Source organism: Crotalus tigris, unplaced genomic scaffold (genome assembly GCF_016545835.1).
Source record: "Crotalus tigris isolate CLP2741 ecotype Arizona unplaced genomic scaffold, ASM1654583v1 scf7180000017999.2816498, whole genome shotgun sequence".
Taxonomy (NCBI): Eukaryota; Metazoa; Chordata; class Lepidosauria; order Squamata; family Viperidae; genus Crotalus; species Crotalus tigris.
In genome coordinates, this window is record NW_024096765.1 from 989,736 (window position 1) to 1,061,588 (window position 71,853).

The 71,853-nt window shown below is 41.1% G+C and overlaps 1 protein-coding gene across 1 annotated transcript; it reads left to right on the forward strand.

Moving 5' to 3' along the window:
- The first annotated feature begins 8,544 nt into the window (after positions 1–8,544).
- HRH3 (histamine receptor H3) lies at positions 8,545–28,320 on the forward strand. Its single transcript, XM_039346495.1, has 3 exons — positions 8,545–9,295; positions 23,451–23,617; positions 27,457–28,320. Exons 1-3 carry the CDS (start codon positions 9,049–9,051, stop codon positions 28,318–28,320), a joined length of 1,278 nt encoding a protein of 425 aa, XP_039202429.1. The 5' UTR covers positions 8,545–9,048.
- Positions 28,321–71,853: the final 43,533 nt, after the last annotated feature.

Here is a 71,853-nt window from a genome sequence, read left to right on the forward strand (position 1 = left end):
TCCTAATTCATTTATGTGCCTGAGCCATTAGAGATAAAAGCAGACAGTGACACCCAATGTCCACACTGCAACATAACTGCAGCAGGCTCAGCCTTTTCTGATCTGAAAAGGCCAAGTTAGGTTGCTGCTTCTTTACAGACATACAGTATCTAGATCAATAGCCAGCCTTGCTCGGTGCAGGTTTTTTTTTTTTTTTTACAGTGGTGCTTCTTTATTTTTGCAAAGGGGAAGAACTTACAAAGCTGCTTATAGGGACCCAACGATTTTAATAGCTCATTTTACAGAAGTAAAAATTAAACATGGCAAGCTTATATATCAGTTTCCTATGTATCCTTAACCTTGTCTGCCCAAAAGCGGACCTTTCCAATGTAGTGATATTCAGTCCATGGAAATTAAAATCCAACATCTTTAAACCCATATTGGAGAAAGCTATCTTAGCTTGAATTATCTTTTTCCTAATCTTCGTCCCCCCCCTCTTCTCCTCCTCCTCCTCCTCTGTGTAAGTCATGCCATAAGAAACTCGTCCCATTTTTCCAGCCTTTGTAGCATCCTGTACCTAATGCAGCAAATTCTTTCTTTCTTCCTTCCTTTCTTTCTTTTTTTTAATAAAAAGTTTTTTATTTACAATACAGTTAAAACAAAGATGGATATAATGCAACATTCCAGTATAAATATTTCTAACAATTTGTTCCTCTTCATACATATAATTCTTGATCTATATATATACACATACATATATATTTTTCTATCAATACAATATCTAATTTGTGTCTCCATATACTAACATACAATTATATATGTTTCTATCTTAACACTAGCTTATAACCCGAACAGTCCTCGATTCACACCAATAATAAAATTTGTCCCAGATTTCAAAATAATCTGACTCTGTCTTGTCCTTCATTTCCATTGTGAGCCTATCCATATCCGCACACAATAGAATTTTGCACAGAATCTCTTCTTCTGTTGGAATTTCTTTATTCCTCCAGTTTTGTGCATACGCCAGTGTAGCAGCCGTGAAGATATGTAGTATCAAATAAAATATCCCTTTATCGTATTTCTGTTTGGTTATGCCTAATAAGATTTTAACTCTATCATTAATATTTCTTCCAGCCATTTTTTTATCTTGTTCCAGAAATCATGGGCTTTTGGGCACTCCCACCACGTATGGTAATAGGTCCCTTTTGCCAATTTACATTTCCAACATGTGGAAGAAAAAATTGGATCCATTTTAGCTAACCTTGTGGGTGGGAGGTGCCATCTATAGAACATTTTGTAGAGATTTTCTTTGTAGGAGGTGGCCAAAGTAAGCTTCCTATTTTTTACCCATAATTCTTGCCAGATGTGCAGATCAAAGTTGAGATCAAGATCCCTACTCCACGTTAACATGGTTTCTTTTACCTGTTCCTCATACATTGCTGATCTAGCAAAAAATGGTATAATTTTTTAATCATTTTGTCCTCAGTTCCTAATAGTATTTTATCCAGCCCTATCGGCTCTATTTTTATGCCTAGCTCTTTTTTATCTTTCCAGTATCTTGCCTGTAATTGAAGATATGCCCACCATTCTAATTCTACCCCTTCGTCTTGAAGAATTTTCCTGGATTTCAATTCCCCTTTCTTGTCTAGTACATTTTTATATGTTATAATTTTTCCTAGTTCTATAAGCTTTGGGTGTATATGCATTTCTAGTGTTGAAATCCAGCTGAGGACTTGTATATAATTTGGTTGCCAAGTTTTAACCCATACTTTCATTGTTCTTTTTGGAAAATGAGTTATAAAATAGATGCATGGAGCTTCTGCTGGGCTTATCATAAATTAATTTTGCTTTAAAAGTCTCACCCCACCCCTAAAAGAGGCTAAATTCTAGCCCACCTCCTCTGGCACATCACCACAAACCTCTCTGATTTTTGCAGAATGGTTTTTAAAATCATGTTGCTGCACCTGTTCCTTTTATTTGCTCCGCTACTCAGTACAGGTCTGCCACCAGTGGTAATTACGAGCCGAGGTGGCGCAGCAGTTAGAGTGCAGTACTGCAGGCCACTTTAGCTGACTGTGTTCAGCAGGTCAGCGGTTCAAATCTCACCGGCTCAAGGTTGACTCAGCCTTCCATCCTTCCGGGGTAGGTAAAATGAGGACCCAGATTGTTGGGGGCAATGTAAATATATATACATATACATTGCTTACTGGTGTACACCGCTTAGAGAGTACTTGCACTTAAAGCGGTATATAAGTCTCATAAAATAAATAAATAAATAAATAAATAAATAAAATAATGGGCTTTGGCACAGCCAACTCTGCCCTGGATGATGGCTGAAAGCAAACTAAGGCAGAAATCTTCCAATATCTTCCAGACATGATAGCAGTGTTCCCATATCTCAGGGACTGCCCCAAAGAAGAGGGAGTCAAGCCATTCTCTAAGGCGCCTGAAGGCAGGACAAGAAGCAACAGATGGAAACTAATCAAGGAGAGAAGCAACCTAGAACTAAGGAGAAACTTCCTGACAGTGAGAACAATTAACCAGTGGAACAACCTGCCTCCAGAAGCTGTGAATGCTCCAACACTGGAAGTTTTTAAGAAGAGACTTGGCAGCCATTTGTTCGAAATGGTGTAGGGTCTCCTGCCTGAGCAGGGGGTTGGACTAGATGACCTCCAAGGTCCCTTCCCACTTTACCACTATTATTATTATTATTACTTGCTGATGCAGATGGATGCACCTGGGGATGAGAGAAGGACAAAAATCAATAGCACAAGAAGGAAAGAGGATGTCCCATCAGGAGAACAATATAAAAATGATAACCGGTTAGAGATGATGGCAAATATTTATAGCTCAGGTGCAGATGTTGGTGGCAGAGTCTACAGTATCAGTCCGGATCTCTCTGCTTTTTTTGCAGAGAGCTTGCTGAATCATTGGTGCTACTGTAGACTCCGAGATAAAACATTTGAATGGTGAAGACATTTTTGGAGTTCTAGCAAACTAGCCTATTCTTCCCAAGTTTTTATTTGATCCAAGAACAGCAACAGCAAATACAGGAATATTTCCTTATCCAGTAAAGGTTGTAAGTTCTTGACTTACAACCACGATTGAACCCAACATTTCTGTTGCTAAGCGAAACATTTGTTAAGTGAATTTTGCCCCATTTTACGACCTTTCTTACCACAGTTGCTAAGTTGAATCACTGCAGTTGTTAAGTGAGTCACACGGTTGTTAAGTGACTCTGGCTTCCCCATTGATTTTCATCATAAAATGTATAAACAATTTGAGTAACTTATCAACTTCTCCTAAAATACAACAAATGTTCTCTTCTTCCTATATCTCATCTCTTATGTATAAACAAATCCTTAAAGCAGGGGTCTTCCAACTTGGCCCTTTTATGACTTGTGGACTTCAACTCCCAGAATTCCTCAGCCAGGCACGCTGGCTGAGGAATTCTGGGAGTTGAAGTCCACAAGTCATAAAAGGGCCAAGTTGGAAGACCCCTGCTTTAGAGCCTCATTATTTCACTCCTGATCAGCAAAAGTCCATTAAGGCTTACCACAGATAACAACATGTATCTATTTTATCCCCGATTACATAAAGGAACTTTATATTCCTTCCTTGTACTTTGAACAACCTTGATTTTCTCCTCTCAAGTACTGGTAGTCCTCGACTTACAATAGTTCACTTAGTGACCGTTACAACGGCACTGAAAAAAGTGACTTATGACCATTTTTCACACTCATGACCGTTGCAGCATCCCCCTGGTCATGGGATCAAAATTCAGATGCTTGTCAATTGGTTTATAATTATGACAGTTGCAGTATCCCGGGGTCATAATGATCCCCTTTTGTGACCTTTTGACAAGCAAAGTCAAAGGGGAAAGCTAGATTCACTTAAGAGCTTACTTACTAACTTAACAACTTCAGTGATTCACTTAATAACTATGGCAGGGGTAGGCAACCTTGGCTCTTTTGTGACTTGTGGACTTCAACTCCCAGAATTCCTGAGTCAGACATGCTGAGGGGAAAGGAAGAGGTTTCCATGCTGAGCCATGCTGGCTCAGGAATTCTGGGAGTTGAAGTCCATGAGTCATAAAAGAGCCAAGGTTGCCTACCCCTGAACTATGGCAAGAAAGGTCATCCTAAAATGGGGCAAAATTCACTTAACAAATGTCTTACTTAGCAACAAACATTTTGGGCTCCATTGTGATCGTAAGTCAAGGGCTACTTGTGATGTCCTAGCACTTTATTTCTTCTTTATTTTATTTATTTTTTGTTCCTTCTCACGAAATTCTTCAGAGCTTCAACAAGCCTGTTTTGTAAATCTCTTGTAAATTTTGTGAATGGAAAATTATCCAGATCATTGTACTGGTTTGTTATTTGGGTATCCCTTCTGATTATTAATGCATCAGCCCTTTTTTTGTACATTCACTGCAAAATAAATAAACTGGATTGTTAAACCTAACACCAAAAGAGGAGATAATCTTATTACTACTTTTAGGAAAGGAAAGGAAAGGAGAGGAAAGGAATAAAATTGAGGTGGCTGGAGAGTTGTGGGTGAGAAAATGAGAAAGCTTAAGAAAGAATATGAGCCATTAGTATAATACAGCTCTGCTAAATAAGCTAATTCAGACTGCCTTAAGAGAAACTTAATTTCAAAACCGTAAGATATAATAATTGCTCGCTATTCGATGTTAGCGAAGCTGCATTTGAAAGAGAGGGTTTTGTTCTGAGCATCACCGCTAACATTTGAGCTCCTTTGGAAAATAGCTCATTTGAAGGAGAAATCCTTCCGGCTTGGATGCTTTTAGTTTAATTCTGTAACTTCCTAAAGAAAGATGACCTTAATTTGTAAGTTCTAAGGAAGAAACCGAGTCTTTGTGCTTCATAACGCAGACCCTTGCTTTTCAGAACAAATCGGCATTGTATCTCAAAAACATGGAGACATGTTTCTAACCTAAAAGCTAGAAGTTAATGTGAGAGGACAATCAAACAGAACAGAGCCTGAGGTTACAGGTCCAATTCAGAATCATGAAACCCTAGTGAGACCATACCTGGAATACTGCAGCCAATTTTGGTCACCATACTACAAAAAAGATGTTGAGGCCTTGGAAAAAGTTCAAAGAAGAGCAACTAAGATGATCAAAAGGCTGGAGACTAAAACATACAAAGATAGACTGCAGGACTTGGGTTTGGCTAGTCTAAAGAAAAGAAGAAATAGGGGTGACATGATAGCAGTGTTCCAGTATTCGAGGGGCTGCCACAAAGAAGAGGGGATCAAATTATTCTCCAAAGCACCAGAGGGTAGGACAAGAAACAATGGCTGGAAACTGGTCAAAGAGAGAAGCAACCTGGAATTAAGGAGAAATTTCCTGACAGTGAGGACAATCAACCAGTGGAATAGCTTACCTCCAGAAATTGTGGGTGCTCCATCACTGGAGGTTTTTAAGGACTGGACAGTCACTTGTCTGGAGTGGTTTGGGTTTTCCTGTTTGAACAGGGGGCTGGACTAGAAGTTCTCCAAGGTCCCTTCCAGCTCTATTTTATTCATGTAATCAGACCCGAAAAACCAACAACATTTGTTTTGAAACTCAAATGGTGGTGATTAATTTTAGTCATGTTTGTTCACAAGACAACATCAGTTGATGTCAGTCTCTGTTGTTTCAAGTAATCTTTAGCTGGGTTTTACCTGAATGACACTGAAATATTACTCAGTTAAAAACAATATGGCAGATATAAATTTACCTCAGGGCAGCTGTATTGCTTTTTGTGTTCTCTACATCTATTGATGTGACAGTCTGAGACCCATGACATTTTCTTAAAGACCATGAAAAGAAGAAGGAGGCCCAGAACGAGGAAGTGTAGGAGAATGCCTTGAAAGAAACAAACAGAATGTTAGTATGTTAGTTCAATGGACGTTCTCAAAAACTACTCTTTGCTATTGACCATGAACTGATGTCCTTGAAACATCTCCAAAATATCAATGCATTTATGCTGGCAATTTGATATAATTAATTTTGAAAGACTGGCTTCAGATCCTGGTTGTGTGGTTGACTAATTTGAACAGTACAGCAGGATTCCTAATTAATCATTTCTCTTTGTTCATACAATACATAGAAATATGGATTGAGATGGATTGAGCTCACCTGACACACCATGCTGATGATAGGCAATTATATACCTGTGGTATATGTTGTGTGCACAGATGGAGTACTTGTGGATTTGTAAGCTAATTATTTCTGGAATCCTTATATAATTTTTCTTCCCTAGTTGGAGATGGCTCAAAAACTAGAGGTTCTGAAGTCACCTCTCCTATTTTAATAGCTGGTGAAGGTAGTAGCAAAGTGAATCTCACACAATTACATCTTGTGCACCAATTGCGGACATTTCTGGAAATAGACATGTTGCTCTCATTGAATGATGTCCTTGTCACCTCAGAACTGGACTATTGCAATTTGTTCTTCATGGGGCAACCCCTGAGGATTATTTGCAAGCTTGAGGTGGTGGACCATATGCCTCAGCAGCTCTGGGAATGCTCATGTTCATTCACAGAACATCACAATTATAAGAGTTGCAATTGGTTGCTAATTAAGTTTTAGAACTCAACACAGTTTAATGCCTGCCTGTCTTTGAATCACCTTCTCTGAGTTGAATTGGCCCTTCTAAAATCTATTAGGAAGAGCTAGGTGAAGGTGGCAAATTTGAAGGAAGACTCGTGTTTGAGTCTTGTCAGCTTTCGTGCTTCAAGCATTACAAGAGTGAGAGAGGATATAATAGCTTTTTGGCAGCGGTCTGTTCCCCGAGCTTGCTTTTTTAGCTCCCGGATGTTTCATTATCAAACTTGGTAACGTCTTCAGCAGGGTTTTGGGTGAAGTGACTGGTTGAGGGGCATGAAATTCATCTGGTGGGGGGGTGGTCAGTTCTATCACTGATTGGTGGTTCAGATGGTCTGTTTTCTTATTGGTTCATATCCTGGTTCAAAGTCAATGTGTTTGTTGATGGAGCTAAACAGCAAGCTGCTAAACCTACAGCCTGAGCTATGAATTTTCTCAACAACTTCTAAGGATATAATAGCATTCTTTAAATCCTGGAGTGAACGTCATACAAGACCATTTCTCTATTTTTCTGGAGTGCAGAATATAAAAAAAATAATTTTCTGGCAGGCCGTGGGGGCTGCAACATTTTAAAGGAATTCACCTTGACATATGTTTAATGTAGATGTTTTTGGAGTATGTGCGACACACAAACATCCACGCTCTTGGTTTCTATTGTTGCAATTTATTCTTTTTCTTTTTAAATTACTTGCTACATAAATATATTTTACAGTTTTCTGAGTAGATTGTTACTGCAATCTACTAGTGGTCCAGACTTTTTTCAGCCCAGGTGTGGTAGACCTAATTCTTTAATTTTAATTTCAGGACACAGTAAAGTAGAAAACAAATCCTTGTCTATTTTCTCCATCTATGTATAATCTTATACACACTTAATCCTGATTACTGAATTCATACAGTTTCTGGTTTTGCAAAACTCATTGAACTACAACTTAATCAAATGGCCAAGTCCAAAAATACATTACACACATATATGATAACCACTAACCAAGCTTAGCATGTTGCAGGAATGAATTTACTGCTTCTTTACCTGATATGATTAAACACGCAATGCTCTTTGGATATTATAAGTGCTATATAATTCGAATGGCTGAGACTTCATGAGGTTTGAACAGTGATCACTCATAAGTGCATTTCCTGACAGTTAGAACAATTAATCAGTGGAACAACTTGCCTCTATAAGTTGCGGGTGCTTCATCACTGAAGGTTTCCAAGAAGAGACTGGACAATCATTTGTCTGAAATGGTATAGAGTTTCCCGCTTGAGCAGGGGGTTGGACTAGATAGAAGATCTCAAAAGTCCATCTCTCTTATTCTGTTATTCTGCACATATACACCCACACATAAGCAGACTGTGTTGACACAAATTACTGATTGAGGTCATGAAAAGAGACATTGGCACAACGTATTAAACATGGTTAGTGTTACTTCTTTTAAGTTCCTTGTGGCTAAGCATATAAGCAAACCAAGGCTGTTAAATTGCTTACGGCTTATTTGATTGTCTGTAGGGTTGCTGATATTAAGCATTCACAGTCCTGAATGAGATTACAAGATCTTATTTCCTCTAATCAGTTTTTTCCCCCTGCGTGGGCCTCTTGACCAATTCATCAACCTTATCCCAAAGCAAACAGACTGGTCCCGCTGATTGACTTGCTCCTGCTGCCTGCCTGAAGCTCGATGGGAGACGTTGGAAAGGCAGAAATAAGGGAGCAGATGGGAAGAGAGAGGAGCAGTGGCTGGCTCTGAAGCTGGCTGAGAGGCCAATGACTGCTCAACCTGATACTCTGCTCAGGAGTCCGAAATCACAGCCTAGATTCCCAGCAAATATTTGTCCCCCTGGGCTGAGAAGCAAGTTGGCTCCACCCTTTGAGAAAACTCTTCGTTTTGGCCCGGAGTCAGTCACTTCTGACGCTGAGCGAGCAAAGCAGCTGCTGCAATCAGTGGAGTCAGCCCCCACTCACACCCCTCCGCTCCTTTTCCTCCACTCCCGCCGTTCCCTCTTTTTTCCCGTCAGGAGAAGAAGTGGGAGGAAGGAGAAAGGAAAGACTGAGTTTCAGGAGAAAAAAAAAAACCCTACAGTCTCACCGGGAGAAAGAATCGGAAAGCAACAGAACGGGGGAAAAAAAACCCTTATTGTTATGATCATTATCAGTGTTATTACTATTTCACTGAGAACTTGAGAAAGAACCTCAACCGCTTAAGATCGATGCTGCCTTAGCCGATCGGCTGATACTTGGAAAGAAGAGCTGGCTAAGGGCGCAATGCCGAAGCGGCTGTCTCCGACTCCCTCCGTCCGTGAGAGGCAAGTCCCGTCAGCTAGAGCCGCGCAGAGTCCCTTGGAGTTGGCCGGCTATAATGCATTTGAATAATATATAGCCAAACGGAGTCCCGTTCCTTGCTGGAGAGATGGCGCCGCGACTTCGCCCGGGTGTTTGAGCCGTGGAAGCGCAAGGTGCTGAAATGGACAGCTCCCCGGGCGCCCTTGCTCTGAACGGCTCGCACAGCCTCGAAGGAGCGCAGGGAGAAGATCTCTCGGGCCAGTTTTCCACCACCTGGACCATCGCCTTGGCGGTGCTGATGGCTTTGCTGATCGTGGCCACGGTGGTGGGCAACGCACTGGTGATGCTGGCCTTTGTGGTGGACTCCAGCTTGAGGACGCAGAACAATTACTTCCTCCTGAACCTGGCCATCTCCGATTTCCTAGTAGGTAAAGTACCTCACCTGGTTTCAGCTTCTCTTCATCCAGAGATCACGATCAGACTAAAGCATTTTGGATTTTTTTTGGGGGGGGGGTTTACTGGGTTGGGTGCCCTCCAGTTTTAACATATAGCTGTGGTGTAAGATTTACCATCTGTTCCACCACCATTCTGAGCTTTGCAATAGGTTTTCAACTCCTCTGGGTTACCAAGTGGTTTGTCAGGATTTCCCCGATTCAGCTCCAGACTGGGTCGTCATTCTGATATCTCTGGAGCTGGCTCCAAAACCCACCCATATCTGTACCACTGTCCATCTTTAAAACAGAATATTTGCAGCTCAGGATTGAAATGAGGGGTCCTTGATGCTCTCCGAGTTTGGTTGTTTTCTTGCAGACTTTTCATTACAAACACTGATGAAGTTACCTAGTTTGAGTAATTCAAAAACGTCTGAATAACAGAATAACGGAGTTGGAAGGGATCTTGGAGGTCTTCTAGTCCAACCCCCTGCTCAAGCAGGAAATCCTTCGATTTTGGGCAGAGAAGCACTGGTCCACTTTCCCATTGACCTTACAACTGGAGCCTAAGACAGTAAAACACCTTCAGCCGATGAGTTCATGCTGCTGACATGAAGGTATGACTGGAAATACATAATAACAAGAGTTGGAAGGGACCTTGGATGTCTTCTAATCCAACCCTCTACTCAGACAGGAGACCCTATAACCATTTCAGACAAATGGTTGTCCAATCTCTTCTTAAAAACCTTCAGTATTGGAGCACCCACAACTTCTGGAGGTAAATCATTCCACTGATTAATTGTTCTAATTGTCAGGAATTTTCTTAGTTCCAGGTTGCTTCTCTCCTTGATTAGTCTGCAAGAGAACAAGCAAGCTCAGAAGGAACCAAGGACCCCTCATTGTTGCTATCTTGCTATGCTCTTGCCTAAGCATGTGAAATTCAAGAAGAATTTCATGAAAGCTTGCCAGCAGCCTGTCATTCATAAGGCATTTAACTATGTTCTGCAGATGATTTCTTTGGAGAGACTCAACAGGAAGAGGAAAAGAAGAAATCTTCTGCACTATAAATATTAATGGGTTGTTAGACTTACAGCAATTCTTTGCTCCTGAAACACAGTTTGCATAATACTGTCTCCTCCAATTTTTCCTCTTGAGAGAAAGAATGGGCTGAACTGGCCCAGAGTTATTTGGGTATATTTGATCTTGTAATCCAGTGATCCCTACATCACAGTCTTTGTCAAAATGGTGAGAGGCTGCAGATGTATTTTTTGCAGCATCTTTAAAAAGTACAGATTTGAGAAGTTGAAAACTTCAGGTTATGTAATAATATTTATTTGTTTTTATTTATGTATTACATTTATATGCGGTCCATCTTTCCGAAAAGGCGACTCTGGTCAGCTTTAAATGTAGGCTTAAATCTTAAGAAATAAGCACAGCTGCTCATACATTTTAGAGCGATAAAAATCCTGCCAGCCATGTAAAATATTTTTAAAGCATTGTTAATGATGTTGGAGACGTCCCAAATTGGGGCTGGATTAGAAAACCTCTAAAGATTCTTTCCAACCCTGTGATTCAGAGATGTCAGTGGGTGGTAAACTACAGATTTCATCAGCCCAAATCCAATTTGGCGACTGGCTATGTTGGCTAGGTTTAGAATTTCTACCCAAATACACTTGGATGACATCAAATTGAGAAAGTCTGTGCTGTTTTTTTTTAATGCAATCAAACCACAAAATCACGCACACCCCCATAACCTCTGGGCAGAAGTTAGACTTACAACTACTTGAATGTAGCTGGGCATTTTTCTTTACTAAGGGAACAGTGCTATCTTAAAAAGTTACTTTTTGATCATTTCACAGCCAGGTTCAACTTAATTGTTTAAATGTCAAGTAATGTATTGCTTGGGGCACAACATCCTAAATGGGTTGACTTTAAAAGGAAGTCCTTATACTTAAGGAACCCATTTTCAAACTATAGCTGGCCTAATTAAATCCAGGGTTCTTAATTCTTCCTCTGCAGGTGGGCACTTTCCAGCATAGGTAAGACATGTTTGCTTTATATCAGTGGTTCTCAACCTGTGGGTCGGGACCCCATTTGGGGTCGAACGACCATTTCACGGGGGTTGCCAAACAACGCAGTCCGCCATTTTTTCCCCCTTTTCCTTAGCCGTGCTACTCCCTTTTATTCTATTGGCTTTTGAAAGCCAATAGAATAGACTCTCTAGAATAGAGTCTAATTCTATTGGCTTTCAAAAACCAATAGGAATTGTCCAGGCTGTCTCTGCCCTGCTGAGCCTGCCAAAAGTCCCATTCTGCAAACGGTGCTGCACCAGTTGAGTAGTCCTCGACTTACGACCGGTTGGGGGGTCGCTGCATTAAAAAGGTTGAGAACCACTGGTTTATATGGAGCTGAAAAATTGGAACAAACTCAAAGACAGAGATCAGATGTATGAATTGGGCTTGTTGAATCCATATCACAAGATATGCTTTTTCAAACTCCAGCCAGAAAAATGCTCTTATTTCATATTCTTTACTGCTTTTTATAGAACTATAGAGCATAAGGGTTGGAAATGACATTAGAGAGGATCTAACCTCCTACGCAGTACAGAAATCCACTATAACAGCGTTCCCAAGGAATGGCCACCTAGCCTTTATTTAAACTCCTTCAGCAAAGAAGAGTCTATTACCTACTGATAAAGTTAATTCCATTGTTTTAATTAGGATTTTTTTCCCCTTGATATCCAATAAAAATCTATTTTTCCTGTAATATAACTTCTATCTCCTAGAACAAGTCTAAGCAAGTCTCCCTCGTTTTATACGAGATGGCCATTCAAATATCTGAAGATCGCATTGTGTCTCTTCTCACAGTCCTCTCTCCTCTCCAATAAACATATCCAATAGCTCCAACCGTTTTTCATAAATTCACCTCTCCAAGCTTCTGACTATCTGGTTGTTTCTCTCTGGGCGTTTTTTCTCAATGTCTTTCTCCAAATATGGTGCCAGGTGTGATCTGACCGATGAAAAAATAGGGAGGAAAACGATCTCTCTTGATTTTGACCTTATGTTTCTGTCAATGTAGCACCGGACTACACTTTCTGCATTTGAATCACACGGTTAGCTCAGTTTCAATTCATAAGCCACCAAAATATTCAAATCTTTTTTTACCAGTAGGCTCTCCACCCCCCCGCCCACCCCCACTCCGCTATTCCCAATTCTATGCTCATTGCATTGATTTTTCCTACCCAATGTAGGATTTTTTTTTCATTCGTTGTTGACATTCATCTTCATTTCTGCTTATTATTGCAACTTGCAACCAAGGTAGATGGGCAGTTAAGAAATACGATAAACAAACAAACAAACAAACAAACAAATAAATGTTATCAAGAATCCTTTGAGTTTTGAAGCTGTCCTTTAATACATCACTTATCTCCTTTATATTGTCTCATCTACAGATTTAGTATTTTCTAATCCTTCCTTCAACTCATGGATCAATATTTTGAAAGGCACGGGGTTGGGATTAGGTTGTATTCACGTATCTTGCCTAACTATATCTATTCAACAACAATAATGGTGTGTTTTACACATGGTGTTCAACTTGGTTGACATTTAAAATTTCTTTTTCTTTCTTTTTTTAGTATTTTATTAATTTTCTATTATTACCATTCATTAGTGACCTTAGAGTCCTAGTGGATGATCACTTGACTATCAGCCAGCAGTGTGCAGCAGCAACTAAACAAGCTAATACAATCCTGGGTTGTGTAAACAGAGGCATGGAATTAAGATCACGTGAAGTATTAGTACCACTTTATAAAACCCTAATAAGACCACACCCGGAATACTGCAGCCAATTTTGGTCACCATATCACAAAAAAGATGTTGAGAGTTTGGAAAAAATTCAGAGAAGAGCAACTAAGATGTTCCAAGGGCTGGAGACTAAAATATAAGAAGAACAGCTGCAGGACTTGGGTTTGGCTAGTCTAAAGAAAAGAAGAAATAGGGGAGACATGATAGCAGGGTTCCAGTATTTGAGGGGCTGCCACAAAGAAGAGGGGGTCACATTATTCTGCAAATCACCAGAGGGCAGGACAAGAAACAATGATTGGAGACTGGTCAAAGAGAGAAGCAATCTGGAATTAAGGAGATGGTATAGGTTATCTTGCTTGAGCAGGGAGCTGGACTAGATCTCCAAGGTCCCTTCCAGCTCTATTCTATTCTATTCTATTCTATTCTATTCTATTCTATTCTATTCTATTCTATTCTATTCTATTCTATTCTATTCTATTCTATTCTATTCTATTCCATTATAATTCTGTTCTAGTGTTTAATGAACAATGTGTTGTCTGGGTTAATTTGTTTTGCTTAGTAATACAAGTTAAGTTCTTATTCTCTGCCCCGTTTTCCCAGCGATCGATAAAATAAGTTCCATGTTTCAAAATATTCTGTGTCTTTTTTTTCTTTGATTCTCAATGTAAGTCTATCCATTTCAGCACAGTCCACTATTTTCTTGATTATCTCTTCCTCCAATGGCATTTTTTCATTTTTCCAGTGCTGAACAAATACAATCCCCGCTGCTGTTAATACATGTCATGTTAAGTATACACTTTGTTTATTATTTTTTCTTGGAATTACACTTAATAAAAACAGTTCAGGTTTTTTTTATTTGTTTAACATTTCTCACTATTTGGCTTAAGATGTAGGCTTAAGATGCTGCACACTCCGTTCTGCTTAATTGGTTTATGGTTCAGTGGTTTGAGGATGCCATGTGAATGCAGCCCTAGGATGGAGGTTTTTTTTCAGCCTTTGAGATCAATCCCAACATATATACTTTTTTGAATTTTGTACAAAAAGTGGAAGTTATCATTATATAGAAATCTACAGATCTACAGATTTATTGGGCATGGAAAAAAGATGTCTTGATAGATGATTAGGGGACTGGAGGCTGAAACATATAAGGAACGGTTGCTGGAATTGGGTATGCCTAGTTTAATGAAGAGAAGGATGAGGAGGGACATGATAGCAGTCTTCCCATATCTCAGGGGCTGCCACAAAGAAGAGGGAGTCAAGCTATTCTCCAAAGGACTTGAAGGCAGGACAAGAAGTAACGGATGGAAACTAATCAAGGAGAGAAGCAACCTAGAACTAAGGAGAAACTTCCTGACAGTGAGAACAATTAACCAGTGGAACAACCTGCCTCCAGAAGCTATGAATGCTCCAACACTGGAAGTTTTTAAGAAGAGACTGGACAGCCACTTGTCTGAAATAGTATAGGGTTTCCTGCTTGAGCAGGGGGTTGGACTAGATGACCTCCAAGATCCCTTCCAACTTTATTATTATTATTATTATCAATCATCGCACAGTCAGCCAGATGTTCAGACTGGATTTGGCATTATGTCTACCTATCGAGTCCTTACCCAGGACCTGGGATAGGCAGATGTAGATGTTTGATGGTATTACAGGTATCGTCGGAGGATGGAAGCAGTTCCTAATAAGGCCGCCTTTTGCAATTGACTAATAGCAAATTTGTCAATGCCAATGGTGTTCAAGTGGTGCTCCAGTTGTTTTGGGGTTGCCCCAAGGAGCCTATTACTATTGGTACTACCCTTGCTTGCTTTTGCCACAGTCTTTCTATTTCTATTTGTAGGTCTTTGTATTTTGTTATCTTCTCCAGTTCTTTCTCTTCTATTCTGCTATCTCCTGTTATTATTATTATTATTATTATTATTATTATTATTATTATTATTATTATTGATCATCGCACAGTCAGCCAGATGTTCAGACTGGATTTGGCATTTTGTCTACCTATCGAGTCCTTACCCAGGACCTGAGATAGGCAGATGTGGATGTTTGATGATATTACAGATATCTTCGCAGGATGGAAGCAGTTCCTAGTAGGGCCACCTTTTGCAATTGACTAATAGCGAATTTGTCAATGCCAATGGTGTTCAAGTGGTGCTCCTGTTGTTTTGGGATTGCACCCAAGGAGCCTATTACTATTGGTACTACCCTTGCTTGCTTTTGCCACAGACTTTCTATTTCTATTTGTAGGTCTTTGTATTTTGTTATCTTCTCCAGTTCTTTCTCGTCTATTCTGCTGTCTCCAGGCACTGCCACGTCCACTATCCAGACTTTTTTGTCTTTCTATTACTACTACTACTACTATTATTATTATTATTATTATTATTATTATTATTATTATTATTATTTCCATGAGGATACACCATTCTTAGTGTTTGCCAGATTTGGAGGCAAGACTGCTCCATTCTTTCTGAAAATTGCATGTTTTCAAGCTATATATGAGAAACTGCTAAATATTGTGTCCCTTGATGCATGCTCAGTTATCACTCAGTTAGCTATGATTTCCTTAGATATTCAGAGTAGTCAACAGCTAATGAACATTTTGGCTATTAACTGGATTTCTTACACTCTGGATTTCTTATGCTGTAGATAACACATCATGCAACTTATTCCTGGGACAACTTTCTGTCCTTCAAGACACAAATGTTCTATGTTCTTCATCCTTTCTCTGACATCAAAATTAAAAAAGAAAAAAACCTTCCATCGATGAAACAACCATATTCATTGTTGCTTGACCCAAAAATGTCTTCTATTACTTCACGAAGGCTGAAGAACTCATGGGAACATCTTGTGCTATCAAGCCGAGACCCATTTGGCCAATAACAGTTGTGTAGTGTGAAATCTCTGAAAAATAAAATGTCAATTTTGACAGTCTCGGGATGGAAGCAGACAGGAGGATTAAACGAAATAGTTGTTGCTGCAGATTTCTTTTTTTAGTGCCAGACTGGAACAATATTATGCAAGAATATGAATACTAAAAGGGTGCAAAGCTGACAGGGGAGATAGCCAACTTATTTAGAAACATAAGGGGGCTTCCGAGATGATCTTTCAGGAATGATAAGCCTTACGAGATAATATTTTAATCACACTGAGATTAACAGTGTTAATAGCAAGATTTTATCTTCCTGGGCTCCAAGATCACCACAGATGGGGACTGAAGCCAAGAAATTAAAAGACGCTTGCTCCTGGGGAGGAAAGCTATGGCAAATCTAGACAGTATACTAAAAAGCAGAGACATCACCCTGCCAACAAAAGTACGTATAGTCATGGCCATGGTTTTCCCAGTTGCAATGTATGGCTGTGAAAGTTGGACCATAAGAAAGGCTTAGCGCCAAAGAATTGAGGCCTTTGAACTATGGGGCTGGAGAATACTCCTGCGAGTCCCCTGGACTGCAAGGCGATCAAACCGGTCAGTCCTAGAGGAGATCCACCCTGACTGCTCTTTAGAAGGCCAGATCCTGAAGTTGAAACTCAAGTACTTTGGCCACCTAATGAGAAGGAAGGACTCACTGGAGAAGAGCCTAATGCTGGGAAAGATTGAGGGCAATAGAAGAAGGGGACGACAGAGACTGAGGTGGCTGGATGGAGTCACTGAAGCAGTAGGCGTGAGCTTAAATGGACTCCAGAAGATGGTAGAGGACAGGAAGGCCTGGAGGAACATTGTCCATGGGATTGTGATGGGTAGGACACGACTTCGCAACTAACAACAATAGCAAGATAATAAATAGCAAGGATTATGCTACTTTGTACCAGTAATTCGCTTTTATCTTGGGCTAATATAATTCTGTGAGAGACTAATTCCAGAAATCTCAGTGACTGGATTCTTTTCAGCCTGACATGTAGATTTTGGCATTATATAATGTACTTTTCCATATGATTCCTGCATATATAAAAGATAATCCTGGGCTGTATAAACAGAGGCATAGAATCAAGATAACGCGAAGTATTAGTACCGCTTTAGAAAGCCCTAGTAAGACCACACCTGGAATACTGCAGCCAATTTTACTTACCATATCATAAAAAAGATGTTGGAAGTTTGGAAAAAAATTCAGAGAAGAGCAACTAAAATGATCAAACACCTGGAGACTAAAACATACGAAGAACGGCTGCAGGACTTGGGTTTAGCTAGTCTAAAGAGAAGAAGAAATAAGGGAGACATGATAGCAGTATTCCGATATCTGAGGGCCTGCCACAAAGAAGAGGGCATCAGATTATTCTCCAAAGCACCAGAGGGCAGGACAAGAAACAATGGTTGGAAACTGGTCAAAGAGAGAAGCAACCTGGAATTAAGGAGAAACTTCCTGACAGTGAGGACAATCAACCAGTGGAATAGCTTGCCTCCAGAAATCGTGGGTGCTCCATCACTGGAGGTTTTAAAGAAGGGACTGGACAGTCCTGCTTGAGCAGGGGGCTGGACTAGATGACCTCCAAGGTCCCTTCCAGTTCTATTCTATTCTATTCTATTCTATTCTATTCTATTCTATTCTATTCGAATACAGATAGTCCTCAACTTAAGATCATTTGTTTAGTGACCTTTGGAAGCTACAATGGCACTGGAAAAAAGTAAATTATGTCCCTCACACATCCCTGTGGTTACATGAACAAAATTCAGGTAATTGGCAACCATGATGGTCGCAAGAAATCAGAGCGACGTGATTGTCTTTTCTAACCTTCCCAGGGGACTTCTGACAAGCAAAGTAAAAAAAAAAAAACCTTTTACTGCATTCATGGCATCCTTCTGAATCCTAATTAGTTCTCTCTGCTTGTTCCCAAGCTGGATATCAGATTTCAGAACCCAATGGCTGATGCAGATGGATTTTATTTTAAAAATGTGTATGATAAATCTTGATATCTGGGATACATCTTTATTAGGGGAAATTTGTTATGTTCCTCACATCTCTTTGCTCTTTTCAAATGGCATCAGCCCGGGGATTTGAAAGGTTGATGAAGTCAATCAGAGAGTCAAAATGCTGGCTCCTTTTCTAATTATGGGGTCCTTGGTGCTCTCTGAGTTTGGCTGTTTTCTTGCAGATGTTTCATTGCCCAACAAGATAACCAAGCTCAGAGAGCACCAAGGACCCCACAATTCAACCATGAGATATAAATATTATCTTCTATTGGTATCATTTCCCAGTGGACAGGTAGCAATGCATCTAGAGCCTGACATCTAGCGCACTGGAGAAGAGCTCCAGAGGCCTTGGCCAAAGTGGGGAGGGAATGTAGCACTGCGGTCTGAGATATAACTCTTGCCTAGACCTGAGGAATCTATCCTGGGCTCAGGATACCAGTTTTTGATTCCAGAGTTTCATGCAGCCTTGGGCTGGTGCTCAACATTTGGGCAGACTAAAGACTAAACAAAAGTGATAGATAGATAGATAGATAGATAGATAGATAGATAGATAGATAGATAGATAGATAGATAGATAGATAGATGATAGAAAGATAGATAGAGGTAGGTAGATAGATGATAGAAAGATAGTGATAGATAGATAGATAGATAGATAGATAGATAGATAGATAGAGGTAGGTAGATAGATAAATAGATAGATAGATAGATAGATAGATAGATAGATGATAGAAAGATAGATAGATAGATAGATGTAGGTAGGTAGATAGATAAATAGATAGATAGATAGATAGATAGATAGATAGATAGATAGATAGATAGATAGATAGATAGAGGTAGGTAGGTAGATAGATAAATAGATAGATAAATAGAGGTAGGTAGGTAGGTAGGTAGGTAGGTAGGTAGGTAGCTAGGTAGGTAGGTAGGTAGATAGATAGATAGATAGATAGATAGATAGATAGATAGATAGATAGATAGATTTACCTTGAGTGTTTCTTGATGCACCCTGTCGGCCCAAATATGGGAGAAAGAAATCTTCTTTCTTTCTTCTTTCTTTTATCTATGATAGATAGATAGATAGACAGACAGACAGACAGACAGACAGACAGAGGTAGGTAGGTAGATAGATAGATAGATAGATAGATAGATAGATAGATAGATAGATAGATAGATAGATAGATAATGATAGATAGATAGATAGATAGATAGATAGATAGATAGATAGGTAGATAATTATAAATAGATATAATTATAAATAGATATAGATTATGATGATAGATATCTAGACAGCTATAGATAGATAATTATAAATAGATATATAGATAATTATAGATATACTGTAGATAGATAGATATAATGATAGATGTTGTTGTTGTTAATTGCGAAGTCGTGTCCGACCCATCGCGACCCCATGGACAATGTTCCTCCAGGTCTTCCTGTCCTCTACCATCTTCTGGAGTCCATTTAAGTTCACACCTTCAGTGACTCCATCCAGCCATCTCATTCTCTGTCGTCCCCTTCTTCTATTGCCCTCAATCTTTCCCAGCATTAGGCCCTTCTCCAGTGAGTCCTTCCTTCTCATTAGGTGGCCAAAGTATTTGAGTTTCAACTTCAGGATCTGGCCTTCTAAAGAGCAGTCGGGGTTGATCTCTTCTAGGACTGACCGGTTTGAACGCCTTGCAGTCCAGGGGACTCGCAGGAGTCTTCTCCAGCACCATAGTTCAAAGGCCTCAATTCTTTGGCGCTCAGCCTTTCTTATGGTCCAACTTTCACAGCCATACATTGCAACTGGGAAAACCATGGCCTGGACTATACGCACTTTTGTTGGCAGGGTGATGTCTCTGCTTTTTAGAATGCTGTCTAGATTTGCCATAGCTTTCCTCCCCAGGAGCAAGCGTCTTTTAATTTCTTGGCTGCAGTCCCCATCTGAGGTGATCTTTGAGCCCAGAAAAATAAAATCTGTCACTACCTCCATTTCTTCCCCATCTATTTGCCAGGAATTAAGAGGGCCGGATGCCATGATTTTGGTTTTCTTAATGTTGAGTTTCAAGCCAACTTTTGCACTCTCCTTCTTCATCCGCAACAAGAGGCTCTTTAGTTCCTCTTCACTTTCTGCCATTAGCGTGGTATCATCTGCATATCTTAGGTTGTTGATATTTCTCCCGGCAATCTTAATTCCAACTTTTGTTTCATCTAGCCCTGCCTTTCTCATGATGTGCTCTGCATATAAGTTAAATAGGCAGGGCGACAGTATACAGCCTTGCCAGACTCCTTTTCCAATTTTGAACCAATCAGTGGTTCCGTGTCCAGTTCTCACTGTTGCTTCTTGACCCGCATATAGGTTTCTCAAGAGGCAAATAAGATGGTCTGGTATTCCCATCTCTTTAAGAACTTGCCACAATTTGTTGTGATCCACACAATCAAAGGCTTTAGCATAGTCAATGAAGCAGAAGTAGATGTTTTTCTGGAACTCCCTAGCTTTCTCCATGATCCAGCGTATGTTGGCAATTTGATCTCTAGTTCCTCTGCCTCTTCGAAATAATGATAGATAGATAGTTATAAATAGATATAGATAGATAATGATAGATAAATAGATATAGACAGAGAGAGAGATTAGGTAGTAGGTAGGTAGGTAGGTAGGTAGGTAGGTAGATAGATAGATAGATAGATAGATAGATAGATAGATAGATAGATAGATAGATAGAGTAATGTATTGAGTGAAGTCTGTGAATTAACATGCTGAGAACCTTGAAGAAATGGTTAGCTGGCCAAGTGGCCAGCAGGCCAGACTTTCTGTCTGCAGACTACTTGTTATGCATTTAAGTGGGAGAATACTGTGCTCCTATTGGCTGCCACCTTTAGGCTGAGTGTATAAGTATGGGTGGAGCATGTGCTTGTTAGTTTTCGGTTTTGACTTTGCAATAAAGAGAGTTGTGTTTCACCTACTAACTCTTCAATGTTGCATCGAACTGAATACATAACAGACAGACAGACAGACAGACAGATAGATAGATAAGTGGTGTGATGGCCTAATGGTAAAGATGCTCGCCTCCCACTTGAAAGGTTGAGAGTTCAATCATAAGTAGCAGCAGATATTTCTCTCATAGGGCACAAAGAAAAAATATCTGCTGCAAACTCCAGGGGTGTCAGGAAGGGCATCTGGCCAGTAAACATTCAGCTCCATCCAGTCACCCCGACTCTACCCTGAATTAAGGGATTACAGGGTCATTAAAAGGAAGGATAGATAGAGAAATAGAGATGATAAATGATAGAGAGAAAGAGATCCATCTCTGCTAATTGAAAAACGATTATGATCTTGCTTCAGCCACTTCAGAAAACCTCTGCTGGTTCCTCTATTCACATAGGGCTGCCTATTACCCAATACCTAATGCCTCAATGTTATCCTATTTTTTTCTTACAGTTGTTAGAAAGCAACAGACTCTAAATGGATTCAAAATAGAAATCGAAAGGAAAAAAAGAAACATTCAGCTTTCACTGAGCATTTTAATCTCTCTTTCCATTCATGTCAGCCATGAGATAAAGTCATAAATCTATCATGAAACCACCTCTCTTGCATCAAGGAAGCCTTTGGGCTATTATCTCATAAAATTTCAACTCTTGCTGTTTGAATGGATGTGACTGGAGCAATTACAGCTCTTGTCATTAGGTACCCAAAGGAAGAGACGTTATTTCTTGAGAATTTTTTTTTGTAACTTTAACCATATGATTTTCAAATGGCAATTCCATACTGGGCTTCAAAGGTTCAACGAATGGAGATATAGATGATCCTCAACTTACGACCACAATTGAGCCCAAAATTTCTGTCGTTAAACGAGACAGTTGTTATGTAAATCAGTGCAGTTGTTAAGTTAGTAACATGGTTGTTAAGTGAATCTGGCTTCCCCACTGACTTTGCTGGTTAGAAAGTTGCAAAAGTTGATTGCATGACCGCGGGACACTGCAACTGTCATAAATATGAGTCAGTTGCCAGGCGTCTGAATTTTATCATGTGATCATGGGGCTGCAATGGTCATAAGTGTGAAAAGTGGTCATAAATCACTTTTTTCAGTGTCATCGTAACTTTGAACAGTCACTAAATTAATTGTTGTAAGTCGAGGACCACCTGTAACATGGCATCTTCTTGACTGGCAAATTACAACATTCCAGATGTTTTCTTCATCACATGAATGAGATTATGGAACGAGATTTGATACAACATAAGCATGATGAATATAAATTAAAAAAAATGAAATGCTATAATCCCAATAGTACATCGCCCAGCAGTAAAAAAATAAAATAATAATTTTCTTAAAAATACATCTGGTTGCAAACAATTTTAAGTAGTAAGACCCACTTCTGAGTAAGCAACTACAGCATTGTTACTAATGGAACTTTGGGGAACCTTTATTATTTTTTGCATTATGTTTAATGGACTCAACAAATAGTACTGGCTGCCTTGCCACTATTAAATAAAATGTAAAATTTTGAAAACCGGTGAAGCACTTTGAATAGCAAAAACATTCACTTAAATTAAAACCATCCTTCATATTGAAAGAGCAGAGTTTCTTATAGTTGAGCCATTATCTATCGAATGATATGCAACTCATAAAATAACTGCGAGAAGCTAAAAGCTAACGGTGAGATGGAAAGATAAAGACGCAGTAATATGTGAAGTATTTTCTGACTTTAGGTTCATTTTAAAAGTTGCTTCATTTTATCTCCATATTTCCACAAAAATAAAGAACTGTCAATGGCCAAAGGTACTTTAACTGAGAACCATGCTCGGGATATTAGTATTTTTAAAAACAGAATAACAGAGTTGGAAGGGACCTTAGAGGTCTTCTAGTCCAACCCCTGCTCAAGAGGAGAGCTTAAACCAGGGATAGGCAACCTTGGCTCTTTTATGACTTGTGGACTTCCAGAATTCCCGAGCCAGCCATGCTGAGGGGAAAGGGAGAGGTTTCCAAGCTGAGCCATACTGGCTCAGGAATTCTGGGAGCTGAAGTCCACGAGTCATGAAGGGGCCATAGTTCCCCCATGCTGGCTCAGGAATTCTGGGAGTTGAAGTCCGCGAGTCATAAAAGAGCCAAGGTCACCTACCCCTGACCTAACTGAACACCGAAGAACAGCCGTTGTCCCAAAAATAGAGCTGCTGCCTTTTTTTTTTTTAGCCTTTTGTCTTTTCCCATCTCCTAGTAGTTCAACTGAAGGTTTAAAAAAAAAAAATATTCACCACTTTAGTTTAAGAGATTATCAATATGCCAGGACTGAACTTGCAACATCTCAGCAGTGGAAGAGCCGAGGCAGTGGGCGATGACAGCTAATACACCACAATCAGCATTTATACTGTTTTGTATGAGACAAATGCCTTGACTTGTATTCAGTCCATGCCCTTTGATCCTGTTAGCCGAGGAGATGTTTGAAAAGCACGAATCACGCTTTCTCATTTCAGGTGCCTTTTGTATTCCACTGTATGTACCCTATGTCCTCATGGGAAGATGGGCCTTCGGGAAAAGCTTTTGCAAACTCTGGCTGGTGATGGATTATCTATTGTGTACCACTTCAGTCTTCAATATCGTTCTGATTAGTTATGACCGATTCCTCTCTGTGACCAGAGCGGTGAGTTCTCTTCTAGCCATTCAAAAAGTTGACAAATGATTTTGAACTGATGCTGCATTCCTCCTCCTCCTCCTCCTCCTGCTCCTGCTCCTCCTCCTCCTCTTCATTATCCCGCCCTTTCTCTGGCTCTCTGGCTTTTCCTCCTCGTTGTCTTCTCCCTCCTCCTTCCCACTGCCTCCTCTTTCTCTTCCTCCCTTTCCTTCTCCTTCTTCTTTTCCTTCTCTTGTTCCTCCTCCTCCTTCCCTCCTCCTCCTCTTCCTTCTCCTTTTCATTACCCTACCACTTCTCTTACTTCTTCTCCTTTTTCCTCTTCCTCCTCCTCCTCCCCCTCTCCTCCACTTTTTCCTTCTCCTGCCCTTCTTCCTCCTCGTTCTCCTTTTTCTCCTCCTCCTCCTCCTCCTCTTCTTCCTCCTCCTCCTCCCTCCCTCCTCTTCCTCCTCCTGTTCCTCTTCCACTGCATCTTGTTCCAAAATCACATATTACTTGTGTTTCTGGAACCCAGTAGGAAATATTGACACATTTAATTTTTTTTTCCGTTAAAAAAAACCAGATCTGAAAACTAGATTCGGACTTTTACTACGTTCCCTTTCTCTCAGGAGCAGGCTGCAGGAAAAGATCAATCAAATCTCTTGCAAACAGAGATTGCAATTAGGATTTTGTTATTGTTGTTTTAAAAAAAAAAGCCACATGTGGCCTGAAGGTAACACATTGTCTATCCCCGAACTAGGAAGATTTGTATATGAGCGCCAAAGAATTGAGGCCTTTGAACTATGGTGCTGGAGAAGACTCCTGTGAGTCCCCTGGACTGCAAGGCGATCAAACCGGTCAGTCCTAGAGGAGATCAACCCTGACTGCTCTTTAGAAGGCCAGATCCTGAAGTTGAAACTCAAGTATTTTGGCCACCTAAGGAGAAGGAAGGACTCACGGGAGAAGAGCCTAATGCTGGGAAAGATGGAGGGCAATAGAAGAAGGGGACGACAGAGAATGAGGTGGCTGGATGGAGTCACTGAAGCAGTAGGCGTGAGCTTAAATGGACTCCAGAAGACGCTAGAGGACAGGAAGGCCTGGAGGAACGTTGTCCATGGGGTCGCGATGGGTCAGACATGACTTTGCAACTAACAACAACAACCATCAAATAATTCTAGCTGTTTTGGGGGCAGCTGATCAAGGGAAAGAGCTGTAGCCACAGAGGGAGGGGGAGGAGGAAAGGAGAGTCAGAGAGGAGATCTGCAAGAGATGAAAGAGGAAGAGATTGATGTAGTTCCAAGCCACACTCAGAATACAGTAATACAATATCGAGGACCATCCAAGCCAGAGCAAGGAAAACATGCTCTGGAAAGGGAGCAATGAAGTTAGTGCTGAGGTAAATGTCTTGAAGCTGAAGCTCAAATATTTCGGCTACCTACCAGTAATGAGAGGAAAGGACTCATTGGAAAAGACCCCAATGTTGGGAAAGACAGAAGGCAAAAGGGGAAGGGGACGGCAGAAGATGAGATGGCTAGAGAATGTCATCCACACAGTGAACATGAATTTGGGCAAATTCCAGGAGATAGTGGAGGGCAGAGAGGCCTGCTGTGCTAACAAGAAAAGAGAGAGAGAAATGATAGATAGATAGATAGATAGATAGATAGATAGATAGATAGATAGATAGATAGATTATAGACAGACACAGAGATAATAGAGAGAGAAATGATAGAAATGATAGAGATAGATAGATAGATAGATAGATAGATAGATAGATAGATAGATAGATAGATAGATAGATAGAGGATATTTAGATAGACAGAGACAGACAGATAATAGATGATGATAGATAGATGATGGACAGACAGACAGAGAGACAGACACACAGACAGAGATGATAGAGAGAAAACTGATAGAGAGAGAGATGAGAGAGAGAAATGATAGATAGATAGATGATAGATGATAGATTTTAGATAGACAGAGACAGACAGATGATAGATAGATAAATAGATAGATAGATAGATGATAGACAGACAGACAGAGATACAGACACACAGATAGAGATGAGAGAGAGATGAGAAAGAGAAATGATAGATAGATAGATAGATAGACAGACAGACAGATAGATATGATAGAGAGAAATGATATAAGTAGATAGACAGACATAGATAGAAACATCTAAGCTCTCTCTGAATCAAGAAGAACTATTACTATCCTTAGAGAAGGAATAGAATCAAGACATTGATGCAACCATTTTCAGCTGAAATTCATTCAGCCAGGAACTTGAACATAGTTCCTTGCTGCCATCTGCTTTCTCTACCACACCTCCAACATTTTCTGATGCAGAAAACAATTTCATACAAGACAGTTCTTCTGGGAACATCCAATTGGAAAGACTTATTTTAGAGGAACACACATCTAAAAGATGTTGCATTCAGGAAAATAATCACTTGCAGAATATGCAAGCATATTACTGGCCTTTTGATTGTAACAATAAATGTGATTTGATTTGAATATGCATACATTCAAGTAAATAGACCAAGTCTTTATATATTTGGAGAAAAGTGGACTAATTTTCATACTGATGTGGAACTACTGCAGTGATAGGACATAACTTATTTAATATTAGATATAGGGAGTCCTTGGGACCAGAAACTCCATTGCTAAGGGATGCTGTTGTTAACTGGGTCACATCTGATTTTATCACCTTTTTCCTGCAGTCATTAAGTGACTGGCCGTACTCAGAGTGTGGTCCTCAATGAAACCGCATCTACATGGAAGGAAGTGTGTAGTGGGGTGCCCCAGGGCTCTGTTCTGGGCCCAGTGCTCTTCAACATCTTCATCAACGATCTGGACGAGGGGATAGAAGGGTAGCTCATCAAATTTGCAGACGACACCAAGCTGGCAGGAATAGCCAATACTCCAGAAGACAGGCTTAGGATACAGGAGGATCTGGACAGACTTGAACACTGGGCGCTATCTAACAAAATGAAATTCAATGGTGAAAAAAGTAAGGTTCTACATTTAGACAAGAAAAACCAAATGTACAGGTATAGTATAGGGGGTATCTTACTCAATAGTAGTAACTGTGAGAGGGATCTCGGAGTCCTAGTGGACAATCATTTAAATATGAGCCAGCAGTGTGCTGCAGCTGCCAAAAAAGCCAACACAGTGCTAGGCTGCATCAACAGAGGGATAGAATCCAGATCATGTGAAGTATTAATACCACTTTACAAGGCCTTGGTAAGGCCACACTTGGAATATTGAATCCAGTTTTGGTCACCACGATGTAAAAAAGATGTTGGGACTCTAGAAAGAGTACAGAGAAGAGCAATGAAGATGATTAGGGGACTGGAGGCTAAAACATATAAGGAACGGTTGCTGGAATTGGGTATGTCTAGTTTAACAAAGAGAAGGACGAGGGGGGACACGATAGCAGTGTTCCAATATCTAAGGGGCTGCCCCAAAGAAGAGGGAGTCAAGCTATTCTCCAAGGCGCCTGAAGGCAGGACAAGAAGCAATGGATGGAAACTAATCAAGGAGTAAACCAACCTAGAACTAAGGAGAAATTTCCTGACAGTTAGAACAATTAATCAGTGGAACAACCTGCCTCCAGAAGTTGTGAATGCTCCAACACTGGAGGTTTTTAAGAAGAGATTGGACAACCTGTTTGGCTGAAATTGTATAGGGCTTGCTGCCTGAGCAGTGGGTTGGACTAGAAGACCTCTAAGGTCTCTTCCAACTCTGCTATTCTGTTAACGTTAAGCAGCAAAAAAACATTTGACTGGATAATCAACTGTTTTCCTTTGAACTGAATATCCACACAGGGAGAGGATATTCTCTAGTAAATTTGACTCCTTGTTTTCCTTTTCCAGGTCTCCTACCGAGCTCAACAAGGCGACACCAAGCGAGCCATATTCAAGATGGCGATGGTCTGGCTTTTAGCTTTCTTGCTCTATGGACCTGCAATTATCAGCTGGGAATACATATCCGGGCGGAGCATCATTCCCGATGGGGAATGCTATGCAGAATTTTTTTACAACTGGTACTTCCTCATCACGGCCTCCACCATTGAGTTCTTCACCCCTTTCATCAGCGTGATGTTTTTCAACTTGAGCATCTACCTGAACATACAGAAACGGACCAAGTTCCGCCTGGGGGTCCTTCGCGACAGCCAGAATTTCGTGGAGGAGACCGAAATGAACCCGGGGCGCAAACTCTCCATGAAATGCTGTAGGTGGGAAGAAAAAGATCCAGGAAGCCTGACGCTTCCAACATGGGACACTCCAGAAAAAGATGCTGGAGGAAGTATTAACGTAAAGTATTCACAGGACTCCGATGCGGAACGAAAATCTTCCGGCAAAAGGAATGATAAAGACTGGGCCGCCAACCTTTCCTTGGAGAAACAGTTGAAGGAGGCTTCCCAGAGTGTCACCCAGCGATTCAGACTCACTAGGGACAAGAAAGTAGCAAAATCGCTAGCTGTCATTGTAGGGATTTTTGGCCTTTGCTGGGCACCATATACGCTTCTCATGATCATCCGGGCTGCTTGCCATGGTCACTGTATCCCTGTGTATTGGTATGAGGCTTCTTTCTGGCTGCTGTGGGTTAATTCGGCCATCAACCCCGTCCTTTACCCACTCTGTCACTACAGCTTCAGGCGAGCTTTCGTTAAACTCTTGTGCCCAAAGAAACTGAAGATCCAGCCCCATAATTCTCTCCAGAAATGCTGGAAGTAACCTAACTGGGTAGAAGTAACTGCATCAAGATTTCTTTTAAGGCAGGGGTTCCCAACCGGGGCTGCTCGCACCCCCTGGGGGTGCAAAAACTTGGGTTTTCAAAATTATAGTGCATATGCATAATTTGGAGTGCAAGAATATATCAGAAGCATTCTAGGGGTGCAGGGTATAGAAAGGTTTGGGAACCACTGTTTTAAGGGGTACGGCAGTAAGAGTTACAAAGGATGAAGGAGAGACCAAGTTATCTAGGCCTTGGGTTTCTAACCTTTGATGTGTAGACTGGATGTGGTCCTCAAGTTCTCTTTTTGTATCTATGGAATCCTCAGATTGCACTGCTGAAAGTTGGCAATAATAATAATAATGATAAAGTTGGAAGGGACCTTGGAGGTCATCTAGTCCAACCCCCTGTTCAGGCAGGAAACCCTATACCATTTCGGACAAATGGCTGTCCAGTTTCTTCTTAAAAACTTCCAGTGTTGGCGCATTCACCGCTTCTGGAGGCAGGTTGTTCCACTGGTTAATTGTTCTAATTGTCAGGAAGTTTCTCCTTAGTTCTAGGTTGCTTCTCTGAGCACTGGGCCCATAACAGAGCCCTGGGACACCCGACTGTACACTTCTCTCCATGTAGATGCGGTTCCATTGAGGACCACACCCTGAGTACGGCCGGACAGCCAGCTACGGATCCATCTGGTGGTGATGCTGTCTAATCCGCATTTTTCTATCTTCGCAAGTAGTAGGTTGTGGTCTACTTTGTCAAATGCCTTACTGAAGTCCAAGTAAATTATATCCACAGCATTCCCTGGTCCACTAATTTTGTCACTTGGTCAAAGAATGCAGTAAGATTTGTCTGGCATGATCTGTTTTTGACAAACCTGTGTTGGCTTTTAGTAATGACTTTGTTTGCTTATAGGTGTTCGCTGATTTGTTGTTTGATTATCTTTTCCAGAATCTTCCCAGGTATTGAGGTCAGGCTGATAGGTCTGTAATTTCCTGGGTCCTTTTTCCCCCCTTTTTTGAAGATGGGAACTACATCAGCTCTTTTCCAGTCCTCTGGTAGTTCCCCAGTGCTCCAGGATCTTTGAAAAATATAGTTCAGTGGTTCTGAGATCACATCTGCCAGTTTCTTAAGAACCTTGGGATGTAATCCATCTGGTCCTGGTGATTTGAACTCATCTAGGCTGGACAGGTGTTCACTTACCATTTTCTTGCCTATCTTAACTTGTATTTCTATTTTGTTTTTTATGGCACTATTTTTGATAGGTTGGTCTGGTTTTTTCCTTTGTGTAAAGACAGATGCGAAAAACAAGTTAAATAGCTTTCTCCCTATTGCTTGTCACCTTCTTGCCATTTTCACCCACTAATGGACCAATTGTTTCCTTCACTTTTTTCTTGTTTTTTACCTGTTGAAAGAAGCTTTTTTTGTTATTTTTGACTTTGGTTGCAAGCCTTAGTTCATTTTGAGCCTTAGCTTTCCTCATTTCGTCTTTGCAGGCTCAGGCTATTTGCTACTATTCTGACTTAGTTAAGTGCCCCTCTTTCCACTTTCTATACTTGTCCTTTTTATCTTTCAATTGATCAGAGAGTTATTTATGCAGCCATGCTGGTTTCTTCTGAGAGCTGTTATTTTTCCTCTTTTTGATATTGTGCTAGACTGGGCCTTTATTATCTCACTTTTCAAAATTTCCCAAGTCTCTTGAGTTGTTTTCCCCTGGAGGATTCTCATCCATGGAATCCTTCCTAAACTCTAAGTTTATTGAAATTAGCTCTCTTGAAGTCCAAGACTCTAATTTGACTGTGTTCTATTGCTTGTGCTTCCATAATGTTGAATTCCAATATTGCATGATCACTACCTCCCAAGGTTCCTATGGCTTCAACAGCTTCTATCATTTCATCTCTGTTAGTGAGAATTAGGTTCAAAATGGCTAATCCCCCTAGTTCCCTTCTCTACTTTTTGGGAGACAAAGTCGTCTGCTAGGTTTGTCAGATACCTGTTTGATCTTCCACTTGGTGCAGAGTTTGTCTCCCAGTTGATGTCAGGGTAGTTAAAGTCCCCCATTACTATTGTGATGTGCTTCCTACATACCTTAGTTAGCTGACTAGCAAAAAGTTCATCTATTTCCTGTGTTTGGTTGGATGGCCTATAGTATACACCTATGGCAATGTCATTTCCCCCCCCCCTTTATATTGACCCATATGCATTCAGGACAGTTTTCATCATTGTTGTGCTCTATTTCTGTAGAGATGTAGTTATTTCTTATATAGAGAGCAACTCCACCTCCTCTTTTATTTGGTCTGTTTCTTTTAAATAATTTAAATCGCTCTAGCTGTGTGTTCCATTTGTGGGTTTCGTCCCACCATGTTTCCGTTATAGCAACAATATCATATCTGCCCTCATTAACCTGAATTTCTAGTTCACCCTGTTTGCTGTTCATACTCTGTGCATTTGTGTATAGACATTTGAGTCCTTTATGACCGACCCTGTGTTTACTTCCTACATAACCTGTGTGGTGCCTGAGTTCCCCTAATGTCTTACCACCTATCTGGTTAGTGCACTTTGTGTGGCACTCGCTATTAAGAGCTTGAATATCTGTGGGATTAAAAAAAAAAGAAAAAGTGTGCCATAATTCTGGTGGACTTAACATTGCCTTCAGAACTTGGATCAAACTTTCTACTTTTTCCAGGGTTATTTTTTCTGCTTTAGTTCTGTATAGCCAAAAATAGGTTGCAGAACAGATCTAGATACAGTCAGTTGAATCGAAGAAAATACGCATTTAAATATATGCTCTTCAAATCTGCATGGTTAAGATTTTCAGATAGAAGGAAGGGAAAGAAATGTCCAAAGCTGGTCCAATATATAGGTAATCCTTGACTTACGACCACAATTGAGACTGGAACTTTTTTTGCTAAGCGATGTGCTCATTCGGTGAGTCATCATGTGAATATTACTGATTTTATGACCTCTTTTGCTGTGGTGGTTAAGCAAATCCGGCTTCCCCCATGGACTTTGCTCATTGGAAGCCAGCTGGGAAGGTTGTGAAAGGTGATCACATGATGCTGCAATTGTCATAAATACATGCCAGTTGCCAAGTGTCTGAACCACAGTCATGTGACCACAGAGAAGCTGTGATGGACGTAAGTGCAAGGACCAGTCATAAGTCACTATTTTCAGCAGGGTTGTAACTTTGAAGAGTCACAACCAAATGAATAGTTTTAAGTTGAGGTCTATCTGCATTTTGTTTCTAGAGATGAAAGACATTTCTACATGTCATGGGGGGGGATCTAATCCTGATAGTAGGGCAGTGTTCTCTTCCACTTACAAGGACAAGATGCTAGATTAATGCCACGTGCATTCATACCAAGACTTTGTTCTCATTCATTCAATATCCTAACCAGTCTGCTGGTACAAGTGCCATTTCACATCTTACGAGCAGATCATACATGCTAAATTCATTTTCTCAATGCTAATCCATGAAGTCTATGGAAAAGTGTATTGTCAGGTGCCACAATAAGCTCCAGTTAAGCTGATTTATTGCTATACATAAGAATCTAGTCAACTAACAGTCAGCACTAAATTGGTGCTTGATAAGAATTAACAGAATTCAAAAGGGGTTTGACTTAGACTGCTTGTGGGAACCTAATGATTCCAGGCTGATTCCTCTCTTGACTCCTACCCCCAAACTCTGCCTATCCTTCTCCTACAAGTATGTCTGATTAACTTCTCAGGATCTTTACATAGAGATCCGAACTAGCAATGTTTGGCCAGGAAAAAGACTTTGGTTTTGTAAAGAATGGTGCAATGAAAACATTGAAACATTGCTTGTCTCTCCAAGGAATTAAAAATCAAACTCCCAGTATTACAACAATTTGATGTAACCAATACTTAGGAAATGCTATATACAGGAAATATATTGTAGAATTTAAAAAGTTGCAGAACAGAGCAATCAAGTGAGGAAAGACTACAACGTCTGGGGGCTTGTGATGGCTTAAAAAAAAAGACCTGTTAGAAATATAGATAATTAAGAGTATTGTGGAGGAAGGGGGAAAAAAAGGTCTCTTCTAGAGGTGTATACAAGGTTTGGTAAAAACATTCTAGAGGGTACTCCTGATAATGTAATCTTTTGTGCACTGGGGCTTTGATTACACTATTCATCACTTTTTTTAACTAAACGTGTGCACACCTCTCTAAGGAACGATGTACACCTACTTTTAAAAAGGTAAGCATGAGGGAGCTTGAGAGAGTTTTGAAATCTGGATGAAAAATCATAAGAAAGTTTCCCACGGGACCCCCTTACGTTCCATCCTCATCTGCTTTTCAGTTGCAAGCTATAGGAACAGAGAAAGTGGCTTCATATTCTGACTGGACTTTGAAGCTAAATGGTAAATTGTTTAAACCAGAAATAGGCAAATCTTTAGTAAGGGGGAGGACCATTTCATGTTTGTGTGTGTGTGTGGGGGGGTGAATTCCAGAAAAGTTGGGGCATTTATGCAAAGCAGACAAGACTGGATCCAACACACCGACAGGAACTGATTTTTTTATATTGCTTTCTTTCTAAGATTTGGGGTGAGATTGTAACTGATTCTTGGATATATACATATATAACTTCTAAACTAGGGCTCACTCTACAGCTTCTGAGTATGTTCCATCTCAAAATGATAGGAATGCCTAAGAACCCACCAATGGTTCCTGGGTTACTCCCAAAGGCATCTACGGAGAAGCATTGCAATTGCCACTCCTTTATTATGTGCATTGTGGCATCCCCCACACAGACACACACATGGAAAGGGATGTCCTCGTATTGTGACAGAGTGACATTATTTCCATTATTTTGACGAAGTCTATGATCCTGCCAGTTACCCTTAATTGCGCAGCTCTATCTTAAGAGCATTTCACAAGTTATCAGAAAAGTAAAGATTGAGTCATTTGTCCCAAAAGTGCTTTTTCAAGACGCAACTGGACTTCCTTTGTTTTTCCTTGAAGACATTTTGATTCTCATCCAAGAGAAAAAAGCACCTTTGGGACAACCACGACCTAGATGACTGAGAATCGCCAGAGACACTGAGTCATTTGGGTTACAAAGTGAGTATATAGTTTAAAGTTATGTTTTGAAATAAAATTGAGCTCATAATCTTTGCGATACATGTTGGAATAGAATGATTTCCAAAACCGGAGAAGGATAAGTTACTTTTCAATGTAGTTCCAGTGCAGTATGAACTTCATTATTTATGAACAATAATGCAAAACAAAAAACACCCCCAGATCTGAATATTACTAAGTCAAAATTATATTATCATTTTAACTGGAGGTTCCCAAGTGTTTTCTGTTGCCAACATCAATAAGGATTTCCCCAACCTATATAGATAGTTTTCCTTTTCTTTCCTAAATTTCTGTGATCAGGAGGAGATCATTTTCAACAGCTCTGTTCACAAGGGAACTATTGTTAACTCTGCATGCATGCATGCATGCATGTGAAAAGATGTCATTATCACACAGTACTGACATTTTTCCTCATTTGCTTGGGTTGTTTGACAAGGTTTTTTTTCCTTGTCCATCTTTTTATATTATTTTTGGTTCCACTGGGAGGAAAAGCTGTTTTGATAATAGGAGGAGCAGGAAGCTCTCAAATACAAGAGATCAAGTTTAGCACATTTTTTAACTAAATGAAATTTGCTCTCATTAAATAATTAAATTCAGAGTCTAACAATACCTCATTGCATTACTGCAGGGTATCCAGCATTCTTTAGGGAATGCTAAGTATGGCATAAACAGCAGGATATTGAATTTTTCAGCCTAGTGAGAAAGGAAATAAGTTGCCGAAGACCTAGCTTAGCTTAACAACCCTTCTGGAAAGAAATTTGAATAGAATAGAATAGAATAGAATAGAATAGAATAGAATAGAATAGAATAGAATAGAATAGAATCTGGAAGGGAATTTGGAGGTCTTCTAGTCCAGCCCCCTGCTCCAACAAGAGAACCTATACCAGAGGTAGGCAACCTTGGCTCTTTTATGACTCGTGGACTTCAACTCCAAGAATTCCTGAGCCAGCCATACTGGCTCAGGAATTCTGGGAGTTGAAGTCCATGAGTCATAAAAGAGCCAAGGTTGCCTACCCTTGACCTATACCATATCAGACAAGTGACTGTCTAGCCTCTTCTTAAAAATCTCCAATGATGGAGCACCCACAATTTCTGGAGGCAAGCTGTTCCACTGGTTAATTGTCCTCACTGTCAGGAAGTTTCTCCTTAATTCTAGGTTGCTTCTCTCTTTGATCAGTTTCCAACCATTGTTTCTTGTCCTGCCCTCTGGTGCTTTGAAGAAGGAATTCAATTGTATAAATATCAGCTTAGCCCTGATAGATAGGAAAGAGTGAGGAAAAAAATCAAGATTGTCCTCACTTGATTCTCTTCAGAAAACAAAGCATCTCTGCTGAGCTTTCAGCTTTTTGTTATTATACCCTATAACACTAGTTAATTGCCAATATTACCAGGTAGATCTAACAGGAACCATAACTAGATTAGCTAATTCTACTTTATTATAAGTTTACCTTAACAGAATCTTGCTTGTACTCTGAAGGTACAATTCTCATCCCAAATCCTTTAGACCCCACAAAATTAGGAACAATCTCTTTTGAGTGTTTTGCCCTGTCCCTTAGCCAGCTATGGACTATGTTGTCTCTTATCTGACTCTTCCCTCAGCTCTGGGTTCAATCTCTCAAGATCATTCCCACATACTATAGGTCCTCAAGTTACAACCACCATTGAGTCCAAAATTTCTGTTGTGAAGTGAAACATTTGTTAAGTGAGTTTTGCCCCATTTCATGACTTTTCTGGCCACAGTTGTTAAGTGAATCATTGCATTTATTAAGTTAGTAACATGGTTGTTAAGTGAATCTTGGCTTCCCCATTGACTTTGCTTGACAGAAGGTCGCAAAAGCGGATCACATGAACTCAGGACACTGCAAGCGTCAGTTGCCAAGCGTCTGAATTTTGGTCACGTGACCATGGGGATGCTGCAATGGTCGTAAGTGGGGAAAAACTGCCATAAGTCTCTTTTTTCAATGCCGTTGTAACTTTGAGCAGTCACTAAATGAACTGTTGTAAGTCGAGGACTACCTGTATCACATTCATGCAGTGTCTGTTTCTTGGCATGGTCTACCTAGAAATGCTGAGGAGATTCTGTTACCTTGATGGCCAAAATCAAGCTTGCTCTATTCCATGATGCTTAAGGGTCAGTTCTGTTGCAAGAGCTCATCACTCACAAGAATGGTCAGCGCTATTCAAACATGTTTCTTGGCCAAATCTACACCGCAGATGGTTCTTCATTTTACATCAATTTCAGTGATGTATCTTCCTTCAAAAAATTCAGGGAAAGTGATGGTCAGAATAGCAGTTCCCACTGTTCTTGCAGGAGAGAAATTGAGTATTTGAGATGCAGTATTGCTTGCTGTCCAAACTCATTTTGTGCACATGTGTTTGTGTGTGAGAGAGAGAAAGAGAAAGAGAAAGGAGAGAGAGAGAGAGAGAGAAAGAGAGAGAGAGAGTTTTATTTCTAGAACAAATACCAAAGTTTATTTCTGCCACAAGGACTTCAATCTGCTCTCTGTATTATTGCTGACTTTATGAGCTTCAAGTATAGATTCAACTTATTACCATATTCTTCTTTCTGGTTAAGACAAATATCTCTTCCTGAAAATCTGGAGGACTTTCTTCTGAGCATTATATGTAAAATATATGGAATGAAAACCACCGTGGTTCTATTTTTTCAAAATCCAAACAGCACTATCAGTAATCATAAACGATATTGCATTTTTAAATCTCTGCTAGAAATTACAGCACTGTTTGGACTATCCAATTATCCATTTATCCTCTGTGGGTTAGATAAATATGCTTTCAGTAGTAGACCTAACATTTTGTCTCATATATGCAGTATTTGGTATTGAAAATGGGCTCGGTCTGGAGATGAACTGCATACAGAATTTACTGAACAGTTGTCTTGCAAGTTTGTCTAGCTTTTAATGTTTGCTTTTTATCCTGTATGTTGCCAGCAGTCTATAGAAAATATAATAAAATATTTTCGTAAATCAAGATTCATCAAATTCTTTATAGAAAAACAGAACATGGTTAAAAGCAAGTAATTCAATCTGTAGCCACAACTGATCTGATGAAGATCAGTTCAAAAGAGTTTTAAAAATGTATTTTTAGTTTGGTTGCTGGGTATGAAAACACCAGGGAGAAATAAACTTTTGAGCCTTTGAAGCAGATTGATGAGGCCCAACTGATACACTATAGTAGCTTAAGTCAATCAAGTTATAATAAATCCCGAGAGATCAAAGCAACTTAGATAATTATTGTTTTGAGAAGAAGTAAACAGTAAACAGAACTATAGCTGTCTATTGGCAGGCATCAGAGGTGAAAGTACTTCACCTGCTTCAGAAATGAGCCCATTTCTTGACATCGCCTAGGACAGGGGTAGGCAACCTTGGCTCTTTTATGACTCGTGAACTTCAACTCCCAGAATTCCTGAACCCGCCATGCTGAGGAGAAAGGGAGAGGTTTCCATACTGAGCCATGCTGGCTCAGGAATTCTGGGAGTTGAAGTCCACGAGTCATAAAAGAGCCAAGGTTGCCTACCCCTGCCCTAGGCCTAGGTGACTGTTTAAGTGACTAAACACCTTCAGTGATTCACTTAATAACTGTGGCAAGAAAGGTTGTAAAAATGAGGCAAAAATCACTTAACAAATGTCTCACTTAACAACAGAAATTTTGGGCTGATTGTGGTCGTAAGTTGAGAACTACCTATATTATGACTTATTTGCTTCTTGGCACAAAAATATAATAATAATAATAATCGAATTATTTTTCTGTCTTTTCGTCTCCTCCCATCTTTTTCCTGACAGTAAATGCTAAAGTAAATTTATCCACATCACTTGTTTTTCAACCCACAAATGGAACCAGACCAAACCAATCTTTAGAAGCATTCATTTTCCTAAATTTAACTCTAATTAACCTCCCTCTTACTTTTAGATTGTTAACCTCTTGTTGGATCCAGTTCTAACTGTTATTCTCTGCTTGAAAAAACTGTGGGTATGAAAGTGTGTGTGTCCATGTGCTAACATATGTATCAATTTGAGGACTCCTGTATAATTAGTCATAATATTTTCCCATATCAACTAAATACAGATAGTCCTTGACTTACGACCACAGTTGAGATCCAACCTTTCTGTTGCATCTCTAAGTTGTTTGGATGTTTTCCCCTCTCGTACGTTTTCAGTCAGTGTGTTTCACAACCTGAAAACAGCTTCTCTTTATGGTCTCTCACTGTGTTGCTTCCAAATAACGCACAAAGGTTCTCTACGGCATTCAGAGAGATTGGTCCTGTCTATGTTGCTATCTTCTTCACAGCAGGTGGGACGCTGGACAAGGTTCATACAGTCATCAGCACTGCTCTGTGCACAACGCACATACACAAAGTCAGCATAAATCACAAATATTTGTCCCATTAGACCTGCAGCATGCAATCAGTTCAAAATGTCTCCCCAATCATCTCGGGCACACTTTGCAGACAGTAATTGGGAGGTCTTCCTATCGCTGCAACAACTTAAGTAGATCACAACCTATTACTTGATAAGATAGAAAAATGTGGGTTAGACAGCATCACCACCAGATGGATCCGTAGCTGGCTGACCGGCTGTACTCAGTGTGTGGTCCTCAATGGAACCACATCTACATGGAGGCAAGTGTGTAATGGGGGTCCTAGGGCTCTGTTCTGGGCCCAGTGCTCTTCAACATCTTCATCAACGATCTGGACAAGGGGATAGATGGGGAGCTCATCAAATTTGCAGACAACACCAAGCTGGCAGGAATAGCCAACACTCCAGAAGACAGGCTTAGGATACAGGAAGATCTGGACAGACTTGAACACTGGGCGCTATCTAACAAAATGAAATTCAATGGTGAAAAAAGCAAGGTTCTACAATTAGGCAAGAAAAACCAAGTGTGCTGCAGCTGCCAAAAAAAGCCAACATAGTGCTAGGCTGCATTAACAGAGGGATAGAATTAAGATCACATAAAGTATTAATACCACTTTACAATGCCTTGGTAAGGCCACACTTGGAATACTGAATCCAGTTTTGGTCATCATGATGTAAAAAAGATGTTGAGACTCTAGAAAGAGTACAGAGAAGAGCAACAAAGATGATTAGGGGACTGGAGGCTAAAACATATAAAGAACAGTTGCTAGAATTGGGTATGTCTAGTTTAACGAAGAGAAGGACGAGAGGGGACATGATAGCAGTGTTCCAATATCTCAGGGGCTGCCCCAAAGAAGAGCGAGTCAAGCTATTTTCCAAAGCACCTGAAGGCAGGACAAGAAGCAACGGGTGGAAACTAATCAAAGAGAGAAGCAACCTAGAACTAAGGAGAAACTTCCTGACAGTTACAACAATTAACCAGTGGAACAACCTGTCTCCAGAAGCGGTGAATACTCCAACATTGGAAGTTTTTAAGAAGAAAGTGGACAGCCATTTGTCTGAAATGGTATAGGGTTTCCTGCCTGAGCAGGGGATTGGACTAGATGACCTCCAAGGTCTCTTCCAACTTTATCATTTGTTAAGTGAACCATACAATCATTAAGTGAATCTGGCTTCCTCCATTAACTTTGTTGGAAACCTGGCTGGGAAGGTTACTAATGGTGTTCATAGGACACTGCAGCCATCTGCAAAGAAGCAACCTAGAACTAAGGAGAAATTTCCTGAGAGTGAGAACAATTAACCAGTGGAACAACCTGCCTCCAGATGCGGTGAATGCTCCAACACTGGAAGTTTTTAAAAAGAGATTGCAGCCATTTGTCTGAAATGGTATAAGGTTTCCTGCCTGAGCAAGGTCTTGGACTAGATGACCTCCAAGGTTCCTTCCAATTTATTTATTATTATTATTATTGATCATCGCACAGTCAGTCAGATGTTCAGACTGGATTTGGCATTTTTGTCTACCTATCCTTACCAAGGACCTGGGATGGGCAAATGTGGATGTTTGATGGTATTACAGCAGGGGTGTCAAACTCAATTTCACTGATGGCCGCATCAGCATTGCGATTGCCCTTGGGGGGCTGGGTGGGTGTGGCCAGAGTGGGTGCAGCCTACTGGGTGGGCATGGATGGAGTCGATGTGGCCTACTGGGTGGGCGTGGCCAGTTCTACATTATTCGTGTCAAAGGTGCCTATGGGGGCCTGGGCAGGAGTGGGACAGATCTGAGCGTCTCTGGCAGAAGGGGGTGGGACTGGGGCAAGTGCCAAGGCATGGTCCACTGGAGGAGCCTCATTGCCTGCTGAAACCTCTCCCTTGGAGCCCATCAAGCCGGATAGGTGAAGTAGGTGAGGACCATTTGCTGGCCACTTCCAGGCAATGGTGCATTTCTTCATTCCTCACAAAGGGTGACACCTCCCCAGCATGCACCCAGGGGGTGGGACCGATGCGGCAGGGGCCGGTTCCTCGCTGTTTCCAGACGGCCTTGTGGAGCTAAGACTGAATGCATTTCAGCATAGATGGCCACTACAAAATTGTATATTGGCTCCCTCCTGGCCGGCCTGGGCCAGGGCCAAGGCAGTGGGGGCCGTTCCCTCACTGTTTCCAGGATGGCTTCGCGGGCCACATGAAACCAGTTCACGGGCCACATCCGGCCCCCGGTCCTTGTGTTTGACATGTCTGTATTACAGATATCGTCACAGGATGGAAGCATTCCTAGTAAGGCCGCCTTTTGCAATTGACTAATGGCGAATTTGTCAATGCCAATGGTGTTCAAGTGGTGCTCCAGTTGTTTTGGGATTACACCCAAGGCGCCTATTACTACTGATATTATTATCATCATCATCATCATTACCATCACCACCATCATCATCTTAAATACATGCCAGTTGTCCAGCACCTGAATTTTGATCATGTAACCAGGGGGAATCCTGCAATGGTTGTAAGTATGAAATCTGATCATGTCTCTTTTTTCAGGGCCATTGTAAATTCAGTCACTAAAGAAATGGTTGTAAATCAAGGACTGACTGGACTGAGATGCCCTTAAAGAGAAAGAGAGAGAGAGAAAAAACAACAGTTCAACTAAAGGAAATACAAGTCGTCCTTGACTTATAACAGTTCATTTCGTGATCATTCAAAGTTACAACAGCGTTGAAAAAGTGACTTATGACCATTTTTCACAGTTACAACCTTTGCAGCATCCCCACTGCGACCTCTGCTTGCAGAATGAGTCCTTGAATTACGACCACAATTGGAATCAGAATTTCGGTGGTTAAGCTAGGTGCTGGTTAACTCAGTTGTCCCGATTTTGCAATCTTTCTTTTGTCACAGTGAAGATGATCGTTGCAGTTGTTAAGCAAATTCAGCTTCCCCTGTTGACTTTGCTGGTCAGACGCTAGGTGGGAAGGTGTGTCATGATCCCACGACACGGCAAAAGTTTGTAAATACTTGCCAATTGCCAAGTGTCAAAATGTTGATTGTGTGAATGTGAGGATGCTGCAATGATCTTAGGTGAGAGGACTGGTCATAAGTCACAATTTTCAGTGCCATTGTAACTTCAAACAGCTGCCAAATGAATGGCTGTAAGCCGAAGAACAGAGAAGCCATAGGGAACAGCAAATAACTAAATAATTACCTATATGCTTCATTGAACTACTGTATAATGTGTTTTATGTAATCTCTTATTTACCGTAATGTGTGACCCAAGCCATTAGTGTTTCCTTAAAAAAATCATGATTGAAAGAAACCTAGCCGTGCATAAAGACCATTTTTTCCTTCAGCTTTAGCCTCTAATAAATTTAATTTCCTCATCCCTTCTCTAAGGATCAATACCTAACACTCTTTTGGTTTTCTGAATTTATTCTGATTGCGATCCAATGTCTACATAGATGTGTAGCGTCCTGAGCAATTGATTGCCTGAGGGCAGCAGTGCCTAACATCTCTCTTTCTTGTTTCTGCTGTTGAAAGAAAAGTCTTCATCCTGGTTCATCCAAGCCGGGGATAAATAAACATGGTGACTGCTTTAGAAAGAAGGTTGCAGTTTATTGCAGAGCCAGAAAGATGATTCTTGCAGGAAAGACCAAGAAAAGAAGAGCTGAGCCCATGGATAGTAGGTTTTTATACTCTCTGAAAGCCTTTTGTTTGGAAGTTTCCTGTTCCTGTGGCATGAACTTTGAGGCTATTTCCTGTGTCATGTATTCTGACCTGAGTCTGGGTGTGTCCTTTGGCCTTTGTGAGTTAATCCTACCATGTCCTGTTACAGGTGAGGTATGCAGATTTTAGGTCTTTGTCTTCTTGAGCTTCTGGCTCCAACTTTTCTGATGGTTTACATTTGCATTTGTACAGGGCCGACTTCTGCTTGGGGGAGGGAGACCTGGGGCTATCAAGGAAAACTGGGCATGCTTTTCTGTCTCTTTAAGATCCTTGAAGGAAATATATTTTTCTGCCCTTTTTAATATTTCCTTCACTGGGGACACTGACTTCCTACACTGCAAAAGATAAATAACCACCCCCACCCCCCATTTTATGTACTGGAAATACTGTTTTTTCTGATTCTCTCTCTCTCTCTCTCTCTCTCTCTCTCTCTCTCTCTCTCTCTCTCTCTCTCTCTCTCTCTCAAACACACACACACACTTGTAGATTTTCATGGGTATAGGTATGCAGGTCTTGGTGTGTTCGGGTCTTTTCCCGTGTAAGATTGAGAGTATCTTGGCAACGTTTCGACGAGGTCCCACTCGTCATCTTCAGGCTGGGGTCTTCGGCTTTGTGCTTGTGCGAGCAAAGTGTGATCGGAGCTGCCGTCTCTCTATATATATTGGTGGGGGTGTGTCTCAATCTTACCCGAACACACCAAGACCTGCATATATATATGCACTATATATATAGTGAACTTTTAACCAGTAGAAAATAGTAAGAAAGGAGACTGCCCAAACAGTCAGGAGCTCTTTAGTCCCTCAGTATTCCACTTCAGCATCTCCAGAAAGCGATCCAGCTACCTTTTGTTCTCAGCTGTGGGATAACTCCCCCCCCTTTCCAATCACTGTCAATGACACATCCTTGCACTTGGATTCTTCCCCTTTCAGCATCCCTCTGTCCTCTTGATTCCTAGTTTGTTCTCTTTCCTAATCTGTGATTACTCAAATTGTTTCCTTGTTCTGAGTTCATTATACAGACTTCATTAGCTCCAAGTAGGAGGAGAAAGACCCCTGTCAGAGCGTACTTTTGTCTAAGCTAAATTAAGGAAAGCGTTTGCCACCCAGGACCGTCTTTGAAATGGAAAAGAGGTAATTATCTTTTCAGCTGCCAAGATCCACATGTCTTCACTGCTTAGGAGATTTCTCCGTGGGAAGCTAAATGAGGAGAGAAGCATTGTCAAACTGAGTCTCTGCTTTGTCATTCCTGGCAAATTTCCTATTATTTTGTTTTCTTTCAAATAAATAAATAAATGACTCAGCTCTCTACTGGTTTAGGTCTTAACTTGCAGTACCCAGAGATCAGCTGAGGCATTATTTTCTTGGCTATATGATAGCATTGGTAAGCTTTTGTGACTGATGTCAAGCTTCATATGTCAACGCTGCTAACATCGGATGTTTTTGCATTGACAACAGATGGAAATGTAGCCATCTTTTACCTTTTGCTTTTAGAGTAAAATGATGCTGGGAGGAATGTGAATGAGAGTCCAGCTAGACAAACCAACACCAAGCCTAGCATGAGAAAGAAGGTTATTGTAACCAGAGCTGATAAAGATTTGGTGGCTGGAGAACTGGAGAGGAAGCCCGCGGTTCAAGCTAATTGGGGAATGTGATTTATGACTGTTAATTAGAGGAGGGAATTGTGTTTTGATACTATGTACTCAGGGGAGGGGAATTCAGTTTTTGGCTTCGATTATGCACTGCCGATGTTATACTACTCAAAATAAAGACTCTTTAAGGTAAACAATGCCTTGAAGTTCTTTTGAAGAGTTTCATCTATTGGAACCATGACATCATGTACTTATCACTGAATTCATTCATCACACTTAGGTATAATGAAAAAGGCATGGGTTTGGGCATAATAAGAGCTATGAATTCAGACAATTGTGATTTTTCAATAAATAGGATCCAATCTGGGTCAGTCACCAGGACCAGAGGTTTAGTCTTCTGAGCTTTCGGACTTGTTCTGGAGCCCATCCTCGGGGAACATCTCTCTCACTAGAAGGTGTCCAGAACATCACCAGAACATTTTGGAGTGAGAGAAGTTTCCTGAGGATGGGCTCCTGCATGAATCTGAAAGCTCAGAAGACTAACCTCTGGTCCAGTGACTGACCCAGATTGGATCCTGCAACATTATCCTAGGACAGGTATATTTGCCTTCATTATTCAATAAACACATCATGGCTACATGAACCATTGTTTGGCACAATGTATGAACCAGATAGAAAGCATGGTGTAGTGGTTAGGTACCAGGCTAGAAACTAGGAAAACATGAGTTCTGGTCCTGCCTTAGGCACAAAGTCATCTAGGTGACCTTTGGCCAGTCGCTCTCTCTCAGCCGTAGGAAGCAGACAAGATTTTAGATAACCTTTATTGTCATTTTTTACTGTGGCACAGTGGCACACATTAAAAATGAAATTTAGTTGCTTGCTCTCAAAGTGTACACACACATAACATACATTTAAACATACTATATACAACATATGTATAGGCCTACACCCTTACATATAAGTAACATATAAATATTAATCACTGTCCATCTTGAATACATAACGGAAGGAGGAAGCTTTAGAGTTCACAAGGTTGATACTGTATGGAACAAAACTGTGACTGTATCTGGATGTTCTGCTTCGGACACCACGGAGCCCCCTCCTCCCAGAAGGTAACAAGGAAAACAGGTCATGAAGAGGATGTGTCCTGTCCCAGAAAATCTTGCGGACCCTGCTCAAGCAACGCTTCTGTGCTATGTCCTGGATGGAAGGGAGGGAACGGCCAATGATCTTTTCAGCCATCCCTTACCACTCTCTGCACCGCCTTTCTGAAGCAGTGATGCTTCCAAACCAGACTGTGATGCTGTATAACAGGATGCTCTCAATCATCCCTCTGCAGAAAGTGGTCAGGACAGGGGAAGGAAGATGTGCTTTTCTCATGCGACGCAGAAAATGCAGGCGCTGTTGTGCCCGCTTCACCAGTGTCTCGCTGTTGAGCGACCAAGCCAGCCTACTTGTTAACTGCACATCCAGGAATTTGATGCTGGTAACCATCTCTACAGGTGAATCATTAATAGAGGGATAGAATCAAGATCACGTTAAGTGCTAATACCACTTTACAATGCCTTTGGTAAGGCCACACTTGGAATACTGCATCCTGTTTTGATCTCCACGATGTAAAAAAGATTTTGAGACTCTAGAAAGAGTACAGAGAAGAGCAACAAAGATGATCAGGGGACTGGAGGCTAAAACATATAAGGAATCATTATTTATCATTAGCTGTGTCAGCTAGAATAAACAGTTCAGATACTTTATGTGGGAGAAAGAGGGTGAAGATGGTTCCTCCCTAATGGTTCTCAGAATATATGCTTTATGGAGTGGTACAATGGTTCAGTGGCTGAAGACACTGGATGTGTCAGCTGGAAAGCTGGCAGTCCAGGTTCAAGACCCGAGCACCACACAATGGAGCGAGCTCCTGTTACTTGCCCCAGTTCCTGCCAACCTAGCAACTGGAGCGCATGCATATGTGAATAGATAAATAGGTATCACTTCAGTGGGAAGGTAACAGCGTTCTGTGCACCTCAGTGTAAAATCATGCTGGCCACATGACCATGGGAGCATTTTAGGGCTATGCTGGCTCCCTCAGCTAGGAAATGGAGATGAACACCATCTTTGAGCTGGACGTGACTAGAAAGGGGAAAACTTTACCTTTACCTTTAGTTTGCTATAGATTCTATCTATAGGTGAGGACAATAAGAAAACTGCTTGGGAGAATCACAAACAAGTCTTTCTTGACTTTTTGAGCTTGACACCAATGAGATGAAGCATCAGGCTTGGGTCTGTGTACAGTGTGATAACAATCTATCTCAACATTTACAATATGCTATTATTAACTAAACATTCATATGTATTTGTGTTTTTTTCCATGTTGTTTAAGTGTCAACTTTGCAAATGAGCATGGCTACAACCATTTTCCTTCTCATTCTGGGTTGCCACATAGAACGGAGGGAGGGGAGTTGCCCAGGTGCTTCGCTAGTCATAATAATCTTTTGTCCCATGGGAACCAAGGTCATCAGCTGCTCCCAAGACTGCAGGTTAGGCATTGTGTAAAAAGCCTGCCAAATAATCACATTGGGGGACATAGTTGCTTGCACAGCTTTATGGGTGGGATTTTTTAACTTTGTATTAGGAATTGTTATGTGCATATCCAGACTTGGTTTCACTCTTGACTGTGCCAATACTTTGTAACTAATAAACATGTTCTTTGAGGCATTTGCAAGCCTCGGAGTTCTGCTTTATTCATCTCTTGTCTGTCGGAACCATGACATTAAGTTTATTTGAAAGATATTCATTTGTGATACAAAAATGAAAGCAACATGGAACATAACAGTCATACATAAAAATCAATTAGCAATTGCAAAATGTATTGTCCATCCACAAATAAGCAGTAACAATTATATGAATTTGAAATATGGGGTTTGGCTAATCATCTCAAGAATAGGGAGATTTGTGCCTGAATTCAACATGCGATTGGAAATGGGCTTTTTAATAACATAATAGATGTGTTTGAAAAACACTGCAGATTTTTAGCAACAGTTTACATTGACTACAGAATATTAATGAACATTTACTGAAATGCAAAGAGTAGCTAACATTATTTGCTGAAATGCCAGGCCTTGTATACTGTTTATGAACTCAGCATTTGAGAATTAAGTGTGGATTAGCTAAATATAATCATAATTGTTCCCAGCACATAATTAGCAGCCTAAAAAGTCAAATGGAAGTTGTGATATATTTTTTTTCAGCAAAGAACCAATGTTATTCCACAGATTAAAGAAATGAGGGGGAAACCCTGTGTGTAAAATTGGACCATGAAATTTAAATTGGACACCTTCCAGAGACATTTGTTCAAGTTTTTGTGCAGGCACTGTGTGACATTCAGGATGTTGTGCTTATGCAGCTTCTTCCATTTAAGAAGGTCAGAGACTTTCACAAATTCACAATGCCGTGAAAAACAAATTAAGTGAAACACAACAAGCAGAGAAGCAGCAAAATATACCAACAGTTTCTGACAAGTTTAAGCAAGCAAGCAAACTAATATATTAGAGAAAATCCTAATTAAAACAATGGAAATCATACAATATATTAATTTTCTTTCAACCTACTGGTGTGTATGAGGCAGGGCCCCATCACTAACCTGCTGCAGTCTGAAACTACTTTTCGTTGTTCTGTTGTTAAAGTTCTATTTTCCTTCTTCTCTGATACAGTCTATATGGTATTTTAGTGACAAGACTACACTGATGCTGTCATGGGAAAGGACCTGCCCAACTCTTAAGAGCCATTACTGTGAGCTTGACTTCCCACTGCTTTCATGACCATTATGTTTTGAGCTGAAAGCTGTAAGATCAGAAGATTAAATTTGTTATATTGCTGCCACAAAGAAAAGGGCATCAAACTATTCTCCAAAGCACCAGAGGGCAGGACAAGAAACAATGGCTGGAAACTTGACCAAAGAGAAAAGCAACCTGGAATTAAGGAGAAACTTCCAAACAGTGAGGACAATTAACCAGTGGAACAGCTTGCCGCCAGAAATCGTGGGCGCTCCATCACTGGAGGTTTTAAGAAGAGACTAAACAATCACCTGCCTGGGATGGTATAGGTTCCCCTGCTTGAGCAGGGGGCTGGACTAGAAGACCTCCAAGGTCCCTTCCAGCTGTATTCTGTTCTATTGTTTACTAGGGAAATATCAACTTCCTGGGAACATCTATGCTTTCTAAAAAAAAAAAAATGCTAGTCTTCCAGAAGCTTCATATTTTTCTTTTTATTCCTAGTGTTTTTCCACAAGTGCAGGGCCCACTGTTTTCTGGATCAACCGAATGTTGATCCATTGGTTGTGACAGGAACAGATCAACTGGCATGTTTCTAAAGGAATAGATCAACTGGCATGTTGCAAGTTAAAGAAAGTGATTGGTCCAGTTGGCTTTCATGCCTAAGGCAGGACTAGAATTCACGGTCTCCTGGTGATTAGCCCAAAGTCACTCAACTGGCTTTCGTTCCTAAAATGGGACTAGAATTCATAATCTCCTGAGTGATTGGTCCAAAAGTCACCCAAGATGGCTTTTGTGCTGAAGGCAGAACTAGAACTCAGTCTCCTGGTGATTGGGCCAAGTCATCCAGCTAGCTTTCTTGCCTAAGGCAGAACAAGAATTCACAGATTCCTGGTGATTGGCCCAAAGTCACCCAAACAAGGTACCTAAGATAAAACTAGAACTGGGGTGGGATTGATCGTGTGATTGTTTGGTGTGGGTTATGGGTGAACTACTGTGGAAGAGGGCATCCAGCTCTTTCCCAAAGAGCAACAGATCTAAACCACCATTGTGACCCATCTGTATCCAATTCTAGGATGAATGCAAACATAGTTATTCATGGTTCTGTCTTATTCCACTCAATCCAATTCACTATTCTCAATTACAGTAACATGTTCAGTGAGGTTGGGGCCTCATTCTATCTGTATGCATCGTATTTGCTGTTTTAATCAGCGATAGAAAAATAAATCGTCATCTGTTTCGGGGAGGTGAGAAACAAAGAGCATCATAAATTTCAGAGAATGAGACCTAAAAACCTTCCAAGTACTTCTCAAGTACTGCAGGCAAAATTGAAACGATTATCTTATGTACCATGATTTATTTACAATTCCGCAAATTATTCTCCTACAGGAAAGTGTTTTAAATTCTAGTGACACCAGCGACATCTGCATCGTTTGGTTTTAAACTGTATGATTCAGGGCCTTCATCTTTTTTTTTTAATTTAAAAGTTTTATAAATTTATTACAATATAAACCCCCCTACCCCTTCCCCCCTCCCCCACTTCCCAGAACTGATTACAGGGTAAAAAATAAAATAAACAAACATAATCTAACTAACATAAACCAACTATACTATCAATCAAAACCATAGCACACTTTAACTCCTTCTCCAAACAAGTATTAACAAATTATGTCAAAAATAATAATATAATTAAAACTAATAATAATTATCTAAAATCTACTCAAAAGCATCAGGGCCTTCATCTTAACTTCATCATGTTTTACATTAGAATATGCCAAATATTTTTAAAAAAGCAATGTAGGACATAACACTGGGATCGTGAATCAATAATTATTGATTTTATGTATGGGAGATATCCTCCCCCAAGATCACGGGAATGAGATATAAAAACAAACAATTATCTTCACATTAATCGACTCACAGGAATCGTCAGAGTGTAAAAAGTGTTCAAGAAGAAAAATATATATATATTTCCTGGCAATGTGTACCATCAGCAACAAACTCATTACAAGCTTTCTCCGGTTCTACAGACTGATGGCAAAAACATCCCACAGTAGCCATTACCTAGGGCAGGTTGCAAATACAGGTAGTCCTTGACTTACAACTATTTGTTTAGTGACCGTGCGAGGTTTCAACAGCACTACAAAAGTGACTTATGACCAGTTTTCACACTTATGTCTCCTGCAGTATCCCCATGGTCACATGATCAAAATTCGAGCCCTTGACAATGCCATGTATTTATGACGGTTGCACCATCCCGGGGTCATGTGATCACCATTCATAACTTTCCCAGCTGGCTTCTGACAAGCAAAATCAATGGAAGAAGCCAAAATCACTTAACAACTGCATGATTCACTTAACAACTGCAGTGAGTTGGTTAACAATTGTGGCAAAAAGGTAATAACATAGGGCACTTCTATAATAATAATGATAATGATGATAATGATAAAATAATAATAATAATAGGAAGGGATTTTGGAGGTCATCTAGTCTAACCCCATGCACAGGAACGGAAATTTGGGGCTCCATTGTGGTCGTAAATCAAGAATTACTTACCTGTGCAGCAAAGCATTGCTTTGTAAAGTCTGACTATTTCCACATCCTTCATTCTATCTTCCCTTCCCAGATCCCTGGATTTAACAGATGTTAACAGAATAACAGAGTAGGAAGGGACCTTGGAGGTCATCTAGTCCAACCCCCTGCTCAGGCAGGAAACCCTATACCATTTCAGACAAATGGCTGTCCAGTCTCTTCTTAAAAACTTCCAGTGTTGGAGCATTCACCGCTTCTGGAGGCAGGTTGTTCCACTGGTTAATTGTTCTAACTGTCAGGAAATTTGTCCTTAGTTCTAGGTTGCTTCTCTCTTTGGTTAGTTTCCATCCGTTGCTTCTTGTCCTGCCTTCAGGTGTTTTGGACAATAGCTTGACTCCTTCTTCTTTGTGGCAACCCGTGAGATATTGGAGCACTGCTATCATGTCACCCCCTAGTCCTACTTATCACTGAATTCATTCATCACAACATCATGGAGCTCACCTTTTACTGGATTGCTTTGTGTGCTTCTGGAAATCTAAGTCTTGACTTCAGGGTTTGGCAGTCCCACCTGATCATTGCTCAAACTACTTACGTTTTTTTTTTTCATCAAATCACTCAACTGGGGTAGGATTTTAGTAGATGATACCCAATAATTTCATGAATTAATTGTTTGATGATTTAACGGTGCCTAACGGACTGACAGGTGCAAGGAAACAAGAATGAGAGGCTGAACTGCTTAATTAGTTTCTTTGTTGCTGTTTGCCCATAGACAGGAATCACGCCAGACTAAAGCACACTCTGCATAACTATCAGATAAATCCAGTGAAGGTTTTAGGCAGGAACTCTTCTGGGCCACTTCCTGCAAACCAAGGACTCAATTTGTGTCCTACATCTTGGAAAAGAGTCCCTCCCTCCTGCAAACAGGCACCGGATTCCATCACATGGATCCTGACTCGGTATTGGGGAGGTGGTTCATGATTCTGGAGAAAAGATATGAGATCAGGGGTCCTTGATGCTCTCTGAGCTTGCTTGTTTTCTTGCAAACGTTTCATTACCCAAACTAGGTAACATTATCAGTGCTGGTGATGTTACCTAGTTTGGGTAATGAAACGTCTACAACAGTGGTTCTCAACCTATGGGTCGCGACCCCATTTGGGGTCGATCGACCATTTCATGGGGGTTGCCAAGCAAGGCTGTCCGCCATTTTTCCAGCGGGTGCCTTACCTCCCTTGGGCTGGGCCAGCTGGTGGCCCAGCCGGTGGTCGGCCTGCTCCGTCTCTGCCACTTGCCAGCTATGCCTCGGCTGGCGCAGGGGGCGGCACCATGCATGCGCGGCGCTCCCGGGCAGGGAAAGTCCTCGACTTACAACCAGTTGGGTAGTCCTTGACTTACGACCGGTTTAGTCCTCGACTTACGACCGGTTGGGGGTCGCGGCATTAAAAAGGTTGAGAACCACTAGTCTACAAGAAAACCACCAAGCTCAGAGAGCACCAAGGACCCCTCATGTCAACCCTGAGCTACAAATATCTTTTGGACAGTCAGTTTGGAAAGGTTGTTCTACCACTTTTACAAATCAAACAAACAAATTAAGGAAACCAAGGGTGACATGAGGTAAAAATGCATAATCCATGCTATTTTTTTTTGTCTCTCTTGATTAAATAAGAGTGTCAAACATGCCACATTTAACAGAGGCTTTGTATGGTTATTAGCTAGTGTACAATGCAGCTTTGTTCTCCAAATTAAGAGATAATTTTCTTTAATATTAATGATTTTTTCCTAAATAATGCACAATATATTCATAATTATTTTTAATCTGGGAATTAAAATTTAATAAATTCATAGCTTTGGGAGGATGGGGAAACTTGAAAATTGCAGAGATAAAGAGAGAAAAACAAAAGACCATTTGTTAAAAAAAATTAAACCAGCAAAAGTTCCTTCTATTTAATAAAAATGACATTTTGCCAGCCTATTTTTTAAAATGAGATAAATGATCAGCCTGCTTGGAGAAAGGAACTTAATAGTGGGATTGAACTTTCTGATTTATATTTTTCAAGAAACAAGCAGAAATGAATGGTCCCAAATAGTATGATTTTATGAATAAGATAATCAAAACATGGGTATTTTGTCTGTAATATCACAGCTGTCTCCTCTATAACCATTGATTTAGCAATTATATTATCTCATGCAAATAACTCAATCTTCCTACTTGCACAGAATTTGTCCATATTTAGGAAAAAATTGACTCATCTGGATTTAATAAACAGCCATACATCAATCAATGGCTGATCAGCATTCAATGCATAACATACAATACGGTTAGATTGTTGTGTCCTTCCAAAGGATAATCAGCATTGGTATAAGTATTATCCTGGAAAAGCCATATTTCTCCACCATCGTTCATGGCTTAATCACATTTAAATAAAATAATTCTAATAGAGAACCATATGGACTAGATCAGGGCTTTTCAACCAGTGGTACAGGTACGGGTACCACCTGTGGTACATTGGCACCTGGCAGGTGGTACGCGAGCATCCTAGAAAAATAGCGGGGGAGGGGAATGAGCCGAACTGGTGGCAGCACCGCACAAGCCTGAATGAGAGATGGCTGGAGCTGCAGGGCTGTCAGGGCTCAGCATAAGCGCCAGGATTGACGCTTCTTTGGGGCTGTCAGGGCTCAGTGGAAGTGCCAGGATCAGCGCCAGGCTCCAGCCGGAGCTCAGCACTGATCCTGGCGCTTCTGCTGAGCCCTGAAGAAGCACCAATCAGCTGGAATGTTGCAGCATCTCCGGGGTCTTGTGATTTACATTCAGATGCTTGGCAACTGATTCATATTTATGATGGTCACAGTGTCCCAGGGTCATGTGAAGTGACTAAAACTTGCTGCAACCACCTAGCAGATGAGTGGGATAAAAACCAAATACCCCCCACCCCACCTCTGCTGCCAATCCTCAACAGAAATGCTCACAACAATGGAAACCTCGGGCAGGAGGAAGAGCGCTGCCGGGCGGGCAAGCAAAGTATCTTGCTCGGCTGTGGCTTGGGGGGGGCACTTTTTTCAGTGCTATTGTAACTTCGAACAGTCACTAAGTGAACTGTTGTAAGTCGAGGACTACCTGTACTTTATCACTTTTTTCCTTTTTTTTTTTTGGTCATCAAGTTTTTGACACCTTGCTAGGCGACTGGTGGTACTCGGATGTTGCCATATTCTAAAAGTGGTACAATGGGTAAAAAGGTTGAAAAGCCCTGGACTAGATGACCTCCAAGGTCCCTTCCAACTTTATTATTATTATTATTATGGATCATCGCACAGTCAGCCAGATGTTCAGACTGGATTTGGCATTTTGTCTATCGAGTCCTTACCCAGGACCTGGGATAGGCAGATGTGGATGTTTGATGGTATTACAGATATCGTCGCAGGATGGAAGCAGTTCCTAGTAAGGCCGCCTTTTGCAATTGACTAATAGCGCATTTGTCAATGCCAATGGTGTTCAAGTGGTGCTCCAGTTGTTTTGGGATTGCACCCAAGGAACCTTCCTCTTCTTCTTCTTCTTCTTATTATTATTATTATTATTATTATTATTATTATTATTATTACTATTATATTTGAATCTCTCTTTAGTTGGAGGACCAAAAAGAAAAAGAAAATCCATGTGTAACAGTGTTAGAAAAAAAGGAATAACAATTTTTTGTTAAGGCACAAACATATTTAAGATCAGCTCCAGTTTCCCAGGACACCGCAAACACAATTTTCTTCTGATGACATAGTTGCCCTCCTGTTCTCAATTTCCACAGATCACCAAGACATTGCAAGTACAGTGATCATATTAGAGACAAAATATACCTTAGAGATAGAAAACTCTAGGAACTAGCGGACATGTACAGATTTTCGGAGAAAATGTTATTGCTGCCAACTAAAATGCTGACCAAGGAGAGGGGACTTCCATATTTACAGAATATCTGCCTTTAAACAACAATTAACCTAAAGGCACTCCCTTTGAAGCATCTCTAAAATCAGTACCCTGAACAGAGTCATCAAAGGTGCAATGAGTTATTTCCGACTCTAGGGGGCAGTGCTCATTTTCGTTTCTTAGCCGAGGGAGCCAGGGTCATCCGAAAACGCTTTCTTGGTCATGTGACCGGCATGACTATACACCGCAGTGCATGGAACACTGTTAGCTTCACACCAAAATGGTAGCAATAACACTTAGATATATATACTACTTCACAATGCTTTCAAGCCTATCTCTAAGCAATTTACAAAGTCAGCCTATTGTCCCCAACAATCTAGGTCCTCATTTTACCAGCCTTGGAAGGATGGAAGGCTGAGCCAACCTTGAGCCAGTGAGAATCGAACTGCTGGCAGTCAACAGAAATTAGCCTGCAATACTGCATTCTAACCACTGCGCCATCATGGCCAGTAGGATTTCACACTGAGGTCCACGGAATGCTGTTACCTTCCCACTGGAGTGGTACCCATTTATCTACTCGCATTTGTATGCTTTCAAACTGCTTGGGGGGGGCAGGAGCTGGGGAAAGTAACCAGAGCTCACTCCATCACACGGCGCTTGATTCTTGACCTCAGGCTGTCCATCTGACAAGCTCAGCATTTTTAACTGCTGAAGCATTACATGCTCCCCCCCCCTGTGCAATGATATGTGAGTAATTCCAAACAGAAAATGTGAATTTGATAGAATAACATCTAGCTGTCCATATCTGATAAATCCCAGAAAGAATAAAACTGGTCACAAAGCATCCTGGCGGCCAATGTTTGAGCTCAAGAGAAACAGTTTGATGTAGTGGTTAAAGATAGTTAAAGGCTACAAAGCAAGAGACTGTGAGTTCTAGTCCTGCCTTAGGTCAAAGACAGCTGGGTGATTTTGGGCCAAACTTTCTCCCTCTAGGGAGAAGAAGGAGACAAGGGCAAACCGCTTGTCATGTCTTCGTTTGAGCCTGAATCTGCGGAGGAAAATGAACTGGAACGGGACCCTATGGAGGAGCCGCTGTGGGGAGGAGCATTCGTCGGGAACAAATGCTGATTCCTTGGAGTGTTGTTCTGTGACTTCTCTTTGGAAACCTGGAAACTTTGACTATCAGACTGTATTTCGGATTCTCTCTTTCGGAATCTGCTCAGGCAAGCTAAGATTCAAACATAAACTCGTTAAGTTTATGTTTTCTTCCTTGTTATCTCTATGGCCTTGAATACTTTCTTATACTAATCAGACTGTATTTGAACCTATTTTCAGCCAGAGTCAGCTGAAGGGGTGTGTGTGTTATTTTGTTGGAGGCTTGCCAGCAAACGTAGGAGCATTTAGGGAAAATTTGGAGCAATAAAAGAACTGTTTGAATTGCCAGCTGACTGCATTGCCTCTGTGCTATGCCCTGGGTCATCACACCACTTCTGAAACTCTTTCCAAGAAAACTGTTTGTCTATGAGTCACCGGGAATTAAGACTCATTCAAACATGCATACACAAACCCTACTACAGGAAGTCCTCAATTTATGACCACAACTGAGCCCAAAATTTCTGTTGCTAAGCGAGACAGTTGTTAAGTGAATTTTTCCCCATTTTATGAGCTTTCTTGCCACAGTTGTTAAATGAATCGTTAAATCATTTGTTTAGTGACTGTTTGAAGTTACAACGGCACTCAAAAAAGTGACTTATGACTATTTTTCACACGTACGACAGTTGCAGCATTCCCGTGATCACATAATTAAAAATTTGGACACTTGGCAATTGGCATGTTGTATGATGGTTTGAGTGTCCCAAGGTCATCTGATCACCTTTTGCAACCTTCTGACAAGCAAACTCAATAGGGAAGCCAGATTTACTTAACAATCGTGTTGCTAATTTAACTGCCGTGATTCTCTTAACATGTGAGGCAAGAAAGGTCGTAAAATGAGGGCAAGACTAACTTAATAAATGTCTCACTTAGCAACAGAAATTTTGGTCTCAGTTTTGGAGTACATGTATTGTTTTTACAAATTCCTTTTCTTCCTCATACATAACTTTCAGCATGTCTGAGAACTGGAAAAGTATATACAGAATGAGGTATTGTCACTGCAAATTTTATCCCTTGTGCCCCAAAATAGCACTCTTCAGATACATATTTAAACAACAAAGTTGTGAATATAGCTCAAAGACTCTGCATTAATACTTTTGAGATTTAGCAAGAAAGCTTTTTTGTTTTTCATTTGTCTCAGAAAGGATTATTCAGTACGCTTTCCCCATGCAAAATTATGGGAGCACAAAACCTGCTCTGGATGTGGGAACAAATTCAGATTCCAAAAAGAATCCCATACTGAATTGGTCCATGATTTAAGCGGAAGGAATAGATTTTGTGATTCTCATATCTACTGTGTAGCTCTTCTACTTTGCATAACATTGTTCCAGCTCAAGTGGAGAAATTTCTGTCCAATAACATTCTGTCTCACTGTAATAATTTCCTTTGGTTTTCGCAATTCTTCTAAATGACTGATGCAACCTTTAAAATTACCTCCTGAATGGGTCGTCGCGATAAACTGTTTTGAAACAGCTGCAATTTATGGTTAATATTTTGCAATTTTTTTAAAAAAATATTAATGTTCACGTGGAAATATTGACCTTTAAATGTTTTCATTTAAATGAGACTGCTTTTGACGGCTTGCAACTTTGCTGCCTTTTTCATTATAAGAATTTGAATACAAACATCATGAAATATAAAACCAAACATTGCAAAAAGCATCATCCAGGTTTCTGTTTAGTGGAGAAAATCTATTGGTTGCTAGCAAGTGAAAACAACTTGATAGCACATAATCAATCAATTAACCAAACCTATTATTAAAATTTATAAATTCATCAATTATAGAAACATGGCAGATTTCTTTATTTGCTAAGTACTGTCTAAGGTTGGTGTTGCTAAGAAGGGGTGCTTTTTCTAATAAAATGCTCCTCCAATGCCTCAGAGCTCAAGCAATAACTTTGCTTTACATTAACCAAGTACACAAAGCATTTGCATTCAGGAGATGTTTCCTTGGCAGCAGTGAACCAAACCATCTTTGAAATATTAATCCAGAGGCAGGAATTTTCCTACTTCTCAGAAAAAATCTTTTGCACATCTGATGTCCCACAGTTGTTTGTTTTTGCATTACGCAAGACTGAAATCCCAAACTGCAGAACATCCCAGATATATGAAGATTAAGGAAAGGGTACAAAAATGTAACGGGCAAATCTTGATTAGTTATTTCCCCAAGTCTGTCTAATCAGAGATGTCTGTGTTTTCTCCCTTATTTATTTATTATTGTATAATGTATGTGTGTACCATGTTTTCCCCAAAATAAGGCCTACACCAACAATAATCCCTAGCTTGATTTTTGGGGGTGGGCCTAATATAAGCCCTATCCCAAAAAATAAGCCCTAGTTTTGGGTCGAGGCACATACCTAAAAATCAAGCTAGGGCGGGGATTGGGGTGTGAGCTACCTCACCCGTCCCGCACCCACTTACCTTGCATCCAGGCCTCTCCTCCCCGGCCCCTTCTTCTTCTGAGGCCTCTTCTGCAGCCAGGCCTGCATTTCTCAGTCACAGGGCTTTCTGGAAGGCCTGTGCAGCCAAGAACAGAACTATGGATTCAACCCATAGCTTGTTTCTGCAAGATCTCAGCAGCTGAGCACTACGCTGTGGATTGAATCCATAGCTCGGTACTCGGCTGCTTAGGCCTTCTGGAAAGGCCTGACTGCAAAATGCAGGCCTGAATGCAGCTGCAGAACTTCAGCCCAGAAGTGGACCGGCTGAGTGGGGCTGTTGGTGCCAGAGATGAGGTAAGGCCTACCCCGAAAATAAGACCTTGTGCCTCTTTTGGAGGCAAAAAAATGATAAGACTCTGCCTTATTTTCGAGAAAACACAGTGTGTATGTATTCATTCATTCATTCATATTTGTTATGCTGCTTCCATAAATAATAAATAAATATTAAATAAATAAAACATAAATAAGGGCGCTATCCTAACACAACTGGAGCACCACTTGAGCACCATCAGCACTGACAAATTCACCATCAGTCAATTGCAAAAGGCAGGTTACTGCAAAGAGCTTGCATCCTGCGATGATACCTCTAACACCATCAAACATCGACATCTGCCTATCCCAGGTCCATGGAAAGGATTTGCTAGGTTGTCAAAAATGCCAAACCCAGTCTGAATATCGGGCTACCTGTGCAACAAACTATAAATAAAATAAAAATTAATAGATAGATAGATAGATAGATAGTTAGATAGATAGATAGATAGATAGATAGATAGATAGATAGATAGATAGATAGATAGATAGATAGATAGATAATATTGGCCAATAAACCAATCAAGCTGAGCTTTCATTCATGTGAGGCAGAGGAAGGTTATTCAGTAGAGCCTTCCCCTCTGCTGCCCTACTACTGCTGCCCTCTAACCCAGGGGTGTCAAATTTGCAACGTCACATGACGTGTCGTGACTTTTTTTCCATTGCTGGCAATGGAGTGCGCATGGTTTCGCCATTACGCATCCGGCCTGTGGGCTGGCAGTTTGATACCCCTGCTCTAACCTATTTTGCTCAGCTGTCTGTTGTTAGTTCTTCCTCACCCACTTTTACTCAGTTCTGGGTGGCTGAACTTCAGAATCTATCCTTACAACAAGGTTCTATATTTAAGCAAAAAAACCCCAAATGCACAGGTATAGTATAGTAGTAACTATGAGAGGGACCTCGGAGTCCTAGTGGACAATCACCTAAATATGAGCCAGCCGTGTGCTGCAGCTACCAAAAAAGCCAACACGGTGCTAGGTTGCATTAACAGAGGGATAGAATCAAGATCACGTGAAGTGTTAATACCACTTTACAATGCTTTGGTAAGGCCACTCTTGGAATACTGCATCCAGTATTGGTCACTGCAATGTAAAAAAGATGTTAGTAATAGTAGTAAATTTGGAAGGGACCTTGGAGGTCATCTAGTCCAACCCCCTGCTCAGGCAGGAAACCCTACACCATTTCGGACAAATGGCTGTCTAGTCTCTTCTTAAAAACTTCCAGTGTTGGAGCATTCACAACTTCTGGAGGCAGGCTGTTCCACTGATTAATTGTTCTCGCTGTCAGGAAGTTTCTCCTTAGTTCTAGGTTGCTTCTCTCCTTGATTAGTTTCCATCCGTTGCTTCTTGTCCTGCCTTCAGGTGCTTTGGAAAATAGCTTAATTCCCTCTTCTTTATGGCAGCCCCTGAGATATTGGAATACTGCTATCATGTCCCTCCTTGTCCTTCTCTTCGTTAAACTAGACATACCCAATTCTAGCAACCATTCCTTATATGTTTTAGCCTCCAGTCCCCTAATCATCTTTGTTGCTCTTCTCTGTACTCTTTCTAGAGTCTCAACATCTTTTTTACATCGTGGTGACCAAAACTGGATGCAGTATTCCAAGTGTGGCCTTACCAAGGCATTGAAGAGTGGTATTAATACTTCACGTGATCTTGATTCTATCCCTCTGTTAATGCAGCCTAGCACTGTGTTGGCCTTTTTGGCAGCTGCAGCACACTGCTGGCTCATATTTAGGTGATTGTCTACTAGGACTCCGAGGTCCCTCTCACAGTTACTACTATTGAGCATGGTGCCACCTATGCTGTACTTGTGCATTTGGTTTTTCTTGCCTAAATGTAGAACCTTGCTTTTTTCACCATTGAATTTCATTTTGTTAGTTAGTGCCCAGTGTTCAAGTCTGTCCAGATCCTTCTGTATCTGAAGCCTGTCTTCTGGAGTGTTGGCTATTCCTGCCAGCTTGGTGTCATCTGCAAATTTGATGAGTTCCCCATCTATCCCTTCATCCAAATCGTTGATGAAGATGTTGAAGAGTACTGGGCCCAGAACAGAGCCCTGGGGCACCCCACTACACACTTCCCTCCATATAGATGCAGTTCCATTGAGGACCACTCGCTGAGTACGGCCGGTCAGCCAGCTACGGATCCATCTGTTGGCTTCATAGAACCAGTCAATTTCATCCTCTTCAGCACCAGTGGCTGGGGCATAGATTTGGACTACTGTGGTATTGAATGGTTTGCCTTGGATTCGAACTGAGATCATTCTGTCATTTTGGGGATTGTATCCCAGTATTGCTTTTCCTATTCTTTTATTGACTATGAAGGCTACTCCATTTCTTCTGAGGAATTCTTGCCCGCAGTAATATACCTGATGGTCACCTGAGTTAAATTCACCCATTCCTGTCCATTTTAGTTCGCTGATTCCTAAGATATCGATGTTCAGTCTTGTCATCTCTTGTTTGACTACGTCTAGTCAAAGCCACACCAATGATGAGGCACGATCACAAACCAGAAGCCAGACCACAGCTGCATCATTAGCCACTTTAAACCCCTCCAATCCGTACATGAAGCAAACTGACACCCACCATGAAGATGAGGCACGACCACGAACACGAAGCCAAAAAATAGCAAGCCAGCCCACCATCTTAAACCCCCCTGCAACTCAGACTAACCTGAGCACAACAAAGCCCCCACCCAAACAGAACACTCCCCCAGCCAATCAGAGCACAGCCAACCCCCCATCCAGTCAGAGCACAGCCAACCCCCCATCCAATCAGAGCACAGCCAAACCCCTAACCAATCAGAACACACCTCCACCCAATCAGAACACAGCCAAGCTCCCACCCAATCAGTTCATACCCTCACTGGCAGTTAAAAGGAAGAAACAGCTAAGACCACACATTGCTCCTCGAAGCACGAAACTGAAAACACCAGCCTGAAGATGACAAATGGGACTTCGTCGAAACGTCGCCAAGACACTTCCAATTTTACGCGGGAGAAAACCGAACAACCAAAGACCTATATATATATATATATATATATATATATATATATATATATATAGAGAGAGAGAGAGAGAGAGAGAGAGAGAGAGAGAGAGAGAGAGAGAGAGAGAGAGAGAGAGAGAGTGTCCTTAAACCTAAAGGAAAGCCCAGATATCTCTGCTGAGCTATTTCACAGCAATGTTAGGCCTATTCTTATGCCAGATAAGGAGGAAGAAACTTTTCCCTCAAAATCAGGTGTAGAGGCTGGACTTAAATTATGGGAATATGTGGGTTCTAATCAGATCTGTTACTTGGCATGAAATCAGAACACTCCTGCCTTCCTGAACAACTTGGAATTCAAAATCCTTTGCATCAGTTATGGGTTGTTTACAGTTATTCTATATGTATTCCTTCTCAACTTATATAAGTGTGAATATATTTATTTTCACCTTGGGACTGAAGATTCAAAGGCAATCTCCCTAACCGAAACAGGTTTCTGATTCAATTTCCTGTTGCTACTTATGAAGCTCAGCTGAAATTGAAAATTCACTTCTTATGGTATCCCCAGAAGGAAAGAAGATCTTTCTCCATTTCAAAGTTAACTAAGTCAAATATGTGAAATCATAAAATTGAAATGCTAGTAGCAATAATATTCAAAAGCCAGATTTTAAAAAGAATATTGACTCTGAAATAACTAAAACTTATTTTTGAATAACAATATACACACTGACAGTACCTAAAGTAGATTTATTTGTCTATATGCATGCATGTGTGCATTCATTCATTCATTTAAATGTTATGCTGCTTCTGTTCCCCTGAATCTTCTGTGGTCTTTTATTCTCCTTATCTGTCATTTAGCTGTACCTCAGCTTTAAACCTGGACTCCAGGCTAGTGACAGATTTTATTTTCCTGGGCTCCAAGATCGCCTCAGATGGGGACTGAGCCAAGAAATTAAAAGAAGCTTGCTCCTGGGGAGGAAAGCTATGGCAAATCTAGACAGCATACTAAAAAGTAGATACATCACCCTGCCAACAAAAGTGCGTATAGTCAAGGCCATGGTTTTCCCAGTTGCAATGTATGGATGTGAAAGTTGGACCATAAGAAAGGCTGAATGACAAAGAATTGAGGCCTTTGAACTATGGTGCTAGAGAAGACTCCTGCGAGTCCCTTGGACTGCAAGGCGTTCAAACCAGACATCAACCCCTACTGCTCTTTAGAAGGCCAGATCCTGAAGTTGAAACTCAAATACTTTGGCCACCTAATGAGAAGGACTCACTGGAGAAGGGCCTAATGCTGGGAAAGCATAGCTGACTCAGGAATTCTGGGAGTTGAAGTCCATGAGTCATAAAAGAGCCAAGTTGCCTACCCCTGGTCTAGGCCATCTCAGTTAACTCTGATAGCTTTTTAGTTGAGATATTTAATAGGAATGTTACTCCAGTATGAAATACATATATCTATTCTGCACATGGATATTTGCCCTGTATCAAATATTACCTTTCCATAATCCAAGAATCTGCCATTAGACAAAAACTTAAGTCCAAGGTTTCTGACTGTAGGATCCTTATTGAGAAGCTAGAAAGTGAATGCCTCCACAAATCAGCACAGACGTCTATATAAAAGAAGGAAAATAGAATTACATACCAGTTTACATTATCTTTTCACTCGGAGAGTAAAAAACAAAACACCATCGTGTTAAACATTGACAAAATGGTGATAATAAATGATCCAATTATTTAAATATGTAAAAATGGCATCTCTAAAGAAAGAATTGGCTCCTTTCCCAAGAGCGGATAGAGTAGGGACTCAGCACAAAAAAACATATTGGGAGCAACATAGAAAAAAAGCCCCTTCTGTGGGTTCTCGGTAAGAAAATGAAGGCATATTTAAGAGCTTGTTGTCTTGATCTCCAGATAGGTTCGTACTGAGATAAATAGCCCCCCATGCAGCCAAACCAAAAAGTTGTTTAGCATCAAAGGGAGTACATTAAATTGTGTTGATTGCAGCTGGTAATCAAACGTGTTGGACATACTGGTATTACAAAGAACCAAGCTAGTCACATAATAAGTACTGAACTGGATCCAGGCTGATGCTTTTGGTCTACAAGGATAAGAAAATTAAAATCTCCCCCGTGCCAAGCTCTTCTTCTGATGACCACATGGACACATCCATTTATGTTGCTGACAAGACACTAATGATTTCTCGCTTATCAATTAACCAAAACTGAATAAACCACATTATGGACCAGTGAAATGCATGAATCAGAAATTAATGCTTTACATCTAGAAAGCCGCTAACCTTTGAATGAGCTGTGTAAATTTCCTATGGAGCAAACAAATGAATTTTGGGATCAGGATGTTCTCTTTAAGGGGAAGAGGAGAAGAGGAAGAGAAGGAGATCAAAGAGCCTTTTGACTTTTTAACTTCCATTTTCACAACATTTTCCATTTTCTGAATTCCATTTTCACAGAATTTTCTCTGCTTCAAAACTGAAACACCAACATTGGTAAAAGCAAAAAGAAATGGGTATCATGGACTCTCATGAGTATCATGGAGAGGTATTATGTCAAGATCGGAGTCTCATGGAGAAGACCTTACCATTTCCACAATCTGGTCTCAGTATCAAAAGATTTTGACGGTCACCTTGAAATAAGTACAGATAGCCTTAATTTACAACCAATCATTTAGTGACCATTCAAAGTTACAACAGAAGTGTGTGCGGGGGGGGAAGTGACTTATCTTATGATCATTTTTCACATTTATGACCATTGCAGTGTCCCTATGGTCACGTGATCAAAATTCAGATGCTTGGCAACTGGCATGTAGTTAGGCTGGTTGCAGTGTCCTTGGGTCATTGTGATCACCTTTTATGACCTTCTGATAAGTAAAGTCAATGGGGAAGACAGATTCATTCAACAATTGCATGACTCACTTAATAACTGCAGTGATTTGCTTAACAAATATGGCAAGAAAGGTCATAAAATGGGACAAAACTCTCTTAACAACTGTCTGACTTACCAATCAAAATTTTGGGCTCAACTGTGATCATAACTCAAGGATTACCTGCGTACATAATTTCCGCCTTGCAGTCCAGGAGGCCAAAACTATGAAAGTAAAATCAACAAATTTTAGGAGAGGGATAAGAAACACGGCTCCTTCACATTTTAGTCATCCCTATCTCAGTAAGAGTGCTCTGCAGTTGAGAAAATAAAATAAAATAAAATAAAACCACAATGATTATGGAAGTATGGGCTATAATAGCAAATGCTCCTAACTGCATTCGATTTCCTTGGTGAACATGCACAAAATGGATCTGGAACTGGTGTTTAACTCATTGGTATCTCTGCTTGCCTTTTGCTCAGTCAATGTGGTGGAATGTAGTCTGGATTCCCAGATGGGAGGGGCTGCATTTCAGAGGGCAAAAACCCAGCAAAACATGGGATGTTTGGTCAGGAGAAGGAGGGTTAAGAAGGTTCATCCCTAGCTAATCCCAAAGTATATCTATAGTTTTGAAAACAGTTCCTTTGGTTTGGCAAGATTCTGTCTACAGGTCAGGAACAATAAAAAAAAACTATGGAAAAAGTAACTCCATGTGTCTTTCTTGGTTCTTGGGGGGCCTGATGGGCAAATGCCCAAGACTGCATCTGGAACTACTACTCAAGAGTAATAACTGACAGGGATCTTGGAGTCCTAGTGGACAATCACTTAAATATGAACCAGCAATGTGCTGCAGCTGCCAAAAAAGCCAACAGAGTGCTAGGGTGCATTAACAGAGGGATAGAATCAAGGTCATGTGAAGTGTTAATACCACTTTACAATGCCCTGGTAAGGCTACATTTGGAATATTGCACCCAGTTTTGGTCACCACGATGTAAAAAAGATATTGAGACTCTAGAAAGAGTACAGAGAAGAGCAACAAAGATGATTAGGGGACTGGAGACTAAAAGGTATAAGGAACAGTTGCTGGAATTGGGTATGTCTGGTTTAATGAAAATAAGGATGAGGAGTGACATAATAGCAGTGTTCCAGTATCTCAGGGGCTGCCACAAAGAAGAGGGAGTCAAGCTATTCTCCAAAGCAACTAAAGGCAGGACAAGAAGCAACGGACAGAAACTAATCAAGGAGACATCCAACCCAGAAATAAGGGGAAATTTCTGACAGTCAGAACAATTAATCAGTGGAACAACCTGCCTCCAGAAGTTGTGAATGCTCCAACAGTGGAAGTTTTTAAGAAGAGACTGGACAACCATTTGTCTGAAATGATATAGGATTTCCTGCCTGCACGGGGTTGGACTAGATGACCTCCAAGGTCCCTTCCAATTTTATTAATATTATTATAACTGTTGATCTAAAATAATAAAGAGGCAAAGTTCTTAGCAACACATCAAGCCAAAATGCAGCCTGAGTATTTATGCCTAATTACAAGTGGAGATACTTCAGGATAGAGAGCTGTATCTAAAAATACTAAATAAATCAATGTTAATGGTGCTAATGCAACATCTAGTGGACTTTGTTTATTAGATGCTTCCTCTTACCCATATCCCCAAACCTAACTCAGGCATAAATTTCTAACAAGCCACTTCCTCAGTAGGACCAGTGCTTTTTTTGTCATAGAACACACGGAACAGCATTCCGGCAGTTTTTTGGAACGGAAGAACCAGTTCCTTCTAACCTGCCAGCATGAGTACAGGTAATCCCTGAGTTATGAGCGTTCACTTAATGCTCCCATGCTTCCCCCTTCCTTCCTGTCACACGGGACTTACTGGAAAAGTGCTGTCTCCTCTCTGCCATGGTTCCTGCTGCTGCTCCATCTGAGGCCAGGGACCCACAGTCCCCTGTAGCCCGATCCGGGCTCCAAAGTCCTGGAAGACCTCCGGAGCCCAGATCTATGGCCACAAAACGATTTTGCGCCCCCTCAGCGGTCCAATCCAGGCTCCAGAGGCCTTTTCCAAGCCTCCAGAGCCCGGATCCATGGCCGCAGAGCAATTTTGCGGCCCACCTGTGGCCCGATCCAGGCTCCGGAGACCTGGATCGGGCTGCTGGGGGCCACAAAATTGCTCCATAGTGATGGATCTGGGTGGCAGAAGTCTTTTCCAGGCCTCCGGAGCCCAGATCAGGCTGCAGGTGGCTGTGAATGCATCCCATAGCCTTAGATCCGAGTGGCAGCAGGAACTGCGGCAGAGACGAGACACACCTTTTCCAGGTGAGTCCCACATGGCAGGAAGGGAGGGGGAAGCATGAGGTATCTTAGTGGGTTGGGGAGGCCTTGATGTCCTGTTCCGTCAATAGGCCCTCCATGGCCTTCCCCGCCCTGAGATACCTCATTTTAACGAGGAAGAGAGTGATCTCGCTAAAGCAGTGGTTCTCAACCTGTGGATCAGGACCCCATTTGGGGTCGAACGACCATTTCACGGGGGTCACCAAACAAGGCTGTCCGCCATTTTTTCCCCCTTTTCTTTGGCCACGCCCCTGGCACCCGGTGATGTATAAGTGGTTGGGGGTCACCACAACATGGGGAACTGTATTATGGGGTCACGGCATTAGAAAGGTTGAGAACCACTGCGCTAAAGGAACGAGAGTCACTCTACGAGTTTTCAAGTTACGAGTGGAATGAGCAGGCTCCATTATACTCTTAACGCAAGGACTACCTGTAAAGCTCTGGCTCAGTGAAAGGAAGCTGGCCTGGGAAATCAGGGGCATCGAAGGTCGACCCGGAAACACTTCCACGCCCCTGAAAACAGACCCTCTTCTCTGCCTTGGTTCATGGGGCTCCCCCCGCCATTGCCATCTGTCCTCATCCCCGTTTGGCCACCAGGGACCAGAACCTACTCTTGGAGCAAATCTGTTCGAGGGACCAGGCGTGCTCCCAAAGCAGCAGTGTCGCTGCCACCTTAGTCACTCTGGCTCCAGAGGAAGCCTCTGTGTCATCTGAGGCAGAGGAGGACGAGGTGGCAGAAGACATGCCAGCTCCAAACAAGCGCCCTCTCAAAAGCCGCAACAATGGCGTCTGTCAGCTGACACTGCTCACATGATCTGCTCCTCGGAAGCTCCCTAAAGCGGTTTCTTCTCCCCTCCCTGCTCCGTAAAGTGTTATGTATATGTAGGGGTATGGGTCTATACATATGTTGTACATAGTATGTTTAGGTGTTGTGTCATGTATGTGTTTCACTTTGAGAGTGGGCAACTAAATTTCATTTTTGATGTGTGCCGTTGTGCCCACAGTAAAAAAATGACAATAAAGGTTATCTTATCTTATCTTTGGACTGGAGCTGGAGCTATGCATGAGTTCCGGCACCTTTTTTTTTTTTTACAAAAAAAGCACTGAGGAGGACTAATACAATCCAATCATTTGGATTCTCTGCAGTTGCCCTTGTAGAATGTTCTGAACCTTTGTTGTTGAATAAGCCAATGACAAACAAACTGGAGACTGAACGGGCAGAATGATTTCATATCCTTTTGTCTATTACAGTAGTTGAAAATACCGGCATATGAAAAGATCCTGATTGGGGAAAACATCTAAAAGATAGAAAGCTGTTGTCATTTCCCTGTTGCTAGACTATTGAGTTAGAATAACAAAGTACACATAGTCCTTGACCTACAACCAATCATTTAGGGACTGTTCAAAGTTACAACGGCACTGAAAAATGTGACTTATGACTGTTTTTCGCATTTACGACCATGGTAGCATCTCCATGGTCATATGCTCAAAATTCAGAAGCTTGGCAACAGACTCATGTTTATGTCGGTTGCAGCGTTCCAGTGGTCACGTGATCACGTTTTGTGACCTTCTGACGAACAAAGTCAATGGGGAAGCCAGATTCACTTAACAACCATGTTCCTAACTTAACAACTGTGGCAAGAATGGCCATAAAATGGGGCAAAAGTAACTTAACAACTGTTTTGCTTAGCAACAGAATTGTTGGACTCAATTGTGGTCGTAAGTCAAGGACTACCTTTGGCAGGTTACAAGGATCGCATTTTGCATGTCTTATACCTGATATACCTGACTCTTTCCTTTCCAGCTTTTTTCACCATTCTTGCAGGTTATAGAATTAAACAAAAGCGAGGACGGGTAAAACGTGGGTTGTTACTCTCAGGGTAGGTAAGCTTGATCAATCCATTCTGCAGCTCAGCCTAGATTACATAGGTCAATGTACTTATCGCAAATGGTTTCTGATTTGTTTTTGTTCTGATGACTGCCCTAGAAGGACCTAAATAACACCTTTGAGTAGCCCCTTGTAGCCTCAATGAGTGTTATTTGCAAAGCCATCTAGCAAAGATTAACATTTTCTTCCTACTCAATCTGTTGGGTAGCAGCTTGTCGATGCATTTGTGTCAAAGAGCCAAATGACAAATTAAAATGCCCTTAGATGGCATGAGAATATGTGATACAATCACTGGGCCAAACAAAGAAAAGAAAAAGTGTTCTCCGTGCTTTGTTTTATTATAACTGAAACATAAAAAAATAGAATAATCAAAGGTCTATTAGCAGCTAGCTACCTATTCATTAGCCTAGCTGCTAGAAATGCTTTATTGAGTTTGAGTGAATTTGCTCAAGGACTACAATAGGCAAAGGAGGGGCATGAAATTAATACTGCTATACACTCTATATGTTTCACAATCATTTGTACTGAGTGTTTTGTAATGTCAGAAAATCATGGAAACAAATACCAGATTTAGTGAGTGTGGAGCTCTTGATAATGTAGAACAAGCAAGAGGGATGCCTCGGTTTAGGAAGCAGTATGAAAATAATAATATGCATACAAATATTCTAAATGCTTTATGTCGAAAGAAAAACTCTGCATAGATGTTTTGTAAAATTCAATATGTGAAAGTATCATTGCCAATGAACCCACGGGCTGGTTTACACAAAATCCAATTAATGAATTTGCATATTTGTCACACTAAAGTTGCTCTCACAACCTTTCACATGGGCTATTTTGTCTGCAGTCATACACAACTACAATTGGGCACTTAATATAAACAAACCGATGAAATGCTTCTTGCCAATCAAACGAAAAAGGTAGCCATCATGAATAGAAGAAAGCAGATCCTAAGCATTAAAAAATCATTGCATAATTGTCGACCTACGACAGTAACAGAGCCTGCCTTTTATGGTCGTAAGTTGTGATGGTCGTAAATGGGGTCCATTACATGATCGGACTGATTTTTACAATCTTGTGCGTGGCAGTCGTTAAATCAATGATCGTAAAGTGGCCATTGCAGTCATTAAACAAACCCTTGACTCGCTGTGGGTATAGTTTTGCTGAAAACTGGAAATAAATGTCTGTTTTGGCAAAACTGTCATAAACTGCGGTCATGTGTCTGCAGGACATTGTTAATAGCAATAGCACTTAGCACTTAGACATAGCAATAGCACTTAGACTTATATACCACTTCATAGTATTTTACAACCCACTCTAAGCGATTTACAGATTCAGCCTCTTGCCCCCAACAATCCGGGTCCTCATTTTCACCGACCTCAGAGGCTAGGTCAACCTTGAGCTGGTCAGGATCGAACTGCTGGCAGTCGGCAGAATTAGCCTGCAATACTGCACTTTAATCACTGTGCCACCACGGCTCTTAATGGCTATAAATGCATCCAGTTACTGAGTGCCCCAAGTTTAATCACATGGCTACGGGGGGGGGGGGTGTCAAACTGTCACTAAGGGACTGGTCATAAGTCAAGGACCAGTTGTACAAATTCTGTTACCAAACCTAGATTTGAGAGGCGAAAATGGTTGTTGCATTGATCCTTAACACAAGACTCAAAATTCTGATTCTTGTATTATAACAGCAGCACCTCATAATTTCCAAGGGGAGGGGAAAATCCATCTGGCATGTAAAACATTACCATTATCTGCGTGAAGTAACTTCAAACTCAGTCAAACATATTTTGGCAAAGCCTTCAGAAGTTCTATTTACGCAATAACCCTTTATATATAGAGGTGGCCCTTGACTTACGTTCTTTAGTGACCATTTGAAGTTACAACGGCACTCAAAAAAGTGATTTATGACTGTTTTTCATACTTACAACTGTTGCAGCAAATGATCAAAATTCAGACACTTCCAAGTGATCTGTATGTCAACACTGCTAACATCGAATGTTCTTGCTTTGACAACATATGGAAATGCAGCCATTTTCCTTAACTTGTGTATTACTCTTAGAGTTAGAATTAGATGATACTGGGGGGGGGGGGAAGAATGTGTATGGGAATTAGTTAGACATAACAAGATCGTAGTAGTGTGTGATTCAAGATCGTAGTAGTGTGTGCTGGCTCAGGAATTCTGGAAGTTGAAGTCCACATAAAAGAGCCAAGGTTGCCTATGCCTGGAAGAATATAACATGTGAAAATGGTTCAAACAAGCCCCTTTCCAGTTCTCAACAAGACAGATGGGAGGGGGGGGGAATGCACATTCTGACTCATAAGATCCTATTACTAAAGATGCTATAGTAAAAGTAGTTTTGAACTACATCACATTATTTTCTTCAATTAATCGGAATAGAGCTAGAAGGGACTTTCAAGGTTTCTGGTCCAGCCCTCTGCTCAAGCAGGAGACCCTATATCAGTGGTGGCAAACCTATGGCACGTGTGCCAGAGGCAGCACGCAGAGCCTTCTCTGTGGGCACACGTGCCATTGCCCCAGCCCTGCCTCCCCCTGCGGCCCCTTCATCAGCAGGACCCCTGGAGGACAGTGACCCCCAGGTGTGCCCCGCGTGGAGCAGCATAGCCAAGGACATGGCAGCCGGACAACAGGGACAAGACTCCGCTCTCGCGTCCCGTTGTGCAGATGATGCTGCAGGGTGCGGGCGGAGGGTGTGGCCGCCATGGCACTACAGGGCCGCCTGGGCGATCTGCTGCAGTGGGCCGTGGAGACAGTAGGTGGCTCTGTGGCCAGGCAGAGCGGGGGCAGGCGAGGGAAGGGACAGTTTGGGGGCACTCCGTGTCTAAAAGGTTCACCATCACTGCCCTATATCATTTCATACAGGTGGCTGTCTAGTCTCTTCTTAAAAATCTCCAGTGATGGAGCACCCACGTCTGAAGGCAGGTGATTCCATTGGTTAATTGTCCTCATTGTTAGGAAGTTTCTCCTTAATTCCAGGTTGCTTCTCTCCTGGATTAGTTTCCATCTTTTTGTTTCTTACCTTCTGGGGCCTTGGAGAATAATTTGATCCCCTCTTCTTTGTGGCAGCCCCTCAAATACAGGAATACTGCTGTCATGTCACCTCTAGCCTTTCTTTTCTCTAGACTGGCCACACAGTTTCTTGACTTATGACCATTCAGTTATGAATGATCTCCCCCAGAAGTACTTACAAGGTCCCGAAGTTCGAACAGCAACCCACTCCCAGTCACATGACTGCATTTTGGGTGCTTGACAACGGGCCCATATTTACAGCTGTTTGCAACGTCCCATGGTCACATGACATTTTACAACGTTTTTGACAAAAACCAGCATTTACTTCTGGTTATCAGCAAAACCAGTCCATAGTGAACAATCGGTTCCCTCAACAACTGCAGTGGTTGTTTTATGAGCAGTGTTCACTGAACAACTGCCACAAAAAAAAAAAATGGTTGTAAAATTGAGTTGGGGATGTCAATGATCTGCTTTACAACTGTCATGACTTACAACTGTGATGCACAGGCTATATGTTGAATTGAAGACTACCTGTAGCCTGGTGTACCTTGCTGAGTGACCCAACCTTAGAAATAGGTCTATTGTCCTATTAAGATATTAGTAATTTATAATGTAATAGCAGGATTAATTGCCAGTGTTGCTCACAGCAGGCTTAGGAAAAACTAATAAGAATTGGGACCATGGTATTAAATTATTGTATGGGAGCCAGCCAACTTTCTCCACCTGCTATTTTAATTAATCATGATTAATCAAACTTTCTACTCTGACATTTTCTATCAAGGAGGAAAGCAGAATCAACAAAAACATGTGCCTTACGCAATAAAGGAACACTCCAGTGAATAGCAAAAAGCACTTTTATTCCTTCCATATTGCAGATCATTTTCTTGTCTTCTAACAGACAATTGAGCAACTAAACTCACAGTGTGAGGGCTTTTTGCTTTTCAAAAGGTAATCCTAAAATCAGTCGATCACACTTTTCAACTCTGCTCCCAACTATTGACCAAGAAAGTGACTTTTGCCTCTGCTTTTCCACTGGGTGAATATCTTTTTGTAGATATGCTCCATAGCTATTAAGAGTGGCAAAATTACCTCAGAGAAATTTTGACACTGATCAAAGGCGTATTACTGTGAGTGCCTATTAGGTTGAGCTGTAGGGAGAATCTGGGGGTCCTGCTTGTATACCAGATGCTTTCCTGCACGACAGGATATCCTCTTAAATGTTATCACTGGATAAAAGTAGTTTATCCAGAAACCATCTGTCTCTTTACTTGGCTTATTGACCCATGGGTGTCAAACTCGATCATGTCATGTGACATATTGCGACATTTTTTTGCCTTTGTGGAGCTGGGGTGGCCATGGCCTGTGCATGACACATCTAGCCTGCGGGCCGCCATTTTGACACCCCTGCTTAGACAAAGCAGGATGCCCCCTAAGGAACCACTCCATCATTTTGATGTCTGTCTACACTTACAGTTACTGCTAGATAGGCCGACGGAAGCCAACACTGGCGGGACCTTTCCCCATAGCAAGTGCCAGTTGTTGAGCTA

What these genes read in the sequence shown, in the direction of transcription:
- HRH3 (XM_039346495.1), top strand. Translation starts at nt 9,049, where the DNA reads ATGGACAGCTCCCCGGGCGCCCTTGCTCTGAACGGCTCGCACAGCCTC. An exon ending in CATCTCCGATTTCCTAGTAG is followed by an intron (nt 9,296 to 23,450) that starts GTAAAGTACCTC and finishes TTCTCATTTCAG; the next exon opens with GTGCCTTTTGTATTCCACTG. An exon ending in TCCTCTCTGTGACCAGAGCG is followed by an intron (nt 23,618 to 27,456) that starts GTGAGTTCTCTT and finishes TTCCTTTTCCAG; the next exon opens with GTCTCCTACCGAGCTCAACA.